We start from the raw sequence: 60,948 nt of genomic DNA, 5'->3' as shown, positions 1-60,948 counted from the left end.
TTATAGCTTTCTAACACGATTTCCTTGTCCCCTTTTTTTTTTTGTTTTGTTCCAGCAGTTGATTGGCCTGGATGATTGTTAAGAAATGAGGCTGGTGTTTCTACCACTGGGCTTTACGCATCATCTTTTTTCTTTGTATTTTAGATTCAGTGTTCACTTACAACCACTCCCTTTCGTGACTTTGGAAAACAGAAACCATGCCAGACTTGTTTTCGCTATAGGTCAAATAGCGCTAAAGAGACGTTTTCTACTCTGTTCCTACTTACTTTTCATGTTTATCAGAAGAAAGAGGCTAATCAAGTATCAGGGAAGGCAAGGAAATATGAGCAAAAGTAAACGTTCGGTTTTTAAATTCACTTACAGAGGAATCGAAATACTTTGCGGACTGTGCGCTGCTAGGAAGACAGTGGACACTAGCAAGAAATAACGAAATCCAAGAAATACCTGTTATAGAGCTAATCTTGGAAAAACTAAAAAAATTTAAAGATTATGAAGTAAGACTTACAGAAGCGAATGAAACATTATGAAACTACTTTATTAGAAATGAGAGAGTTGCTAGAGGCAAAACAAAACAAACGAACACCCGTTCAATTTTAATTTCTAAACGCAGGAGCGGAGTTCCCCCGGCGCTGGAACGCTGGGAATTGTAGTTAAGAAAAGGGGGAAGACTCCTCAGCTGGAATTAAGTTTCTTCGCTTAGTGCCTAGTGGACGGCGAGTCGTTTAGTCCAATCCAGGTTCCTGGGTTCTCATTGGATCTTTCCATTCAACACTTAGTTCATTTCCCTAGGTCACCAATGAACGCTTTAGTGCAAGAAAGCCTTCTCGGGTTGGATGGTTTATCCTCGCGTTGTAAAGATATTCGCCAATTAGAGGGCAGCACTGAGGGAGGTTTCAGGGTCATGGGGGAGAGCCTGTAGACCTTTTTCCGCTGGCGCTCTAGCTCTTTTGCTCCTAGAGATAGTCTGGTTTGCTGTTTCCAAGGCCGCGGCTGCGAACGGAGGAACCCGCTCCGCGCCTCCGGTCCCTCTACCTCATCCGTTGGTGTGGCTCTGATGGTGTGGCAGGCCCCGGACTCCTAAAGCACTGGAACGGTACGTAGCGTCCGGGGCTGCAGACAAAGCGGTGGGTACGGGAAGGCCATGCAGAGCGGACTCTGCACCGAGTCGGCGAGTCTGCCTGGGCCGGGACGCTGTGTCTGCTTTCTTATCAGGACCCCTTAGTGCGTCCCACCGGCTGATTCGAACGTCCTGCTCCCGCGTGTCCTGTGAGAATGTTAGTTTTATTCACTTTCTCTCCGTCCCCCGCGTGTCCGATTTTTACGAAGTCTATCATTATTAATGGGTGGTATCTCACATCATCTCTCCAGGTGGTTCTTTGGTAACTTTCTGTTAGTTTTGAGCGACTGTATTTCTACACTAAGCGTAATGACATGGTTGTGCTTGGTTTCATTTACATCTCTGTACTTTAAAAACGGTTCTTGGGGCATTCGTGCTGTAGCAACTCCTTCGAGGTAGTGTAGTGGTATATTAGGGTTAGTGCACGACATACCCCAGGATCTCGGGGAATAGAAGTCCCCAAAGGATCAAGTGTTGTTCTTGTTTGGTAGTTGCCGGTACTCTATTTTATCATCTTAAGTTTTAATTATCTTTGATCTGGACAACTACTCAGTTTTATTATGTGAGGAAACTGAGGCTCGGAGGAGGTAACCCAACTTCTCAAAGAGTTACTGTTAGTTGCTAGTAAGGGTAAAGCAGATGTAATCTCAATGCTTATGTTATCTTTTAAAAACTCAACTGACTAGACTGCGTATGTGTGTTGTGTATTGCTCTTAATATATGAGAGCTTAATAATTCTTTGAATTAAGTCATAACTCCTGGCTGAAAGAAAAAAATCTTTCAGACATCTGCCCAATTACAGGTGTCTCATTTCTATCACCTAACTCTTAGCTTCTCAAAGTGTGATTCCCTGACTAGCATAACCCTCCCCTGGAACTTTATTGGAAATGCAGAATTTCAGGCCTCCCCCCGCCTACTAAATTAGAACCTGCTTTTTGACAAGATCTCTTAGACGATCAGATTGCTTGTTAAAGTTTGAGGAGTATGCGCTGCCTTATTATGATTTGTCCAAATTGAACCAAACAAAAGAGAAAATAAAAGGTATATAGTATGTCTCTTTGTATTCTAACAACACTGGAATCATAAAGACAGAGGTTTTTTTGTTTTTTTTTTTACTTTTTTTATTTGCTAGTGAGAATATGATTTAAAAAAAATTTAAACATGCCTATATTGGCAATTTCAGCTTTGCATCCAAAATATACATGAATACTTAAAATAATATTCCAGAAATAACTTGTAAGAGAGCAGGTGTTGGTCTTTAAAAAGCTGAGACAAAAGAAATGTTAAGTACCACTGCTGACAAATAAAATTTCAAGAACTTTGTTTACTCACACACAATCTGCACAAATTTCCCACCATAATTTCCTCCCACAGTTCCAATTGCTTTGGAAGGAGGGGGTAGATTTCTTATTACTGGTGGTTTTTCCAAGTTACTAATTTGATTGTCTGGTAATAAAACAGAAAACTACTTCCAAATTCACTTACCCTTATGATGCCAAGTATTTAAAGAGTGTTGTAGAATTTTTAATGTTCATGGTTTTATTCAGATGTTCATAGCCATGTTAAAAAGACTTGGCATTTATAGACTAACATTAAATTGTAGTGGTTTTTATTTGTGCCAGGAATCACCTGGTGTGCTTATTAAAAAAAGTCTTTGGACCTACCTCTAAGGATTCCTTTTTAGGTCTGGGGTTGGACCTTGGAATCTGTGTTTTAGTAACAATCCCATTTTATTCTGTTGTGTGCTATCCAGGGCCACACCTTGGCATTAGTATTTTAGGTGAAAAATGCAGCTAGAAGACAAACTTACTTTCTTTTCCTTACATTATGGTTCATTTGTTGCTATAAAATTGCTCAGTTCAGTGAATTTAAAAGGCTATTTAAAAATTATTTTGGGGTCTGCCAATTTTGGGAATAAGATTGGCCCTGGTTGGGGAGCTCAGTTGGTTAGAGCATCATTCCAATACACCAAGGTTGTTGGTTCCATTTCTGGTCAAGACAAGTACAAGAAGCAACCAAGGAACGCATAAATAAGTGGAACAGCAAGTTGATGTTTCTCTCCGCGCCCCGCCCCCCGCCCTTCGCTCCCCCTCCTAGCTCCCTCCTTCCCTTCCTTTCTTTCTCTCAAAAAAAATCAGTTTTTAAAAAAGAGGGTGTAGAGTAGAATGAATGCTAAAATACATTGCTTAGATTTTTACATTGCTTAGAATTTACATTGTTTAAAATACATTGCTTAGGATACATTTTTCCTGTGAAGGCTAACGTTTTATCAAACAACTTGAGTGTGTGAAATTCATAGAATGAATTCAAAAGCATTAATACATGTATTGGGATTAAAGTTCTGACTTTTTGCTTCCTTGTTTCCAGTTTCACAGCTGTTCCATGACTATATAAAATCGGCTATGTGAACTCTGCAGTCCACAGAAATATTGATCCTATAACAGGATTTAGGCAATTCTTAGAGTAATGATATCAGGAATATTAAAGTAAGAAACATGAACTCCAACCTTGAGAAGTTCCTTCCTGGAGTTTTATATAAGAATGCATCTAATTTAAGGAAGCAAATCACAGCTTCTGCCTACCTTTTTTCCCTTCAGTTCTTTTTTTTTTTTTTAAAGATTTTTTATTTGATTACTTTTAGAGAGAGGGGAAGGGAAAGAGAGGGAGAGAAATACCAGCTGCCTCGTGTAGGCAAGCCCACAACAGAGGCACATGCCCTTGAGCGGAACAGAACCAGTGACCTTTTTGCCTTGCAGTAGATGCCCAGTCAACTGAGCCTCACCAGTCAGGGCTCTTGCCTTCATTTAAGTGCCATAAGAAATGCAGTGCTTGACCACAGCTTCTGCTTTGCTTCTTATGTTTGGGTATGTGATGCCTTGCTGTGTTACCTACCCTTTCCTTTGCAGATCCTTATTTGAGCCCCCTCCTTATCACTGGGCTTTGAGGATTGGAAGTTTTAAGTATTTTTGACTTTTGTTCACCTTAAAGGGACAGGAAGGCTATAAGTTTCCAAAGTCTACCCACTGGATAGTTTGTTTTCTAAAGACTCTTGAGATGAGAATGGAGCTTTCCAGTTCCAAGGCCAAAGTTGTATGTAAAAAGCCATCACCTAGAGTATTTGGTTCTCAACTGTGACTTGGCTCTTGGGCCTGAGCCAGTAAGTAATTGGTTTTGTAGGTTCCATTTTGGATAGGGTTTGTGTTGGTGATACCACATAAAGTTAATGGGTAGCTGGTTTGTAAACAGGGGTATTCAGCCTCTTGATAAGAGAAGCACCTAAGAGACAACATGCTCCCAACCAAACCTGTCTTATCCCTGTGTATTCAGTCTACTGCTTTTCTTTCTTCATTGATTTTTTTTTTTTGAGAGAGAGAGAAATATTGACGTTTTGTTCCATTTATTTATACCTTCATTGGTTGCTTCTTGTATGTGCCCTGACCAGACATTGAACCCGCAGCCTTGGTGTGTATTGGGACAATTCTCTAACCAACTGAGCTACGCAGCTGGGGGTACTGTTTTTCTTTAAATCTTTCTCTCTCTTTTTTTTTAAAGATTTTATTTATTTATCTTTAGAGAGGGGAGGAGGAAGGGGGAAAGAGAAGGAGAGAAACATCGGTGTGTGATGGTTGCCCCCTCATGCCCCCAACTGGGGATCTGGCTCGTAACCAGGCATGTGCCCTACACTGGGAGTCGAACTGGTGACCTTTCATTTCTCAGGCCATCACTCAGTTCACTGAGCCACACCAGCAAGGGCTAAATCTTTTTTTTTTTAAATTGCCATAGTAACTTTAATATTTTCATTTTCAGAAAATTACCTGCCAAATACTACTGTGATAAAGCCCTGTTTTCTGTGAGCCCTTCATTTTGCATTTGCTTGCAGACTTAAAAACTTTATAAATTTAATGTACTTATCTGGAATGATTTTTATTTTTTAACTGTGGTATGAGTTAAAGATCCTTAGCAGTGATTTTAAAAGTCCTTTAAAGTTATTTCAATTTATTGAACAATCTCTTTGTTTTTCATTGATTTTTTGACTCCATGTAACTTTTAACTATCATTTATTGAGCATTTACTGTGTGCCAGGCACCAATCTAAACCTTTTACATGTATTTTTATTTAATTTGGGCATGACACCCTTTGGTAGCTGTTAAAATTAACTCCATTTTACAGATAAAGAGTTTAAGTAATTTGCCTAAAATCATAGTTACCAAGTAGTGGATTCTGCTTTCTTCACCAAGAGCCTGCTTTCTTATACTAAATGTATAAATGGCTTTCCTGGACGTAGTATCTTTATCTCTTTCTACCCCCCACCCTAGTCCTGCAGCTTTCCTTGTAGTAACTTTGTAAATTTTAATACATGTTAAAGTAGATTCTACTATGTTACTTTTTCCCCTCAAAATAACTTGAATAGCCTTTGTAGAGTTACAGTTTTGTCTCCAATACCCTCTCCCAGTTGAAAATGTTATTGGAATTAGCATTAAACTGACTAATTTGTGTGGAAAGTATTTTTACCTTTATATTCTTCCTAATAAGGAGTATGTTGTGTGACTTGGTTAATTGCAGTAAATATTTTTAACTTTCTGCTATGTGAAGGTTATTTTGAGATATTTTGTTTCTTAGGCTTTTGTATGCTTAGCATGTTACATTTTCTAAAATATCCTGATCACTTTTTTGGGGAAAGGGTATGCTGAATTTAAAATTATTGTATGGAAAGTGGAAAGTCTGCTGACCAATTTAGGAAATAGTAAATAAGATTTTAACCCATTTCTGTATTGTACGAACTTTTGTCTTCCAGGGCAAATTATTTAGCTTCTCTCTGACTGTTAAACTTATCTGTCAAATGAATCAACCAAATTCTGTTTCATTCTGAATGTGGTACACTCAGAGATAGACAGGTGTGCTTAGATTTAGTTCAGATTCGCTGTGACCTCCCAAACTCCACTGGTCTAAGGCCCAGGGTGAGATACCCTTCTTGGTTTCTTTGTTCACAGCTTTCTTTGACTCTGCTTTTTCCTAGTGGATTTTATCTTTTGTAGACTCAGTTTGCTGGGTTTTGTTCATAGATGAATAAGGGAAGAAAGCTGTCAGGCTAGCCACTTTTCCCTGAGGTGGGGCTTAGGCTCCAGAAGTGTTCTAGAGAAAAAAAGCACTTGGCAGTGTTACAGTTTGAGAAGTATAGCGAAGGTTACAAGATTACACTGTGAAGATCTTGTTTATTGTGGTATGTTAGTGTTAATGTATGTCACTAAAAGGAATTTATTGGAATGTTGAAGATGACAGTGTTCTTTAAACATTGTGTATGCATAAATAACTTGTTTTTTTTAGTCAGCTTTCTATGTTCATTTTATTAAACTGTGAAATTGCCAATTATTTTTGTGATTTAGATTCACCTGTTTCTGTTTAAAGGCGTTGTAATCCTGATTACTTAATAAATGCCATAATATACTTCGGCCTAGAACTAATTTTGCAAACTATTTCTACAGAATTTAAGAAGATTTTGTTCATGTGTATGGCATAGAAGATGAATTCTTCCTCCTCCACCATGAATGAAGAACCCGATGCTCTATCGGTAGTGAACCAGCTGCGGGATCTAGCTGCAGATCCATTAAATAGAAGAGCTATTGTCCAGGATCAGGGATGTCTGCCTGGCCTTATTTTATTTATGGACCATCCCAACCCCCCTGTTGTCCACTCGGCTTTACTTGTAAGTTACCTTTAGTAGGTTTAATCTCAGTGTTGTGATTTTGCAGTGAAGGAGAATTTGAAGAAGTGTTAGATGACATGCTAAAAAATTAAGTGACTGTAGAGCAAATAATAGTAATAGTAGGTCTGTATTTCTGTATGCCCAGACGTGTGTGTGTGACTAGTCCTTTGACAGAAATGGTAGCATACAACATGGAGGCATTATACGAAGGCATGTAATTAATTGTTTTCATTTTGTTACAGCTTTATTAAGATCTAAATCACACGATACAGTTCACCTAAAGTGTACAATTCATTGGGTTTTAGTATAGTCACAGAGTTGTGCAACTATTACCACAATCAATTTTAGAACATTTTCATCACCTCAGAAAGAAATTCTACTCTTTACATATTCCTCAGTTCTCCACCCTGCTTCCCTAAACGGCCACTACTTTCTGTCTTTCTGTGTTTGCATGTTTCAGCAAAAATGTCTATATATTTTTAATATACATATACATAAAATCTGGAAATATGTGATCTTTGCGACTGGTTTTTTTCACTGAGCATAATGTTTACCACACTGTAACACATATCAGTACCTTATTCCTGTTTGTGGCTGAATAATACTTCATTGTAGGGATATGCCATAATATGCTATTGTAGGGATATGTAAGGATATTCTGTTGGCATAAATGATGACTGGATAAATTCATTAGCTAGATGAACTGTATTGTTTTAATATAAGATGGGAAGGAGAAATAAGGAAAGGAAAAGAAAAATATAGGATCATAGCTAATAATACAGAAGGAACAACCATGTTATGAGAAATTTGGGGGCTAGAGAAACATGTTAAAGAACACATAGCCCTGGCTGGTGTGGATCATTGGATTGAGTGCCAGCCTGTGAACCAAAAGGTCGCTGGTTCAATTTCCAGTCAGGGCACATGCCTGGCTTGTGGGCCAGGCCCCCATCCAGGGATGTGTGAGAGGCAACCGACTGATGTATCTCTCACACAGGGATGTTTCTCTCCCTCTCTTCCTGCCTCCGTTTCCCTCTCTCTAAAAATGAATAAATAAAATCTTAAAAAAAAGACCACCACCAGGCAATCAGGCAAATTTTGTTGAACCAGCAACATTGCTGTTTCTCTTCTTCTCTTTCTCCCTCCCTTCCCCTCTAAAAGTAAGTGAATAAAATCTTAAAAAAAAAATTCTACTTTTTTTTTTTTTTGTTGCTTTAAACAGTTATCTTTTAAGGGGATTAAAATTTTAAATCAAGTCTATTTTATATTTATCCTCATAGTTACCATTTCTGGTGTTCTTCAGTCCTTTCATATTGATTCACATTTCTACTGGGGTCCTTTTTATTTTGCTGGAGAAATTTCAACATGTTTTGTATTGCAGGCTTGCTTTTTCTAAAGATGTTTCTTGTCTGGCCTATATGATTTCTAATAAGAAGACTCACGTAATTCTTCTGTTTGTCTCACTCTATATAATGCCTTTTTCTGGCTTTTGTGAATTTATCACTGGTTTTCAGCAAATGATTATGATGTGCTTGAAATGGATGTCTTTCTGTTTTGATTTACCTGGGATTTGTTGAGCTTTTTGGGCCTGTGGGTGAATAGTTTTCATAAATTTGGGTAAATTGCCATTTATTATTTTTTCAGGTGTTTTCTGTCTCCTCCATCTCACTCTTCAGGAACTTCAGTTGCATGTATGTTAGATATTTCCTTTTATCCCACAGGTCACTGTTGCAATTCCTTTTAAAGTCTTTTTCCCTCTTTCAGCGCTTCATCTTGGGTAGTTTCCATTGCTGCCTTTTAAAGTTTACTGATCTTTTTTTCTGTGGTGTCTAATCTGCTATATTAATCTTATCCAGTGTGCTTTTTATTTCAGATAGTATGTTTTTGTTCTTTAGAAGTCACATTTGGGTCTTTTAAATATGTACCAGTTTTTTCCACACTGTGCTCATACTTTCTTACTCATCTTTGAGCATATGGAGCATAAATAATTAATTCAAGGTTTGTTGTGTTCTCATTCGAGAGAGAGGGGAATGGGGGAGGGGAGGGAAACACCAATGTGAGAAACACCTATTGGCTGCTTCCTGCAGGTGCCCCAACTGGGGATTGAGCCCGCAACCTGGGCATGTTCCCTGACTGGGAGTTGAACCCATGGCCTTCTGGTTATGGGACGATGCTCCAACCAGCTGATCCACGTTGGCCAGGGCTGGAGCATATTTATAATAGCTCTTTTATTTTCTAATTTTCTCTTATTTTCTAATTCTATCTCTGTCATATGTAGGTCTATTTTTAATTGATTTTTTTTTCTCCTGGTTATGGCTAATATTTTCCTGCTTTTTATACCTTGTAATTTTTAATCAGATGTCAGACATTACAAATTTTATGGTTTTGGGTTTTGGATTTTCTTTTATTTTTATAAATATTCTTGTACCTTGTTCTGGGTTGCAGTTAAGTTACTTGGAATGAGTTTGATTCTTTCCAGACTTGCTTTGAAGCTTTGTTGAGTGAGTCCAAAGCAGCCTGTATTCTATAACATCACCACTGCTAAGGGGAGGCTCTTCTGAGAGAATTCCCTCTGATACTTCAATACATGTGAGGTCTTTTCACCTCTGGCTGGTGGTATCGCAAACTCTCTCCAGCCAGTGTGAGCTTCAGGCATTGTTTTCCCTACTTTCTGGGCCCTTTTACCCCCTCCTCCCCAAGCATGTGCAAGCTGGTGTTCAACGGAAGATTCTTGGAGACCCCTTCAGGAGATCTCTGGAGGGAGTGCTCTTGCTGTGGAGATCCCTCCTCTTTGATATGCTGCTTTGCAAATTCTAGCCACCAGGGGTGTTTTCTGACACTAACCAATTCTTTGATCCTTTGTGGACACCAGCTGGGTGTTCAGCAGTCCATCTCAATTTTGACATTACCAGGAGCTACTGAACTCCCCGGGTTTAAAGTTCAGACCTACAAGACTGCCTTTCCTCCAGAGGCATGTTGCAAGTATGCAGTTCCGTCACCCATATTTCTAAATGAGCAGCTATACATTGAGTGTTTAATTGACCCCTTCCTCAAGTTTGATAACTTACTAGAATAGCTCAGAGAACTCAGGAAGTCACTTTATTTATGTTTACTAGTTTATTTTTAAGGCTACACATGAACAGGTACATTGGGCAAGGTTGGGAAGGGTCCTGGGTAGAGGATCCTCTGTCGCTGTGGAGCTGGAGTGCAGCGCCCTGCTGGCAGGTGGACGTATTTACCATCCAGAGACTCAAAACTCCTTGTTCAACAAGACACTCTTGCCACCCAGAAAATTCCAAGGGTTTTAGAAGTTTTGTGCCAGAAACCAGACAGAAACCAAATACTTATTTCCTAGTATAGTGCACCACTCCAACTCCCTAACTCTGATCACTGCCCCCCTAACTGAGTAAGACCAGTGGGCTCCATTTGGGCTCCCCCTCCCTGTGCTGCAATCTGGAAACTGCCTCCACAGCAGGAGATGGGGCAGTTGTGGGGCCCACTTCGTGATTTCCCTTCTCTCAGGGATTACAGTTCTATGCTGCCTTTTGTCCTGGTTATTAGTTTTTTGTGGAGAGATGGAATTCCCATGGCAGTTAATCCTCTAAGGACTGAATTGAAAATCAAGGCAGGAGAAGTTGCAGAAGGAATAGGAGATTGTAGTCAGGGAGAAGTTGTTGCATTTATGGTTCTGTAGATGGTCTCATTTTTGGTAAAGATGAGACACTTTGGAAATGGAGTGTAGAGGACCAGCAGAAAATGTGAAGGTCAGTGGACTGAGAAGGCCAAGTTTTGGATGGTGTAGTTCACAGAGGTATTTCCTGGAAATCATGTACCAAAGTCTTTGGTGAAAGATGAGAGATTAGGAGGTCTGTAAAACAGCTAATGAAATCCCTAAAGAATCAGCATGCGAAGGAAATACTTGCAAATGTACTTTAAGAAGAAAGCACCCTAGAAAAGCTGAACTTAGAAAGCAGAAATTTGTGAGGCGAGTTTATCTTTTGTCTTTCAGTTAAAAAAAATTAAAGGTGAACTGTAAAACTAGAAGTGTTTAATTTCATAAAGGTGGTTGTATGTTTTGCCCCCCTTAGCAATTTATTTTAATTTGAATGTGAACAGCACCTGGGGAAATGATGGCTATGAGGACTACTTCCTGAAATTAATAAATGAAATCATTTGTTCCTGTATCCTTCACAAGATGAAGTGGTGAAAATAAAACCAGAGCAACCTAAATTTGACCTTGCAGATAATTTGGAACCTTCATTTCAAAGAGCAGAATCAGCTACTTCAGCTCAAAGGATCATTTTTCCCTCAGGGGACTGCTCTGATTATCACATTTAAAGAAGAGTTTCTAAATACTTCAAAACCAATTGATTCTAAAAACAAAAAGCTGTTTTCTCTGTTTTTTTTTTTTTTTTCCTTTTTCCTTGCAGTAAGTTAGTGGTGGTTTAATTTTGAATAGTCTGGGCATGTGAATTAACGTGTCACTGTTTCTGCTGTAGGCTCTTCGATACTTGGCAGAATGCCGTGCTAACAGAGAAAAGATGAAGGGAGAACTTGGTATGATGTTAAGCTTGCAAAACGTTATACAGAAGTAAGTATAGTAATGTCTCCCAATGCAGTAGAAACATGGATCTTCTTGTGAAATGTGTACTGATTGTTAACATATAATTTTATTGAAATTTTTATTCTAATGTGGATTATATGTCCAAACATGTTGTGATAGTCAGTATTCTTACTATTCTTAAATATGTTTTAATAATAGTCCTATGAAAATGTTCAGATTTTATTTAAAATGTTGATAAGCACTGTACTTAACAAATATTTTTAAAAAGAGAAAAATCATACCTTGCTTGAAGTTTTGTAAATTGATTTGCTCTCAGAACAACACAGGTGACTAATCACATTTGAAAGTATGCAGTACAAAATTTTGTTACTTCATCCCAGTCTTACTGAAAAAACCTGTGTCAGTATCATGGAAGAAAGGGCTTCTGGTGAGATTTTCCTGAGTATCATTGAGAGGCTTCTTAGAGACTGAGAGCTGTTTAGTGTGAATTTTAGCTAATGGATGGTTTATAATTGTACCTTTCATCTTACTAAGATTTTCATATCATATTTATTGTCTCATTTTGTTATTTACAACTTTTTGAGGTAGGTTTGACAGATAACAGTTTTCTGGGTGAGGCTGTTACTTATCTGTGGTCCTTCAGCTGTGCTGCCTCTGGGGATATCTGGTTTTCTCCTTTCTTAGGCCTTGCTGATTTCTTTGTAGAGGCTAGAAATTGAAGATTTAGTGTTTTGATATTTCCACTGTGACTGGAAGGAAAAAGGTAAGCTTTCTGAGGCTTTATTTTAGTTTACTCTGTATCATGATTGTATATGAGATGACTGCGTTTAAAACTATACGTAATTGTGTAATTTAGTTCGATTTTTTAAAATTTGCCTTGCAGTTTCTTTGGCTTGAGTGGTCACAGTAGTTCTGTAATTGCCAAATGCAACAAACTAAATTATACCAGTGAGGAATCATCTAAACTGACCTCCAAGGCAGTGTTTTGTTTTGTTTTGTTTTGTTTCTTTTTATTGTTCTTGGCTTCTGGATAAATTTTATTTTGTTAATCTCATTTTTTAGAGATTACTTAAATTCATTTGTTTTCATGGGATCAACTCTCTGATAGGCTAGTTCTTTGGTACTTTGATCTTCGATAATGACAAGATAGAGACTGAAGTTTTTCTTGTGTTTATTCAGGTGATCAGTTAGGAATAAATAACAAAATGTTGACCACTCTCAACTGTTTTAAGCATTCCTGTGTTTTGAAGTCAATTCCATTAGTAAAAATTTGGATTCTACTTCTGACTTGAGACAAATATATTTTTGCACATCAGTTCTCCCATCTATAAGCCATAAGTAACACCTGCAAAGTAATTGAGAGTCCAGCAGGATAATGTATATAGAAATGCCTGTAAATTCTAAGGTGTTGTATAAAATAGAAGGTTGCATTATTTTTGTTCGTAGTATGTTTTAATGCCATATAAAGTATTTTGAACTGACAGATTTAGTACTATTGGATACAGTGAAAGGTTTAAGCATAATATAGATGCTTCTTTAGGTCTATTTTATTCATATAATGAACTTCAAAGGTTATGTATTTCCATGATACGTATGGTTATTTAATTGAAAATATGTGGTAAAAATTTAAAATGTTAAGGAATTCGATGGAAAATTAATGTTGATATATTAAAATATACTTCATATTTGAACTTGAAAGATTTAGAGCAAGTTTTAGGATACTACAGAATTAACCTACAAAATAATTTTAGTTTGATTGGCTAAGGTTTTGGTATGTGTGTATCTATGTGAGTGAGTGGTACACCTATAAAATAGGAGAGAGTCGAGGACTTCTGGTCAAGATGGCAACATAGGTAAACATGGCTCGTCACCTCACATATCCCGTCAAAATTATGACTAAAGTATAGAACAACCATGACTCAGACCATCAGAAATCGAGTTGAATGGACGTCTGACAACTACGGAATTAAAGAAACCACATCCATCCAGACTGGTAGGAGGGGCGGAGATGTGGAATGAGCTGGTCCCATGTGCACATAAGGTGGATAAAAATTTGGGAGGGATATCTCAGACTTGAGTCCCTGCCCCACACCAGGCCACCAGCCCAGGGTTCCAGTGCAAGGAAGATAAGTCCCTATAACTTCTGGCTGCAAAAACCAATGGGATTGAGTTGGTAGAAGAAAGTGCTGGAGTCCCAAGATTCCCCTTAAGGAACCCACACATAGACTAACTCAGACTCACTTCCTCTGAGCTCTGGGTAGCTGCTCGAAAGGCACCAGGGGCATACAGGGAGGAACTGAAGTGTCTGGTGTCAAGGTGGGAGCTGGGGGACAGCTTTCCCCGAGACAGAAAAGCAGGCAAAGGCCATTATTCCTTTCTGAGCCGTCCCCACACAGAGCCACAGAGCCACAGAGTCAGTGGGGGCCATATCTGAGACTCCAACCTAACACTGTTTGTCCCACCCTAGAGATCCCCACAGACTCCATCCCACCCAATTTATGGACCCACCCAAACTGTTAACTATGAATTTCCATACTAATGGCTGATCTGGTTTTGCACCTCACAGCTTCCTGAATCCTATCAAACAAGCAACAGCTGGCCTCAGTGAACCCCTCCTCTCCACCTATACTGCTTGCTAAGTGGCCTCAGGCCTGGTACTAGCAGCAGCCAGCCCAGATTCACAGCTTGGCTTTGCCTGAGAATCTCTAATCCCAGTACAAGTAGTAGCCATCTCAGATTGCTTTGTAGTTCAGGCGGGGTGGCTCCAGGCAGAACACAGAGGGCGCTGACCTTGATCTGCACCACCCAGGAAACCCCAGGGCGATTGCACTCGGTGGACAGCACCAGACCACACCCGTGCACCCCCACCCTGCCCCTTTACAGCTCATCTGCCACAGAGGGCAGCAGTTGGTGGTCAGCAGTCACAGCCAGTCTTTGCAGCTGACTGGCCTGGGTGAATCCTTCCCAGGGCAATCAAGACTCAACTACAAGAGGAGGATGTACTCAGCCCAAGCAAAGGGCGCACCTCGAATATCCAGCATGGGTGAGAGGGAGGGCTGTGCCACTGGATCCTACAGGACACCTACTACATTTGGCCATGCTGGCAAGACAGGGAGTCATAGCAGCTCTACCTGATACATAGAAACAAACACAGGGAAACTGCCAAAATGAGGGTCAAAAGAAACATGGCCCAAATGAAAGAGCAGACCAAAACTCCAGAAAAAAACTAAACAAAATGGAGATGAGCAATCTATCAGATGCACAGTTCAAAACACTGGTTATAAGGATGCTCAGGGAATTTAGTGAGGACCTTAGGAGCATAAAAAACATGCAGTCAGACACAAGGGATACACTAATTGTAATAAAGAACAATGTACAGGGAAACAGTAGCAGAGTGGATGAAGCCACAAATAAAAAAAAAATCAATGAATTGGAACATGTGTAAGTGGTATAAGTAGTATTGTAAGTAGTGTAAGCAGCATCTGGGACAACTTCACACATTTCAACATTTGTATCACAAGGGTTGCCAGGAGGAGAAGAGCAAGAACAATGCACTGTAAATCTATTTGAAAAAATAATGAAAAAAATAATTTGGTGAAGTAAACAGACGTGCAAGTCCAGGAAGAAGAAAGAGTCCCACAAGTCCCACACAAGACGGATGCAAAGAGGCCCACTCTAAGACACATAATTAAAATGCCAAAGGTTAAAGATAAAGAGAGAATGGTAAAAGCAGCAAGAGAAAGGAAGTTAGTTACCTACAGGGGAGTTCCCACAAGACTGTCAGCTGATTTCTCAAAAGAAACTTTGTAGGCTAGCACAGATGGGCAAGAAATATTCAAAGTCATGAGGGCAGGGACCTACAGCCAAGATTGCTCTACCCAGCAGAGCTATCATTTAGAAGTAAAGGGCAGATAAAGAGCTTCTCAGACAAGAAAATACTAAAGAGTTCATCATCAGCAAACCATTATATGAAATCTTAAAGGGACTTCTTTAAGAAAAAGAAGATCAAAACTATGAACAATAAAATGAAAATACATATCTGTCAGCAACTGAATCTAAAGAACAAACTAAGCAAACAAGAACAGAAACAGAATTATGGATATGGGGAGCATTTTGAAGGTTTCTGGATGGGAAGGGGCTGTGGGGGAATGAGTGAAGTGGTGAGGGAATTAAGTACAAATAGGTAGTTACAGACTAGCCCTGGGGATGTACAGTGTAGGAAGTAGAGAAGCCAAAGAACTTACACGCATGACCCATGGACGTGAGCAGTGGTGTGAGGATTGCCTGAGGGAATGGGGAGTGCTGGGTGGAGGGGTGCAAAGGGAAAAATTGGGAGAACTGAACTAGCCTAATCAATAAAATATAATTAAAAAAGATAGGAGAAAGTCTGCTTGTATCTTTGTAAGAGTAGTGGTTTGTCAGTGCAGGTCATTGTCGACAGGAGATCCTGAAATGCAGGAAGAAGTGGAAGAGGCTTATTGTGGAGTGAGGTCTGTTGTCGCACTGCGTGGCGGCTATAGGGGCCCTGCCGCAGAGAGCGCCGCGCTCCCTGAAACCTGACGGAAGCCGGCTGGGGCCAGCCGAGGTGGGAGCAGGGCTGTGAAACCTGCAGAGCCCATCCCGGGGTTGTCACGGATGAGGGGGAATAAACACAAAACGTCGCAAACACTTCTCTGTTTGCCGGGAGAGCGGGGCGGGGGGCACTTCCCTCTTACCAGAGAAGGCCGTGGCACATCCCTTTAGTGGGAAAGTTCCGTTGTCCTTTGTTCCAAGGCTTTTATTGAAAATCTTATCAGTTGGGTATGTAACAGGAATGCATACATTATCTTATTACACCAGTAGGGTAAGTTTCACAGTGAATATATGATGCTTTTAACAAGACAAGTGACAGGAGTACACTGATTTACATGGGTCCGAGACTTAGAATCAACAGTAGAGACTATAGATAAGGGGAGAGTAGATTTAAAGGCCTCTTAAAGATATAGGGTAAAAGGTGTAAATAAATGTCTTAATGATACCAGGTAAGGGGTATAAATAAAGCTAATGTCTTAACAAGGTACAGGGTGTAAATAAAGGTCCTTTGCAGCATGAGCTGACCAGAGATCTGAAGGAGGAACAGAGCACACTCTAAAGATTTTACTTTCAAGGCCTGATTACCCCAGGACCCACCAGATCTGATTTAGGGCTGTTTTTCCTGCACTGTTTGAAGCCTGAGCCAGGTGGGGAGAGGGAGCCACCAAGGGTTAAGGAGACTGCTTCTTGGCTGCAATGAGGACTCCGGCCGTGTCCAAGCCAAGCCAAACCAAGAGGTGCAGGGGCCTTTTTGCCCCTTCTGTGTCCCCCAATCTCTTATCTGCTGCCAATATCGGCCAATACCTGTCTTAGGTTGCCACTCCCCCGAGGGGTTTTACCTGTCATTGGCCATTTGACCATTCATGGCAAAGCAGAGAGGCAGGGGCGTAGCCAAGTCTTCTCAGGAGCCTGTTTCTCCAAGGCCTCCTGATTATTTCCAGTCTTGGGGTCCTCCAGCCTGTTGGCTGGGTTACAGCTTCTGAAACCAGGCCGGGTGTTCCCAACAGTCTATAAAATAAGGGAGGATGAAGTAAGGTTGGACTACAGTGTGCAGACTATAATGCAGATTGACATCTGTAAAAGAAGGTGGGGAGGAAACTGAATGGGGCAAGGAGAGTCTCAGATTGCAGTGCAAGTCCACCACTGACACAGTGAGGAGCTCCAAAGCAAGGATTACCCTGTAGATGAGTTTTCATTAGGCAGAAATGGCCACGCCCAGGTGCCTCCCCTGTTCAGTCATGGGCTTGGGCCTGCCCTGGAAGAGCCAGGCCTTGGAATGCAGGATTGAAAGGTGGGTAAGATGAATCTCAAAGCAGCCATGTTTGGTTGCTCTACTACTACTAGACTTCCTGCAGCTGAAAGGCATATATTTTTGTTAAAGGGAGATCCAAGCATTGTATCTTCCTGGTTGGCTTATCTTTTTAATTCAGATAAAGTATTTTTTAGGACAGTGTGGCAGTTGTTGCTGGCTCCTTCAGTAGTAAAGCAGATGTACATCTGTTGTATATTCCATTATTATAATTTGGTCCCATAGCCCTCTCAAAAGTGGAGATATGATGTAATAATTTTACATACATTTTACATATCATTTGGCTATTGGAGATCTCAGATTTGAAGGTTGCCTTCCAAGCTTTTGAAGTCACCTCTGTTTACCATAATAACCATCTTAGAAGTTTGTACGTTTGAATGTTAAAAGTATGTATTTTGGCTTATAAACTTTAAGACTGGATTTGGCATCCCATTTTTATATAGGTCACCTTGATAAGCTGTAGCACAAATGTCCTGTACTCTCATTGGTTTCTTTTATGTGGCTAATCCATGACAGCCAGCCAGTCATGATGGGGTTTGCACAGGATCTCTCTGTTTAAGAGAACTGATTTAGGGGGAGATTTAACTATGATTGTTTGGAATTATGCAACTAAGGAAGTATAAGAAAGATCCTCCCATATCCCAGAAAGAGCCACAGAACAAGGAAAATCTGTTGTGAAGAGATGCTACTTTGACTTGAAGAGAAAGTTTCCATTTGACAGTCACCAAAGGGGAGACTGAAAAAGCAAAAGCAGGTAGGGACAGTGGAGGTTATTCTTCATGTGGGAAGCAGAGAAGAATTTTATAAAGGAGGGGAAATTCTGCATACTAAAATTTTCACCCTTTAATTGCCATATGTTTTGCTGTAGAATGTTGCTGAGATTTTTACCATGTTATTCTACAGTAGGTTTTACTTATGTTGAGGTCAGATTGGTGCTTTACAGATCAACATTTGGATAGACTTCAAAGTCACTGTTACTTTTGGTTCTTTAATTGTGAAGAGAATTTGAAGTTCTCTGTCACTCAGAACAAATCTGGCATTATGTCCTAATTTTAATCTCCTCCATAAATAAAATCTTGTCATTAGAGGTTAGAACCTTTTTACATTTTATTTTTAGTCCTGTGGATCCTTTTGTGAACAGAATTTTCAAAATGTCAAATTAGGAGAACATCTGAACCCAGTATAAGACATTTGTTAATTGGTATTTAATACTTCTGATAAAGGATGCATTTTATGAAAGTACTTGTAAATATCTAACATCAAATATACTATAAATAAAAACCACTTTAATAAAATATGGCATCACAACTTTAAAATATCTTATTTCATCTGGAGAACCTCCTAAAATTCTAGATTTTTGATGCCCGCTTATCATATAAAAGATAGAGACAATAGTAATACAGTAAGTACCCTTTAAACGCCCACCTGTAACAACCAATTTTATCTTAGGTTAATTGGTATCAACAAGAGTTAAATTCCTACAGCATCTCATCGATGTACAGGCAATCATAAATGCACATGTATCACCTTTGCCAGTTGTTTTTATTAATAAATGGCAGTTTCTCCCCTCTATTGCTACTAATGAGGAAACTACTAGAACAGGTTTATGAGAGAAGCAAGCCCTAAAGCCCAAGGAATCCATTAAGTACGGCTTTTCTTCTCTCCTGTGACTCTGGAATGGTTCTATCTCTATACCATCCTGGGAAAATTGAGAAAATAGTCACTCAGGTAGTTTTCTTGTAGTTTTTTCCCTTTTAAATTCATGTGTGCCCTTCGCCGGTGTCCTCGTAGTCTTTACAACTTACGGTTGGCTAGTATTTAAACTATCTCAGAACTGCAGTAACCTTTTCAATAAACGGTAAAACAGCTATCTGAAAAGTGCTGAGACATGTCCTAAAAAAATAATCTTTTGCATGGCTTCCTGCAATACAGAGCCAAAATCATTCAAAGTAATTGATCTCTGTGGTCAACAGTGGCTCAAAAGAGCACCTGGATGATTAACTGAGGGCCTGGAAAATTGCCATGTTAGCACCCCTAGAACTGAAGGTCTTTATAGTTAGAGTGTGTACAGCCTGAATATCAGAAATTGAAGTATTCCTGTTCATTCAGTAAACAAATGGATTGCAAAAGAATTTATTTAGGTACAGAGAAAATTCACCCCTCTTCTTGAAGAGAAAAATAGAAAATTAAAATCAGTAGTCAAGTTCAAGCATGGTACTTTGAATGCAGAGGGGTGAATGGGGTGAGGAGGCTTCATAAAGATGAGGGCTGAGCTGAGTTCGAAAGACGACAGAAAGGCATTTATCAAAGGTCACAATGAGTCGGTGGTGGAAGAACTTAATTGGGAGAGGACAGATTTTAAAGGCCTTGAATGTATGTGAAAGGATTTGAACTTAATTGAGCTCATACATAGATGAAATGAAGAGTATTTTTTATAGTTATATGTACTTACTGTTTATTCAGTTCAACTAAGAATTATTAGATCTGTGCTGTCCAGTATGGTAGCCACTTGCTTCATATGGCTATTTAAATTTAATTAAAAGTAAATAAAATTCAAGTCTGTAGTTGCACTTGACAGACACGTTTCAAGTAGTGAATAGCCACATGTGAGTGGGCAGTGCAGTCTAGAATATTTCTTCAGTGTAGAAAGTTCTGTTGGCTATCATGGAACTGTATGTTTATGTGAGGAGCTATAACAGGATTGAAAAGCTTAAGAATGATAACTGTTGTCTGAATTATGATTTTATGATACACATATGCTGTGTGAAAGATATGCAAAAATGCAAATTAAGAAACAATCAATTTGAATTTACTAAGAAATCTTTATTGAAGTAACTAATATGAATGGTTACCTAATTTGTTTTTCCCCTTTTGGATTTTTATGTTGTTTTTTCTTGAAGGTCAGGCACTTTCAAATCGCAAGTTAAATTTTAGCATTAATTCAGGGATTTGTTATATCCTGATCTTTTTAGTTGATTACCTACTTAATTAATGATTTCAGTTAAATGTACTTTTATATCACTGTGGTGATGAGTTTTGAATTTCAATGAAGCATGGGTTTAAAATGAAATTACAAGGCAAAATGTAATAAGACGAGATGCTTTTTCTACATTACTGATTAGTCCAACATTCACTGGTGTTTTAAATTGAAGAAATCAGAATGAAGAAAACAAGGCTTTGCAAACTTGAGGAATAAAATTACAGAATCAATAGAAGTGACAATACTAATTTATTATTTTATATGTTTCTTTTCAAGGACTACAACTCCAGGGGAAACAAAACTGCTGGCCTCTGAAATCTATGATATTCTTCAATCTTCCAGTATGGCAGATAGTGATAGTTTCAATGAAGTCAATTCACGCCGAAGGAAAGCTCAGTTTTTTCTGGGGACTACAAACAAACGTGCCAAAACAGTGGTTTTGCATATAGATGGTCTTGATGATACGGTAAGACTTTTATAAACACATGGTTCATAAGATGGGAAAGAGGAATGTTAACTAGTTTTCTCAGTGTCACCTGCCAACGGTCTTTAAGATTAAGTTCCAGTTTAGTATTTTATACTAATAAAGTGGAGCATTTTATGGTAAAGGGGTTAGTTAATCAAAGGACATTACAACTTTAAATATTTATACCCTGATAATAGGATTTCAAAATACATGAAGCAAAAACTGACAGAAATGCAAAGATAAATAGACAGATCTACAGTACAGAAAATCAGTAAGGGTATAGAAGACTCAACACTAATAACCAACTTCACCTAATTGATATTTATAGAATACCCTACCCAACAGCAAGATAATATTCATTCTTTTCAAGTGCACATGGAACATTTACCAAGATTGTCCTACTTTTTTCTTTCTCTCTTTGCCACCCTCTCTCCCTCCCTCCCTTTCTTCTTTGTTGGTTGATTTAGGATTCATTTTATGTATCTTTAACTTATCACAGTCTACCTTCAATTAATATTATACTAGTTCTTCCTTATCCATAGAGGATAAGTTCCAAGACCCCAGTGAATGCCCTCAAACCATGGAGAGTACTGAACCCTATATATGCTGTGTTTTTTTGCTATACATATATATATTTTCACTTAAAGAAAGCACCTTATGGCCTCTCTTTGGCACTTCCAAATTGCTGGCCTCACTACTCTTGTGTTTTGGGGCCATTATTGAGGAAAATAAATGTTACTTGGACACAAGCACTGTGATGCTGTGACAGTTGATCTGAGAACTAAGAGGACTGCTGAGTGACTGAACAGGCAGGTAGCATGGACAGCATGGGAACACTGAACAAAGGGATGAATTCTGTGTGTGTTTGGGGGGCAGGATGGCGCAGAATTCCATCACGCTACTCAGAATGGTATACGATTTAAAACTATGGATTTGTTTATTCTGCAGTTTGCCATTCAGTATTTTTGGACCACAGTTGACTGCAGGTAGCTGACATTGCAGAAAGCAAAATCGCGATAAGGGGAGGCCTACTCTATCACTTGCATAGTAGGAGGCCTAATGCTATACTTTTATTTCCCTTATTTCTGCCTTTAGGCTATTGGTATCATATGTTTAATTTCTGCATATGTTACAAGCCCCAAAATTCATTGTTATTACATATTGAATATTTTTTTAAATTGTTTTGAGTTTTTTATTGTAAAATATACATGGCATAAAATTTACTATTTTGACTGTATTTTTAAAAAGATTTTATTTATTTTTATTTTTAGAGAAAGGAGAAGAGAGGGAGAGAAACATCAATTGATCAGTTGTCTCTTGTATGCCCCTAACTGGGGACCTAGCCTGCAACCCAGGCATGTGCCCTGACTGGGAATTGAACTGGGGACATTTTGGTTCATAGGCCTGCACTCAAACCCACTGAGCCACACCAGTCAGGGCTATTTTAACTATTTTTAAGTGTACAGTTCATTGGTGTTAAATGCATTCTTCATATTGTGCAACCATCATCGCCATATGTCTATGTGTGTACACCTTTTTTTTAGTTTATTTGAGCCAGACTGACAATACTGCCTGCCGGGAAGCAAGATCTCAAATCAGGTCTTTTTATTATTTTCAAGATTTTATTTATTTATTTTTAGAGAGAGGGGAAAGGAAGGAGAAAAGGAAAGAAACGTGATGTGCAAGAGAAACAGCAGTTGGTTCCCTCTCATGCAGGGACCTGGCCTGCAACCCAGGCACGTGCCCTGACTAGGAAACAAACTCGCAGGCTTTCGGTCTGCAGGCGGGCAGTCCCCTGAGCCACACAGCCAGGGCAATTTCTTGTAGTGTAAAACTGAAACTCTGTATCCATTAAACAGTAACTCTCTCCCCTGTCTTCCTTCCCTGCAACCCACTTTTCTTTCTGTCTGTATGATTTTGAAAAAGTCAGTCTCTGTTAAAGACATTTAAAAAATAAGAAAAAGTATTTTCTTTCTACACAACCCCCCCCACAACCCTCCCCCTCCATTTCAAGGCCTCTTTATTCCTCATGTAAATCTAGATTTTCATCTGATACTGTTTTCCTTCTGCCTGAAGGACTTCCATTAATGTTATTTTTGTAGTAGCACAGGTCTTCTGGAAATGAATTCTTTCAGGATTTTTTTAAATTGAAATAGAATTCAGATACTATAAAATCATGATTTTAAAGTATACAACTCATTGGTTTTAGTATATTTACAGGATTATGCAACCATCACCATTGTCTTAATTCCAGAACATTTCATCACCTGAAAAGGAAACCCTGTACCCATTTGCAGTCCTTCCTCGTAGCCCCTGGCAACCGTTAATCTACTTTCTGTCTGTGGATTTGCCTGTTCTGGACATTTCATATCAATAGAACTATACAGTATGTGACCTTTTATGTCTAGCTTTCACTTAGCATAATGTTTTCAAGTTTTATCTCTGTTGTGTCATATGTAAGTACATCATTCCTTTATATAATATTTTATTGTAGGGATAGGCCATATTTTGTTTATCTCTTCATCAGTTGATAAACGTTCAAGTTGTTTGAACTTTTTGTCTATTCTGAATAATTCTGCTTTGAACATTCATGTACAAGTTTTTCTATAGATACATGTTCTCAGTTCTCTTACGTATATTCCTAGGGGTAGAGTTACTGGTTGATAGAGTAACTTTATGTTTAGCTTTTTAACAACTGCCAGACTATTCTTCACAGTGGCCGTATATTTTACATTCCCATCAGCAATGTATGAGGGGTCTTGTTTCTCTATAGCCTTGTCAACGTTTATTATTTTTAATTAAAAGCATTTTTTATCCTCACCTGAGTATATTTTTTTTTCTTCACTGCTTTTAGAGAGTGAGGAAGGGAAAGAGGAAGGGAGAAAAAGGGAGAGAGAGAAACATCGAAGCGAGAGAGAAGCATTAATTGGTTGCCTCCTGTACACACCCGGACCGGGGATCGAACTTGCGTCCTAGGCATGTGCCCTGACCGGGAATTGAATCCGCAACCCTTTGGTTAAGGGACAGAGCTCCAACCAACTGAGCTACACTGGCCAGGGCTAAAAAAAGTTTGAATTTCTATCCTTGTAACTGAGAAGTAGTATGATACTGTGGTTTTGATTGACATTTTCCTAATGACTAATGATGTTTAGTATCTTTTCATGTTGTTATTGGCCATAGAGTTTATTGCATAAACCTTTATCACAGATTTTATCCTTTGGAAAAATTTGTATTCATTCTTTTTTTTTAATCCTCACCCAAAGATATGTTTACTGATTATGGGGGGAGGGGGAGGGCAGAGAGCGGGGGTGGGGGGCGAGGGGGAGAGGGAGGGAGGGAGAGAGATCAATTGGTTGCATCCTGTACGCACCTGACAAGGGTTGAACCTGCAACCTAGGTATGTGCCCAGACTGGGAATTGAACTTGCAACCTTCTGGTGTATGGCCTGACATTCCAGCCAACCAAGCCATCAGGCAGGGGCATCTATTCATTCTTTCTTCAATTTTAAATTGCTTGTTGTTTGTGTTTTTATTGTTGAGTTCTGTTAGTACTGTGTGAACCAACCTTGCATTCCTTGGATAAATTTCAGTTGGTCATGACACATAATCTTTTTAATGTGACCCTGGATTCATTTCGCTGGTGTAATATTGAGGCATTTTGCATCTGTATTCATACAGGATATTACAGTTTGTTTTCCTGTGCTGTCTGATTTTCTGGTTTTGGTATCAGGGTAATACTAGCTTCATAAAGTGAGTTGGGAAGTATCTGGATGAGTTTGGAAAGGATTGGTGTTAATTCTTCTCTTAAGCATTTGGTAAAATTCATCAGTGAAGCCATTTGGTCCTGGGCTTTTCTTTGTGGGAAGTTTTCTGACTATTTATTCAGTTTCTTTACTTGTTACAGGCCTATATTTTCTTTTTTTCTTGAGTCAGTTTTGATAGTTTTGTCTTTCTAGGAATTTGTCCATTTCATTGAGGTTATCTAATGGTTGGCATATAATTATTCATAGTGTTAGCTTATAATCCTTTTGTTTTGGTAAGGTTGGTCATAATATACCTTCTTTTATTCCCGATTTTAGTAACTCGAGTCATGTTTCTCTTTCTTGGTCAGTCTAGCTAAAGGTTTATCAATTTTGTTGATCTTTTCAAAGAACCAGCTTTTGGTTTCATTGATTTTTTTTTTTACATCTTTCCACCCCCCATTTTCTATTTCTTTTTCCCTCTGTTTTTATCTTTATTATCTCCTTCCTTCTGTTTGCTTTGGGCTTAGTTCACTCTTCTTTTTCTTGTTTTCTAGAATAGGTTAGGTTGTTGATTTGAGATTTTCTTATATTTTAACGTAGTTATTTTATATACAAAGTTCTCTATAAGCACTGTTTTCTTTGCATCCCATAAGATTTAGTATGTAGTGTTTTCATTTCATTCTTTAACCTTTCTTGTGATCTCCTTGGTTAGTTAGGAGTTTGTTGTTTTAATTTCCATGTATTTCTGAATTTTCCAAATGTCCCTCTGTTAGTGATTTCTAATTTCATTTCATATATTGTATGATTTCAGCCCTCTTAAATGTATTGGTCTTGCCTCATGGCCTAACATGGTCTATTCTGGAGTATGTTCCATGTGCACTTGAAAATGTACAAACTATTGATTGGAGTGTTCTGTAATGTCTGTTAGGTTTAGTTGGTTTATTGTGTTGTTTCAGGGTTTTTCCTTGCTGATCTTCAGTCTAGATGTTCTATCCATTTTTGGAATTCAGCTGTTGAAGTCCTAAGTCTTTCAGTTTTATATGTCTGAAAATGGTCTTCTATATTTTTTGAAAGATATTTTCAGTGGGTACAGAATTCTAGGTGAGAGGTTTTCTTTATTTGTTTACCATACTTTAAGACATTGTTCCACTGTCTCCTCCCTTGTGTAATTTCTATTTAGAAGTCTACCGTATTCTTATTTTTGTTCTGTGTATGTAATGTCTTACTGTTTTTCCTCTACCTGCTTTTAATGGTTGGCCTTTAATCATTGTATTTATCAACTTGTTTATGATGTGCCTTGGTATAATTTCTTCATGTTTGTTTATCTTCTTGGATTTCTGGCTTTATAGTTTTCAGCAAATGTGAACCATTTTTTTTTTCCCCATTATATCTTCAAGTACTTTTTCTTTCTCCTTTTCCCCTCAGTCTTTCAGGGATTCCTATTATAAAAATTCAACCTCGTAAAGTTGTCCCACAGGTCACTGATATTCTGTTAATTTTTTTAATCTCTCCCCCCACCCCTGTTTTATTTTGGATAGTTTCTGTTACTGTGTTCATGAAATTTTTTTTCTGCAGGTGCGTAATTGCGGTTAATCTCGTTTGGTGTAGTTTTCACCACAGACATTGTTTTATTTTGCCTGTAGAAGTTTGATTTAGGTCTTTTTTTATATCTTCTTAACATGTTTACACTCGTATCTGTTTTAACATACAGATTACGGTAAGAATAACTAATGTCCTTGTCTTCTAATTTAATCGTCTGTGATTGCATTTCTGTAGATTGATTTTTCTAATTATAGATTGTATTTTCTTGCTGCTTTGCATGTCTGGTATTTTTTGATTGCATGCTAGATGCTACAAATTTTACATTGTTGGATACCATATGTATTTGTATGCAAAGCATTTAAACATTCCTGAGTTAATTCTGGATCACAGTTACTGGCAAACAATCAGAACTTTACGAGGCTTGCGTTTTAGCTTGTTAGGCAAGATGGTAGCACCCTTTAATATAGGGATAATTTTGCCGTACTTCTAGGACAATATCTCCTGGATTCTTTATCCATACCCCATTCCTGTCAAAGTTTTTACACTTTTATATATACAAAGTTGCATGCTTACATATTTAGGGCTGGCAACTGGTGGATTGCCACTTACCTCTTAGCTGTGCCAAGTAGGTTACATTGGGTTGTTCGCAGCTTTTTCTTGTTGTGGTGCTGGGGCACTTACGCTTCAGGATTTAGGATTCAGTCAGTTAAAATGAAGGGAAGCTATTCCTCTGCATGTTATCCATGACATGGCCAAATAAGTTAAGAACTGTCTTATTAAAACTGAGGCCCCAAGATCCTGAATGTTTCTAGAATGCAAATTTTGGTAAATGTAAATTGATTGAAAGGAAGATACTAAGATCTATATCATCAATACCACCCGTTTAATTTTAATGAATAAGAATAACATAGTTCCTTTTTAAAGCTATCCCAAGCAAAAATAAAAAAGCCCAACAAAGCACACACAAAAATAATGGGAAGGTGAGAGGGACTACGAAGGGATGGGATGGTATAGATTTGCAGTTTTAAATAGGGTGGTTCAGATAAACCTCCTGGAGAAACTGAGATTTCAGCAAACAATTAGAGGCCTGGAGCCAGTGGGTATTTGTGTAAGACTGTAAGTTTCCAGGAGGGGGAGCCGGAAGGACCAAGGCTGGACACATCAGAGACCAAGAGTACACCTAACAGGAATACAAGGAAGTGTCCTACTACATGTTGTAACGTAGTATTTAAGTCTCCATAATTAAAACAATGTGTTCTTGACAAAATAGTTGAAAGAAAGTCATGAAGCCGACCCTAGTATATATTAGAACTCACTCTAATAAAAGAAGCATGAGACACCAGTGGGGGATGGGATAGATTATTCAATAAATGGTGCCAGAAAACTGACAGATTTGCAGGGATGGGAAGGGAAGGGGAGAGGGAATCCTAAAAGATATTAAAATTTTAAATGTAGCAAATGAACTGAAGAGGGGTGTTGCTGGAGGGAATGGGGGTACTGGGTTGAGGGGGGCAATGGGGGAAAAATTGGGACAACTATAATAGCATAATCAATAAAATTTATTTAAATAAAATTTTTAAGGACTAAATAATTAAATGTAAAAAAAGAACTAAAGTTACAGAAATAAAGTGACTATTTGAACTCTTTAAGGACTTTTTAGAAAATTATATTTTATTGATTATGTTATTATAGTTGTCCTGATTTCTCCCCCTTTACCCCCCCCCACCACTAAGCATCCCCCCCTCAGGCAGTCCGCACACCACTCTTCATGTCCATGGGTCATGTGTGTAAGTTTTCTGGCTACTCCATTTCCTATACTGTACTTTCCATCCCTGTGGCTATTCCATAATGACCTGTTTGTACTTCTTAATCCCCTCCCCTCTTCACCCGTTCCTCCGTACCCACCTCCCACCTGCAACCATCAAAACGCTCTCCAGGTCCATGGTTCTGTCTCTGTTCTTGTTTGCTTAGGTTGTTTTTTAGATTGAATTGTTGGTAGATGTGTATTTTTGCCATTTTATTCATAGGTTTAATCTTTTTCTTAAATAAGTCCCTTTAATATTTCATATAATAATGGTTTTGTTATGATGAACTCCTTTAGTTTAGATTTTTTTTGGTGTAGGAAGCTCTGTACCTGCCCTTTGATTCTAAATGACAGCTTTGCTGGGTAGAGCAATCTTTGCTGTATGTCCCCTGCCTTTTGTGACTTGGAATATTTCTTATCACTCCCTTCTAACCTAAAAGTTTCTTTTGAGAAATCAGGGGACAGTCTTGTGGGAATTCCCCCGTAGCTAATTAACTCTTTTTCTCTTGCTGCTTTTAAGATTCTCTCAGTTACCTTTTAACTTTTAGCACACTATTCATTAATTAACATCAGGTTAGTGATTTTAAAAATCAGTAAAAGAAAATCTAATAGGACAAAAAATTCCTTGAAACATAATTTCCAATAAATAAGTCAGCAACATTTATTACAATACAGGGACCCTTGTGATGTGTTAAATTGTTTATTTCTCATAACACTGTCAGGTAGGTCTATTTATAGCTCCAGTTCACAGATGAGACTGAAGCACACCAAATTTGAACAGCTTCATCGTAACAGCAGTCACTGAGTGGAGGACATGCGATTTGAGATGGCGTGCCTAGCCACAGGGTCCCACTCTTCCCCGCTACTTTGCACCTCTATGCACAGGGAAACGCGTTTGCTATTATCATAAGAGAAAGCAATGTATATTATTTTTGTGTATATATCAGGGCTTTTAGAAAGTTATTCCTAATTTTGGATCTTCACAGGCATTTTTCACTTTGCTTTACTTCTTCAACTGTAAGTCATGCTATTATGACATCTTTAGAAATTGGAGACCACTGTATATGTTTTGAAAAGTTGTTCTCTTGATATACACACAGGCGCACACACACCCCACTAACACAGTCCTCTGTTCATTGCCAGAATTAACCTTGACTCATCTACCTCCTTGCCCATATTCTAATTCCATCTATTTAAGATTCTCTCAACCTATCTTGACCCTGTTTTTAATCTAGAGGTTATTCATCCTCCCTGGCTAATTCTTGATCCTGTTCTGTTGAAGAACTCATGTTTACCTGAAAGTAGTCTGTCCTTGAGATCAAATGTTGGAATTGAATTTTTGACCCCACTCCAACCCCCAGGCTTTGCCTGTTGCAATTGTGTTAATTTGTGTCAAAGTAAAGATGAATTGGCCTCATGAATCTGGTTTCTCACTCTCACAGATAGTTGGAATTTAGTGTCAGACTGTTGTCATAAGCTAGGCAAGTTGCTTAATTTTTCTGTGTTTTGCTTTTTTCACATTTAGAAAAAGTAATCAGATTAGACTTGTAGTATTGTAACTTTCATGTTGTATATACTGTGCAGACTTTTCTTCACTTTTACATTTACCTGGTGTTGAATATGTGGAAGAGAGAAACATGATTCTTTGGGAGCCAGTCCCCCAAAGGGGCCTTACAGAACCCCGGACTCAGCAGGGCAGAGTCAGGAACAGGGCGCGAGATGGGCCTCTGTGGGTCTGTGCATTGCGTGCGCCACTACACCCAGACCCTTGCCTGCGTAGTGCTGAAATGCAGCAACGAGTAGTGAAAAAGTGGTTTAAATAGGGAGATAGCAAGTATATGGGTTGATTTGAAGGATGAGGGAATAAGTGTGAAGTCTGATTTTATTTAATAGAAGAATGAATCAGGTAATTTGAAGGCAGTGCTTCTTAGGGTGTGATTCAGAGACTAGGGCTCAGCTGCAGATTCCTGCCCCCTCAGAAGTACTGAATCAGAACCTGGTCTTAGTACAGGAACAGGAAAGTTCAGAGGGCGGCTTGATGTCTGGGCTGGAGGTGAATGGAGGAATGAGGAGAAACTAGTTATTTTTTATTCCATTTTCTCTTTGGATTTTGTCTTTGAAGTGACCACTTGAAATCTAAGTGGATATATCTGTGGACAAAGGAAAATGAAATCATATTGGAATATGTCTGTGCTTCTACACGGAAGTGATGAGAACAGTATACTAAGGGCGAAGTAGAAAGAAAATCTCTTGCTTTTAGACACTGGATCTGAGAGATAAGATGAGAAAGAGATGGAATAATCAGTGGTGTACGTAGAAGACCAGGGTAGGGTATTATTAGGAGTCAAAGAAGCATTGAAAGGTGTTTGTTACATTGCACTGTTAGGAAAATGAGAACCAAAAAGAGGATATTGATAACTCTTGAGAATGCAGTGGGTACCCATGGAGAATGCCATTAATGAAGGATGCAGTGATACGTATAGATACTAAGTGCTTTAGAAAATAGTGAGTCAAACACTGAATGCCCACTAATTCTAACTTTAATTTGTTAGAATTTATCCCTAGAGATTTTTAAGTTATAGCAAGGATCAGGAAACCTATTCTCTAAACCAGATAGTAAATATTTTAGGTTTTGTAGGGCATATGGTTTCTTACAACTAACTCTGCTGTAGGATGAAACTAGCCTCAGACGTTATGTTCCGGTAAAACTTTATTTACATAAATAGCTGGTAGACTACAGTTTGCCCACTCTTGAGCAGGAGGAACCTCTGCTTTTCAGCACTTTTTCTTTTTGCTTTAAAATTTAAATTAACATTGGCTAACCTCCTATTGAAATAATTAAAACTAAATATTAGTAATGAAGCTTGGGTTACTATTCTGTTGATCTTATAAAATTTAATAAACTTGACTAAGCACCACTTTTCTGTGTCCTCACATATGAGATGAGTTGAGAACTGAAATAGAGACATTTGCTCTCCCTGGTGTCCCACCTCTGCCCAAAAGTGATGACTAATTCAGTGTGGTTTCATTTGGTTTATTCCCATTTATTATTTTGCCAATTTTAAAAACAATTTGCTTTTACTTTTCCAGTCTCGGAGAAATCTGTGTGAAGAGGCTTTGCTAAAAATTAAAGGCGTTATTAGCTTTACTTTTCAAATGGCTGTTCAAAGATGTGTGGTGCGAATCCGTTCAGATTTGAAAGCAGAGGTTAGTATTTTAAATGCCTGAATGTGCTGTTGGAGGTTTCAGGTAACAAATCAGTCTTCAAATTTGTCTCTTTTTATTCTGGCCTAGGCTTTGGCATCAGCGATAGCATCAACCAAGGTTATGAAGGCTCAGCAAGTTGTGAAAAGTGAAAGTGGAGAAGAGGTAAAAGCCTTATATAGTTGTCTTTTTTTAAAAAAATTATTTCTTTTTTTTATCCTTACCCAAGGTCATGCTTACTGAATTTAGAGAGAGGGGACGGGGGGTGTGGGGGATAAACATCAGTGTGAGAAACATCAATCAGTTTCCTCTCCACACCCCAACTAGGACCAAACCTGCAACCCAGGTATGTGTCCTAACCAGGGATCGAAACTGCGACCCTTCATTTTACGGGATGACGCTCCAACCTCCAACCAAGTGAGCCACACCAGCCAGGGCTGTATGGTTTCCTTTATCCCTGACTCTGACTCCCAGTTGTTCTTTATGGCTTGCAGGTTGCTGTTATTTCTAGAATAATAATTGCCAAGTATATAGGCATGTGGTTGTGTCAGATTATCTCAATGTTTTCTTGGTTAATAGTTAACTCTTTTAGGAATATAGAAAGAACTTTTGTTGATTTCAGCTTAATTTTGTGAATTTCAGACTCTTCCTTTTTTCAGTGGTGATATCTTGCTGGTATATGGAAATAAAGGTGATCAGCTTCCTTGCATTGGTCTTTAAATGCTGTCTAACCTTAGTTTTGCCAGTCCAGAAAATAAAAGTCCAGTCCTACTCTTGGGCAAATATATATAGTGGAAATCTTTGCCTCTCGCTTCTCTTTCCACCAGCTTTGTGATAGGGGCATGAACCTATATGGTGTCAGCCCATGGGAATTGCGTGGAAGGGAGCTTCACTGGCCTTCCAGAAGCCCACCCAGTGGCCAGATAATGCTTTTTGTCTTGTTTATTTATTTTTTGATTTTTTAAAATTTATTTTAAACTATAGGTGACATTCAATATTATATTACTGTCAGATGCGCAACACAGTGATTCAATATTTATACACTTCACAAAGTGGTCCCCGCAATAAGTCTGATAACCATTTGTCATCCTGCATAGCTTTTAAGATATTATTGACTCTATTCCCTATACATTACCTCCCCATGACTTATTTTGTACCTGGAAGTTTGTACTTAACCTCCTTCCCCTTTTCAGCCTAACTCCATCATCTTGAAATAGAATTTGTACATTTATCCTGTTGGGTTCTACCTTTAGGTTTACACAGTGCTCAGCAACTGGGCCTACCATGTAAGAGGAATATTTTCAAAGGGATATGGCCCTGAAAATAAATACCATGGTGATTAGAATGAGAAGAAAGTTGACCTTTCACATCTGACATATATCTATCAATTATGTTGATTTTGCAATAACTCTGAACACGTTCTCTTTGTCAGATGCTGGTCCCATTCCAGGATATGGCTGTGGAAGTAGAACAGAACACAGAGCTGCCCGACTACCTGCCTGAGGATGAGAGCCCCACGAAGGAGCAGGACAAAGCAGTGTCCCGGGTTGGCTCCCACCCAGAGGGTGGGGCTAGCTGGCTGAGCACAGCAGCAAACTTTTTATCCAGATCATTTTACTGGTGACTTCACTTTGGGGTACAAGGACTGTGTGAATGAATAAGGGGCCAGTTTTCCATTGTTGTGGTGAACTGTCAAGTGCAATTTGCAATAAGTTATCATGAAAAGTTTTTAGATTACATGATTGCGTATGCTGCATTTTACATTTTATTGGACATTTTGCCCCACTGAGTGGTAAAAAGGACGGAGGCTACAGGTGGAGTTGCTTTGTTTATGAAGGTATTTTGGTTTTGTTTTCCTTTGTTTAATCGCCTCACTTTTAAAAAACATGGGTCCACAATTAAACCAAACATATATGTGCAGCTTCACATTTTATTTTACATGAAGCACTTGATTAGGAAAACTCATTTTCTCCTGAAGCCTCAGGATCTGTCTGAAGAGAAGGGTTTTTTTTTTGTTGTTGTTGTTTTTGTTTTTTAGCTCAAGTGGTGCATGAATTACTGAACTTCTCTCTCGGCTTTTCTTCATGGAAGAACTTGCTTTGGTACTTTACTGAGAGTTGAAAATATTTCTGATTATCCCCTTTTTGTGCCTTTTTTTATTTTGCCAACCATGTATATGGAAAGGTCATTACTAATGACATTTTGTGAATGAAAATATATTCATTTGAATGGAGCAGTCCCCTAAAAATACAGTTCTACAAAATCTTTGCAATCTTATTTGTTGTCATTCTAATAAGATTAACACAAAGTCATTTGAGAAGAGGGAAACATATATATTGGCAAAGTGCTAGTGAGACTGAATGTGACCAAATGTGGTTTGACTGCTGTTCTGTTTGGCTTATACCAGCTCTTGAGAGTTACATCCACCATATAATGGGAGCAACTGTTAGTAGGCCTTATTTTGTGACTACACACTGTCTTCTGCTAAAAAAGAAAATGGTAAAGAACTGACAAACTTGAAAAAGAAAACAAAAATTGGATGCCTATTCTGCCATTTGGTAGAGTGGAACCGTAACACATGGATTGCTTGGCAGATGCTTCTTCAGTAGGTGTTTCCTTGTGTTGCCTTTGTGAATTTATTATGAGCTTACAGTCGTATTGAATCGAAAAAGACTCAAATTAATCCTTATAAAGAAATAAAGCCAGCATTGGTCTGTTTAATCTTGTTTCTCATGTTCAGCCAGAAAAAAAGAACTTCAGTGAAGGTAAGATAAATAAATATAAATATAAATACATATATTTTTTTGTAGATAAACGCTAATTACATATATGTAATGCTTTATTGTATAGCTGAAATATTTGGCAACTAAAATTTTCCTTTTGGAAATCCAACTAAATCCAGATAAATTTTAATGCCCATACAATTAAAAACTAATAGGGAGAAATTGAAATTCTTTTTCATCTACATGTAGAGCTGCTATTTTACTACTTGGAGAATGTGAAGTGAAAATTGGACCCTGGAGGGTTTTCTTGCATTTTCATTGCTTCTCTTTTAGAGAAAATTAAAAGCATCCAGTGTTACTGGAGAAAAAACATTGTAAAATGCTTCACCAACAAGGATCTTGACTTCACGAACATTGTGACCTTCTAGAAGGAAGCGTATTGAGGGTGTTGAAAATGGTTTTTTCATGTGTCTGGGCTCTGATTCAGGTGACACGCACAAAGAAAATATAGGCTTTCAGGGCATGTATTGCTTTAAATGCATAATATAACTTGTGCCAGAGCCACACATGTTGAAAAAAGAAAACAAAACCACCTCTTTTCTATAGCCATTAAAACAAAGTTTACTGTTCTGTTTTAACAAGCTTGTTTTATTTTGCATTGCCACACATCTGCTTATTTAAAAAACTACATCCCTTTGGTAGCAATGGTTCGATACAAGTAGGTATAATAGCTTGGTGTTTGTGTGTTCTAATTATATGTGTTCTTTTGTTTCCAGGTCTTATAGAGCCGTTAAGCCAACTGTTACGCATTTTTTGAAATATATTGTAAAATAATAAAAGGTAACAATTAAATTTGAATGGATATTGCATTTTTGTGATAACAACATTATTGATTACTCTTGAGCCTGTTTGTATCCACAGTGCCTGGCACCTTCTCCTAGCTCCCTGCAGGTGCGTTACCCAAGTAATTCCCATGCATCTGCCATTCATCTTCTTCCCAGCACGACACCTGCCTCCACCCTGCCTTTGTATCAGCTGCCCCCTTACATATACTCATGGTCGCATTTATCACATTAGATTGAAATTATGTGTACCAGTGTCTCTCACCTCCTTTTAGCTCTTTGACAGCTGAGATGGTCTGTAGCTGTACTTGACTAGTAGCAAGCATGCACATATTTTTTTTTTAGGAGAATGAAGAATTTGTTTTTAACCACTAAAAATAAATAGAAGGTACTAATTAATGTGGGCACTTAGGAAAAATGTCAGATTGTTTATTTTTTCTGATTAATTTATTGTCTTTCCATTTATTTTGTCATTTAGTTTTAAAAAGTGGCAGAGGTCATAATACTTGCTGTGTTGAATGAAGTTAAGATTAACTTTTTTAAAAAAAGTTTTACTTATTTTTAGAGAGGGGGGAGAGAGGGAGAGAGACATGAATGTGTGAGAGAAACATTGATCATTTGCCTCTCACAGGCTCCTTAAGTGGGGACTGGCCTGCAAGCCAGGCATGTGCCCGGACTGGGAATCAAACCAGCACTCAATCCACTGAGCTGCACCAGCCAGGGAAAGATTAATTTATAATATCCTGATTCTTATAGAATTGTTATAGGAGAATATTTTATATATATAGTGGTGGTTTCCATTTCCTATTTTATAATTTCTTAGCTATTTAATCTCAGGTAATAATTTAATCTTTAAGGTTTTCCTTCATTAGTAAAATGAAGATAATTCCTCTACTTCATGGGTCATTAGAATCCAGTGGGGTCATCATGAATGATTTGAAAACTAAAAATTTGCAAATGTAAAATGGGATTACTGTTACTGAAAGTTTGACATGCTTCTTTTCTTGTCCTTGATTCTCAAGTGAGACACTGTACCTTTCTAATCACACTTTATCTGATTCCTCATGTTTCTATATCCAATCAGGGGGACTTTCTGAGGCTTAGTTCTCAAGTGTTTGATTTTTATCTGAACATTGTCCATTGAAGAATTCATCTATTGTCAGGATTTCACTTCTGTATCTTCTAAATCTCCATTGTACTGCCGTCATCTTTGATCTTTTGCTGTATCAAATGTAAAGTCTGAATTTTTATTTCTCTTGGAACCAAGTTCATGGTAAGCATGTTTCTATTAAAAAACAAACCACTAATTCTGTGCCAGGCACTATGCTAATATGTATTCATTTATTCCTTGACAACTATGATATCCCATTATATGGAAGGGGAAAAATGAGACAGAGAAATTAAGTAACTCATTAGTCCCAGGTCACAGAGCTAATCAGTGGTGAAACCAAGACCCAGATCTGGCAGCCTGGCTTCTGAGACTCCCTCACAAGGCATCCTGTGTCTTAGGTCCCTTGGCTGTGCGTCCTGCCACACCATTCCTTTTGTCTGACTTATGTCTAGTGTCTTAACTAAGTAGAGTCTGTTCGCAATCAGAAACTGTCTGGGAACCAGAAAAGTTGGGTAAATGAAAGAATTAAGTCTGGTTAGACCATAACATAGGAAAACACATGGAGAACACCTGGCTTGTGTAAAGAGGGAAACCACCTTTTCCTCACATGGATTGTGCAATTTTCACAATGCAGAGCTGCTGGACTTGGTGGCTATTCCAGACCCTTGAAACACTACCTGGGCCACATAAACATGTCTTATCAGCCTCAGATTGGCTCCTGTTACTTCTAGAGTAGCCACATTCTAATCTGCCAGATTAATCTCAACAGTATTCTTATCATTTCTTGACAAGCACTAATGTCAACAGGGGCATTTGGATTAGTTAGGACTGCTTTACAGCACCAAAAAATGTGAGTCTAGCCCCCAATCTAGTCTTTCATACATTCTGTAGCATCATTAGACTTTATGTGCGAGGCATATTTGTGTATCATAGTTACCAAAATGGTCTGCTTATTTAGCTTGTCTTTATTATAACCTAAATATTCTGTATTTGTCCCACCTTCCAGATCTTTGCTCATATTCTTATCTGGAATTTCCTCCTTTAAAATATTACTAAAATAAGCTCAGTATATTACAGAAATACGTAGAGAAGACATGTTACCTCTCACCTTATAATATAGACAATATCTGTAACTGAACATTTTTATTTAGTTGAATTTAAAATTTTTTTTCTTCTGGGAAGAAGTATACATGAAAGTTTTAACATGTTTAAAATAGGTGTCCAATGAACAGTGACTTTCCCTTTTTAAAAATAGATTTTATTTATTTATTTTAGAGGGGAAGGAACAAAGAGAGGGAGAGAAACATTGATATGAGAGAGAAACATTGATCAGTTGCCTCTAGTATGTGCCCCAAACGGGGACCAAACGCGCAACGCAGGCATGTGCCCTTGACAGGGATTGAACCAGTGACCTTTCATCTTGTGGGATGCCCAACCAACAGCCACACTGGTCAGGGCAGGAGATGCTCCCTTTGGACCTTAGCCATTGTTACTAATTTTGTATACCTATCATGAATGTATGAATTTACCAACTTTTTCATATTTTTCATACAAGTACTATAATGCCCTGCACCTTTTTTCACTTCAAGTGTATGTTAGAAGTTATTCTATTTCCTTTTATAAAGCAGCTTCCTTTCACAGCTTCATAGTATTGTATGAATTAATATTCCACCACTTATTTAGCCAGGATTTTGATGATGATCCATTGCTTACAAATGTGCTGTGTAAGCCTGTCTGTAGAATGAATTCCTAGATGTAGAACTATTATAACAAAGGCCATGAGTGCTTTTTATTTTTATAGTTCCTGCATTCTCAGAGATTATTCCAGTTACCCCTTTGATCAGCAAGGTGTGAGAGTCCCTGCTTCCTTCAGCCTCTCCTGCTATGTTAACCCATATTTAGCCCTTTGTGGTCTAAACAAAGTTTCTCTCATGAATGAGAGTGACCTTCTTACGTATTCAAGAGCTGTTTGAGTATTTTTTTAATGAAGTGTGTCCTTTTTTCCCTTTTAGTGGGAGAAGGATTTAGTTTCTCTTACCTGATGTACAGAGGTTCTTTAACATGCTAATGGGATACACCCATTTCTTTAATAAAAATACTTGCTACTTGCACATTGTGCAGCAATATTAACCACTGCTCCTTACATACTACATATGTACATATCCATTTTACATATCTCGGATCATTCTTCACCCCATGATTTATTTATTGTATATTTTTGGTTTATTTATTTTTTTAATATATATTTTATTGATTATGCTATTATAGTTGTCCCATTTTTCTTCTTCCCTTTACTCCCTTCTGCCCCCACACCGTCCCTCCCACAGCATTCTCCCCTCCCCCTTAGTTCCTGTCCATGGGTTGTACATATAAGTTCTTTGGCTTCTCCATTTCCTATACTATTTTTAACCTCCCTCCGTCTATTTTGTGCCTACTATTTATGCTGCTTATTCCCTGAACCTTTCCTCCCATTCTCTCCCCTCCATGTCCCCTCTGATTTCCATTTCTGTGATTCTGTTCCTGTTCTAGATTGTTTGCTTTGTTTTTTTTTGTTTTTGTTTTTTTTTTAAGGTTGTTGATAGTTCTGAGTTTGTTGTCATTTTACTGTTCATAGTTTTTGATCTTTTTCTTAGATAAGCCCCTTTAACATTTCATATAATAAGGGCTTGGTGACGATGAATCCCTTTAACTTGACCTTATCTGGGAAGCACTTTATTTGCCCTTCCATTCTAAATGGTAGCTTTGCTGGCTACTACACCGGTCCTTGTCTTTCATGACTTTGAGTACTTCTCTCCAGCCCCTTCTTGCCTGCAAAGTTTCTTTTGAGAACTCAGCTGAGAGTCCTACTGGCACTCCTTTGTGAGTAACTGTCTCCTTTTCTCTTGCTGCTTTTTAGATTCCTTATCTTTAATCTTGGGTAATGTAATTATGATGTGCCTTGGTGTGTGCTTCCTTGGGTCCAACTTCTTTGGGACTCTGAGCTTCCTGGATCTCCTGGAAGTCTGTCTCCTTCACTAGATTGGGGAAGTTCTCCATTTTTTTTTTCACAAAAGTTTCAATTTCTTGCTCTTCCTCCTCTTCTTCTGGCAACCCTATGATTCGGATGTTGGGACATTTAAAGTTGTCTCAGAGGTTCCTAGGCCTGTCTTCATTGTTTTGAGTTCTTGTTTCTTCATTCTGTTCTGGTTGAATGTTTATCTCTTCCTTCTGCTCCCAATTGTTGATTTGAGTCCCAGTTTCCTTCCCTTTACTCTTGGTTCCCTGTATATTTTTCTTTATTTCACTTTGCATAGCCTTCACTTTTCCTCCATTGTGCAACCATACTCAACTGATTCAGTGAGCATCCAGATTACCAGTGTTTTGAACTGTGCATCTGATAGGTCGGCTATCTGTTCATCACTTAGTTCTATTTTTGGAGCTTTGATCAGGTCTTTCATTTGGGCCATATTTCTTTGTCATCACACCTGTTATGTTGGGAGGAGTAGAGCCTTAGATATTTGCCAGGGTGGGGCAACACAGATTGCTGAGTTGTGTAGGGGAGGGTTCCGAGAGAGAACAGTGCTGTTTGCTTGGCTCTCAGCAGGCTTTCAGTCACTTCCCCCGCTACCCACAAGCAAATTGGGCCCTTCTGGTGCTGATTCATGGGTGGGTGGTTTTGTGTACATTCTAGGATCCTGTGAGTCTCTCCAGTGGACTCTCATGTGAGGCTGGGAGTTTCTCTTGCCCCCTCAACCCCCACAGGTTTTTACCTCCAGAGGTTCTGAAGCTTTTCCCCGCACAAGAACCCTGGATTGGGCGGTCGGTCTTGCTCCCCAGCTGTTCCTCACGGTTTGTCCACACGCAAATGCAGGACCACCCGGCCTGCCAGCTGCCACCTTGCTGCACGTCTTCTCCACCCCGGCTGCCCTTCTCCACCCCTTGTGTGGGTCTGGATGAATGTTTCTTCAGCTCCTTGGTTGTCGGACTTCCACATAGTTCAATTTTCTGGCAGTTCTGGTTATTTTTTTAAATTTGTTGTCCTCCTCTTGGTTGTGCAAGGAGGCAACGTGTATCTACCTACACCTCCATCTTGGCCAGAAGTCCCGTGATTTCTTTCTTAACTGATATGGTACTTAACTTTCACTTGGAACCTGACCTGTATGGTCCATTGCTTTCCATAAGAATGTTTCTTCTTACTGAGATCAAGGTCCCTAAGGGGAGAATGTTTCTTATATTTCCTTAGTGTTTGCTAGGCTTTGGAGCATAATCTTGATGTGCTGAGTAGGGAGTGTTTACAGATGAGTTATGGTGGTGTAACAATTAAGCAGTATTTGTATATTCAGGGGAAGGGTGTTTGGTAATTTAGTTCTACTCTGTCAAGTCTTAATTATTGCATATCTGGAGTACTGCTACCAACTTCTTAATAACAGTTAACATTACTTGAATACCTACTTGTTCCAGGCTCTGTACTGGGTGGGTCCTTTGCGTTATCTCCTTTCGCCATCACAGTGACAATGGTCCAGTGAGGCAGGGGTTTTCATACTCATTCTACAGAGGAAACTGAAGCTGGGAAGTAAAGTAAGGAGTCAAATACAACTGATAAATGTCTGGGTTGGGATTTAAATCTCAGAGGTCCTTCTTAGTGACCAAATAGTTGTCAAAATAATTATTACATATGTTTTATTATCTTCTGGTTATAAACCTTCAGGGACTTTTATCCTGTCAAATCTAAATTATTTTTTATGTTTTCAGGATTCTCTGTAACCTGCCCTAATTGACCTGATACTCTTATTTTTAGGTCAGTTGGCATCTTTAATCTTCAGTAAATGAGTTATATGGCTGTTCTCATCTGCAATGCACTCTCTTCTCAAATGACCAAATTCTATCTATTTTTCAAGAACTGGCCATTTGATGGGCTGTTCCCATCCATTTTGGTGTTTGCCAATCTATTTCCCAATTCTTCAAACTCTTTGAACACTTAAGTGGTCCACTGTACCTTTGAGCACTTAGTGTGTCATTTGTCTCTTCATTCCTATCATTTTTTTTAAAAGATTTTATTTATTTTTAGAGGAGGGAAGGGAGGGAGGGAGAGAAATATCAGTATGTGGTTGACTCTCGGACGCCCCCTACTGGGGACCTGGCCTGCAACCCAGGCATCTGTCTTGACTGGGAATCAAACTGATGACCCTTTGGTTTGCAGGCCAGCAGACAATCCACTGAGGCACACCAGACAGGTCTAAATGTGTTCATTTACCAGGTTATGACAGCTGAGATCACCTTTGAAGCTCGTTCTTCCTTTTTTGCATCTTTGTTTCTCTTATCCGGCTCAAACTGAAACCTGACTCAAGGCCTCCTCAATACTGGTGGCTTAAAGACCAGCCTATTTCCTGAGGTTTTTTTCCCAGCCTCTTAGGACTCTGAAGTCCTATTCTCTTCTGATGAGTTTAATGTGAAAATGTAAGCTGTGTAAATACCCATTTTCTCATGTTTAAATATTTTAGGTGGGAGGATAGTTTTATTAGGACACAAAAATAATGCTCAGTAGGTAGTCTGCAAACAGAAATATTCCAGTTACTCAGTGGAAGCAAAACTGGGCAATGGAAAATACACTTTCAGAGGAAAGAGAAATTTTAGTATGAGATAAATGAATTAGAAGACTGATATTAAGAAAACATCATAGAATGAACTCAGAATGTTGTGGGGAATGAAGATGGGAAAAGAGAGGTCATACATGGAAGGAAAATCAGCCGTATCAGCTTACCAATGAATGAAAAAATAGAGTTAAAAGCAAATGTAAGTGAAAGCTCCAAAGCAGATTGAAAGCGTTGAGCCAGAAATCAGGACTCAGTTTTAGGAGATAAACTTACAGGGAAAGAAAGTCATTACTTCTCAATGCAGAAATTCAGAGCAAAGGTGTGCAGCTTTAAGAAAATTTATGTGCTAAAATAAAGCTTTGTAAAAATTTATTTACATGGGCATTTATACCTCTAGTTTTGAATTTATTTATTTATTTATTTATTTATTTATTTATTTATTTTAGTGGATCAAGTTCTTCCAGGCAGTAGAAGGTCAGTTTTTAAAAAATTAGATGAACATGACATTTATGGAAATAAAGCAAGGTGAACCTAATGGGAACAAAAGCAAGTGTTCTGGTCCTACTGAGATGGGGAGATTAGTTTAAATAATTAAATTCTGTAAAATAACTAGCTTAAGGATGATTAATAATGTATAAAGACACTTCTGGGTGAAGATATTTACAGTGCTTGATAGGGATTTTACTCAATTTTTTCTCAGTGTTGTGGCAAAACTCTTGGAGATGACAATGTATGGGAATCTTTTCTCACCCTGTGATTGGGTAGGAAGTAGCAAGAGTAAACTGGTATAAGGTAATGAGTTGAAGGAAAATGTACATATTCTATATTAAGATCCTGGTTACTATTATAACCCAGAATGGGAAAGCAGAGCAGTCTTTCCTTTAGTGTATGATTTCCTAGTGATGTAACAGCAAAATGGGCTAAGCAGATGTTTTGTCACTTCCACAAAAGGTATGCTAGGAACACAACTTTTATATTAGAAGAGTTATATGAGAAATGAAAAGTGAAGATACTGTCCTTTTTGTTACAGCATTTCTGATGAAACTCAAGGGAGACAAGGCTAGAGAAATGCCAACATTACCAACTCATGCGGAGTCACAGGTTTCTATCAGAGTGTAGCTCTTAAGGATATTTTTCAGTTACATCATTAAAGTCAGTTACTAAATGTTGGAAAACCTAAATTGTCACAGTCACGGTGCTAATTGGTGGGATTATAGACACAATCCTCTGTGGTCTAGTGGGAAGGAAGATCTTAGAGCGGAGAATTCCAAATGTGGTGTACCAGGAAGCAAGCAGTAGAGGAGGTTTGGGAGACCTGATGTTGGTTGGGAACAGGGTTCAGGGAGTCAGGGTAGCCTTCTTAGAGACACTAAAGATTAACTAGGATGATGAGCAGGAGTTAGTTGGGCAAGTAGAGTAAGAATAGTCAGGCACAGGAATAGCTTTGTGAAGACTCATTCATGAGAGTGAGGCTGGTGTGTTGAGTCTTAAGAGGAAACTGGAATGGCGGTGGCCAGATAAGACTGTATGCCCTTTGATTAGTCCCTGAATAGTATTACCTCTCCTAATATAAGTAGTTCAATTGCCATTCAGTATTTGTACTTTAATAAACTGGTAATAGCTACCATTTATTGTGTCCCAGCTAATTACTTCTGTCTAGTATTCATTTTCACAACAACCTTTTAAAAAAAGGCAGACTTCACATATTAAAAAAAAATAAAAGTGAAGCACAGGTTTGGTAATTTGTCTTAAGTGCTATTGCGTAGTCTGCAATGTGCGGAAGAGACCAGAGAGGAGAAAAGAGGAGCAGCGGCAATACCAGATTGTGTATTAGGCGCTTAGCATACTTGTCATACAAGGACAATAGTGGCTTGGACTCCGGTAAGTAGCAGTGGGCATGGGGAGAGGTGACATGTTTGAGAGTTTTTTAGGCAGTATCACAGAAGAATGGTGATTTGTTCTGAGGGGAGACTTCCAGGATTATTAGCAGCTGCACTGGTGAGCTTGTTGGACACTGAGCTAGGGAACATTGGAAGAACAGGATTGTGGACAAGGATGTTGATAACGGTATCCAGGGTTGGGCATTTTAAGATGGAAGAGACTGAAATGTCTAAATGTTAGTGGGGTGGATCCAAGAAAAAGATATGATACAGAAAAAGGATCATTTCATGTAGAATGAGGTTCAGAAGCAAGTGGAATCCAGAGTAGGGTTAGAAGCACTGGCCTTTCATTGATGAACTCTCCTGAGCCCTTCCTTAAGGCTAAACGAAGACTTGCTGGATTGGCCCATTAGGATATTTCCAACTGAATAGCATTGAGCATGGTGCCATTTATTTGATGTCAGATATTCTTTATAGATTTGGAGTTTTTTAACCTTGAAATTCTTTTCTTTAGCCCCCACATACTATATCTATTCTAAAATACTTTGACAGTACCCCAAAATGTTTGGATTATTCTCCAGTTACCAAGAATATAGACCATGTTTAAAGTAAAAAGATACCAAAAGGCAAGGGTATACTAGTTCAAAAATTTCTGAAGGCACTGGTGGGCAGAAAGCTTAAGTGTGAGGAATATTTAAAATGAATATGAACATTTTAAAGCTAGCACCTATTAAAAGCATAAATGTTTTAGGAAAAAGGAGCCTTCAATCGTAATAAGCGTATACTGTTACGGATATCTTACAAATTACAGCTTCTGCTACTACATAAACATGGAATTATGTTGGTCTGTGGGTCTTGTTTAATGGATGTCACACATTTCCTGTATACTTATAAATTTTCCAAATTAAAAATGTTAACCCAAAACTCTAGAAGCAAAAATGTCATCAGTAAGAAGGCAGCTATTTTACATGGCTTTTTAGCAAGTTATGGCTGTAATAAGTGTGTGTATGTATAATATACCTATTAGTGTTTATTCTAGAGGAATGGTATTGACTTTAATTTCAGTTGTCTACATTTTCAAAACAATGAAGACATATCACTGACCATAAAATAGAAATAGCAGCCATTCGGAATAGTTGAGCATTTACTGTACATTTACTCTACAGAGGCAATCTCATTATTAAAATAAATACAGCCAGTTCATGTGCATATGTAGATGCAGGGATCTATCATGTACACTACAATTTGTAACTATCAAACATAAATGTTAAGGATATTTTGGTTTATTTTCAATATACACTTGTATAAAACAGATCCTGCACCGGTGTGCTCTCTAAGGAGCGGTTTTGATTTCAACTAAAGATTTGAAAGTTGTTTTTTTAATGAAATTACCTCCCCCCCTTTTCTGGCAGATGAGCCATTGAAGAAAAAGCATCAAAGAAGAGTGAATCTGTACCCAATTTTGAGATTTCAGATCCACATTCATTTGAATAGTTTCCACCATGCAGTCTTATTCAAAGTTTCCTTGTTTGTAGTTCTTATATAAAATCATGCAAAGGCTCTGCAGTGTAATATCTTTGTGCTATGTATCAGCATAACAGTTTTCTAGAAGGAAGTATAAAACTAACGCGTGTGGTCTATGAAATAAGTATCAATAAATGTGAATTGGTTTAAAGAAAAACCTTGCATGGTAATACGAAATTTGTAGAGATACCCTTATTTTCCATTATATTTGATTCTTTAAGATTAAAAAGAGGTCCATCCTGTATGGTGATTGGGGGTGGGGTGGGGGGCATGGTAGGGAGAAAGAAAGGTACGACTGCTAAGTTTGTAGTTCTGACTCAGAATTTTTCAAATTAAATGAACAAAACTCTTTAAAAATACACAATGTTCAAAATTAGTATCTTATGAATGTATTACTCTAAAATTAAACCCAGCTAGCCCTACCTGTGTGGCTTAGTTGGGTGTCGGCCCACAAACAAAAAAGCTGTCAGTTTGATTGCAGTCAGAGCACATGCCTGGGTTGCAGGTTCGGTCCCCTGTCAGGGCACATACAGGAGGAAGCCAGTCAATGTTCTCTCTCACATTGATGTTTCTGTCCATTCTCTCTCCCTTCCCCTCTCTCTAAAATAAAAATAAAAAACCCAGCTCAATAATAAATCAGCAAGTCAAGTTATGAATGATAGAAAATTTTCCCAGCTACATCTTACACTGAATATATGTGTTCTAAAAACCCACTCCAGAGAATGGCTATCTTTGCCAACTTTGCCATGATCTTCCATGATCTACACTTTGCGATCGTCATGGTAATGGAACAAACACTTCGCACTTAACGTGCTGGAGCCAGGGCTGCCAAATGTCTTCTAGTGCTGAGGACAGTCCCAAATGTAGAGGGTCATCCTGTCCACAGTACACATAGAAAAATACTTGTAATGAGCACATAGAAGTAATAATGCTGTAAATTTACTGATTAATAAAAATTATGTAATTTTATATTTAATACATAGATTTTATCTATGTGTAAATCAATAGCAGGCTCAGATTTTAACACAAATTTGGACAAGATATTTTGTGTAATCATTAAATTTCAAAGGAAACGTGTGGTAATCATTAGGAAATCAAGAAGTCCTAAATCACTAAGGGAGAGATGCCTCTTTAATCATTGACAGATGCTCTAATGCAAGGTGGTTTGCTCACTCTAAAAAATCTCGACTCATAAGCATTAAATGTAAGAAACAATTACATTTTATTAAACTGACTCTAACAGCCCTGGCTGTGTAGCTCAGCTGGATAGAGCGTTGTTTCCAATACACCAAGGTTGTGGATTAGACCCCGGGTCAGGCAACAAGAATCAACCAATGAATGCAAAAATAAACAGAACAACAAATAGATGTTTCTCTCCCCCTCTCTTCCTCTCTAATAAATAAAAATTTTAAAAAACTGAGTCAACCAAATAATGATTTTTGAGTAAATATAATGCATTTCTTAATTTTGAAAATTTTAAACTACCCATTTTTTTCATCAGTCTTAAGTTTCCTTACACCTAGATATCTGATTTTTTTCTTTTTATCCTCACCTGAGGACATGCTTACTGATTTTAGAGAGAGGAGAGAGGAGAGGGAAGAGAAACATCGATCAGTTGCCTCTCTCACATATCCCAACAGGGTCCAAACCCACAACCCAGGTATGTGCCCCAACCAGGAATCAACCCGCAACCCTTTGGTTTACCAGACAACACTCTATCCAATTGAGCCACACTGGCCAGGGCTATTTCTGATTATTTTAAAAATTGTATTTTATTGATTATGCTATTACAGTTGTCCAGATTTTTCCCCTTTGCCTCTCACCCACCCAGCACGTCCCACTCTTAAGCAACCCCCACTCCTTTGTTTATGTCCATGGGTTGGCTATTCCATTTCATAAACTGTAATTTACATCCCCATGGCTATTCTGTAACTACTTCTTTGTACTTTTTAATCCCCTCACTGCTTCACCCATTCCCCCACAGCCCCCTCCCATCTGCAAACCATTAAAACGCTCTCTGAATCCATGATTCTGTCTCTGTTCTTGTCTGATTTTTAGATTCAATTGATGATAGTTATGTTTTTTGTCATTTTGTTGTTCATACTTTTTTTCCTTAAGTCCCTTTAACATTTCATATAATAATGGTTTGCTGATGATGAACTCTTTAATATTTTTTGGTCTGGGAAGCTCTTTATCTGCCCTTTACTTCTAAATGATACCTTTGCTGGGTAGAGCAATCTTGGCTGTAGGTCCCCACTTTTCATGACTTTGAATAATTTCTTGCCAATGCCTTCTAGCCTGAAAAATTTCTTTTGAGAAATCAGCTGACAGTCTTATGGGAACTCCCCTGTAGGTAAATAATTTCTTTTCTCTTGCTGCTTTAAGATTCTAACCTTATCTTTAACCTTTGGCATTTTAATTAATGATGTGTCTTGGAGTGGGTCTCTTTGCATCTATCTTGTTTGAGACACACTGTGTGTCCTGGACTTGGATGTCTATTTCCTTCACCAAATGAGGGAAGTTTTCTTTCATTATTTTTTAATGAAAATATATATTTTCATTAAATGAATGAATTTATTTCATTATTTTCATTAATGAAAAATATATTTTCATCAACTGAATATGAAAATGAATTTTCATATTTAATGAAAAATATTTTTTAAATATATTTTATTGATTAAGCTATTACAGTTCCAAATTTTCCCCCTTTTACTCCTCCACCCAGTGTTACCATTCTCTCTAGCCGTCCCCTCGCCCTTTAGTTCATGTCCATGGGTTGTACATATAAGTTATTTGGCTTCCCCATTTCCTATAGTATTCCAAACACCCTCTGTCTATTTTGTACCTATCAATTATGCTTCATAATCCCTGTACCTTTTTCCCCTTTCTCTCCCTCCCCCTCCTAGCTAATAACCCACCAAATGATCTCCATATCTATGATTCTATTCCTGTTCTGGTTGTTTGCTTAGTTTGTTTTTTTTAGATTCAGTTGTTGATAGTTGTGAATTTGTTGCCTTTTTAATGTTCATAGTTTTGATCATCTTTTTCTTAAAAAAGTCCCTTTAACATTTCATGCAATAATGGCTTGGTAATGATGAACTCCCTTAGCTTTATCTTGTCTGGGAAGCACTTTATCTACCCTTCCATTCTAAATGACAGCTTTGTTGAATAGAGTAATCTAGGTGATAGGTCCTTGCTTTTCATCACTTTGACTACTTCTTGCCAATCCCTTCTTGCCTGAAAAATTTCTTTTGAGAAATCAGCTGACAGCCTTATGGGGACTCTTTTATAGGTAACTCTCTGCTTTTCTCTTGCTCCTTTTAAGATTCTCTATCTTTAAATTTTGGCATTTTAATTTTGATGCATCTTGGTGTTGTCCTCTGTGGGTCCAAGTTTTTTGGGATTCTCTGTACTTCCTGGACTTGTATGTCTATTTCCTTCACCAAATTGGGGAAATTCTCTTTCACAATTTTTTTCAAATAAATTTTCAATTTCTTGCTCTTCCTTTTCTCCTTCTGGCACTCCTATGATTCGGATATTGTTACATTTGGCGATGTCCCAGAGGCTCCTTCTACTATCCTGGTTCTTTTTGACTTCTTTTTTCTTCTTTCTGTTCTGGTTGAATGCTTTTTTCTTCCTTATGTTTCAAATCGTTGACTTGAACCCCAGCTTCATCCCTTCCACTGTTGGTTCCCTGTAGATTTTTCTTTCACTTAGTGTAACCCTCATTTCTTCCTGGGTCTTTTTTATGTTGTTGCCATACTCAGTTCATTGAGAATCCTGATCACCAGTGTTTTGAACCCTGCATCTGATAGGCTGGTTATCTCCATTTCATTTAGTTCTTTTTCTGGGGTTTTGTCATGATCTTTCATTTAGGCATGTTTCTTTGTCTCCTCAATTTGGCACCCTCCCTGTGTTTGTTTCTGTGTATTAGGTAGAGCTGCTTTGACTCCCTGTCTTAGTGTGGCCTATTGTAGAAATGGCACTCCCGTATGTGACTGGTTGTCTTCCAGCTGTTGCCCTGGTGCAGAATCCCAGATGGGGTGAGTTGGTGTATGTTTTAAGTCCACACAGGCCCTTTAAGTGAAGTCTCTTGAAAATTTGGCAGTTTCTTCCACTGCCCCAGCCCCCACAGGTTTGTACACACAGAAGTGATGGGGATTTGCCTTCCTGGTGCTGTAACCCTGGGCTGTGCATTCTGGCCCAGGGCTGGGATCTCTCTGTTCAATGTATCTCTCTCAATTTTTATCCATCACACATGAATGGGGGCTGCCCATTCTGCTGCCACTGCTTTTCCACACCTCACTGCACCTCTGTGCCTTTCCCCTGTCTCCGTGTCCCCTCCACTCCTATCCATCTGGATGAATGTGGCTTCTAAATCCTTGGTTGTCAGACTTGCACACAGCTTGATTTTCTGGCTGTTCTGAGTGTTACTTATTTTGAGGTCTAGTTATAATTTTTTCTGTGGTTGCACAAGGAGATGAAGCGTGTTTTTCTATGCCTCCATCTTGACCAGAAGTCTCTTTCATTATTTTTTTCAAATAGATTTCCAATTTCATGCTACTTCTCTTCTTTTGGTGCCCCTATGATAAAAATGTTGGACCTCTTAAAGTTGTGCCAGAGGCTGCCTATATTATTTTCATTTTTTTGGATTCCTTTTTCTTCTTGTTATTCTGATTTATTGTTTTTTGCTTCCTTACGTTCCAAATCATTGATCTGATTCTTGGCCTCATCCACTCTACTGCTGTTTCCCTGTAAATTGTTCTTTATTTAAAATAGTGTATCCTTTGTGCCTGACTGGATCTTTTTTGTGCTGCTGAGGTCCTCACTAAGTTTTTTGAGCCTCCTTTTAACCAGTGTTTTGAACTTTGCATCCGATAGATTGCTTATCTCCATTTCGTTTAGCTCTTTTTCAGGAGTTTTGATCTGTTCTTTCATTTGGGCCATGTTTCTTTGTCTCCTCATTTTGGTGGCCTCCTTATGTTTGTTTCTATGTATTAGGTAGAGCTACTTTGACTTCCTGTCTTGATAGCATGGCCTAATGTAGTAGGTGTCCTAAAGGTTGCAGTGGCACTGTCTCTCCCATCACCCAAGCTGGGTGCTCAAGATGCACCTTTTCATGTGGGTTGAATATACCCTCTTCTTATAGTTGAGCCTTGGTTGCTGTTAGCATATCAATGGGAGGGACTTAGCCAGGCCAGTCAGCTGCAAGGATTGGCTGTGACCACTTACCACCCAATATCCACCCTCGGAGGAGGATCAACTGTGTAGACAGGGTGGTGGTACTCTGATGTGGTCTGTAGCTGTCTGCTGTGTGTGCTGGCCCTGGGGTTTCCCTGGTGGTCCAGGACAAGGTCAGTCCCCATCTGCGTTTTGCCTGGGGCCACCCTGCCTGAGCTATAAAGCAATCTGAGATGGCTCTCGCTTGCGCTGGGCTTGGAGATTCCCAAGTAAAGCCAAGCTGTGAATCTAGGCTGGCCGCTGCTAGTGCCATGCCTGGGGCCTACTTAGGCAAGCTGTTGCTGGTTTGAGAGGATTTAGGAAGTTAAGAAGCATGAGCCAAGACCAGCCATTCATATGGAAAAGCAGGTTCAGTGGCCCTGTAAGTTGGGTGAGGCAGAGTCTTTAGGTATCTTTAAGGCAGGTCAAATAGTGTTAGCTAGGGTGATGGGTCTCAGATATGGCACCAGCTTGCCGGGTCAGTCTTGATGGATGTGGTCTCTTTAATTCTGTAGTTGTCAGATTTCCATTCAGTTTGATATCTGACAGTTCTAAGCGATGGTTGTTCTATGTTTTAATTTTACTTTTGATGTGGTTTTGTGAATAGGTGAGCCATATCTGCCTACGCCACCATCTTGACTGAAGTTCCATGATTTTTTAAAATGCAAAAGTAGGAAAATTTAAATTCAGATTGTTTACTTGACCTTCTTGCTTTAGTTAGAGACAGGCAGTTTTACTAGGAACAAAACATTTTAAGCTTTGTTCTTTTAGCAAGATAGTTTTAGATGGCATTCCTAGTTTTCACTGACCCTATAATGCAAGTTGTTAAAAGTGTAAAATTGATATTTCCTGGCTGCTACTCAGGTCACAGACTGTCTTACCTTATCCTTGTAATCATTTTGAAAGTATTTGTACTACATAAGGATGGGGCCATAAAGTGATAGCCTGTTCAGTTGTCTTTGTCAGAAAAAAGTAGCCCAAGGCAGCGTTGTGTAGAATGGGAGTGTTTGCATTTGTCATGGTGTGGATTCAGCCGTGGCCATAACTTCAGGGATCAGAGATGGATGGTGATTAAATGACCCAGTCAGCTCGCATTATCTTCATGAATGTAAGGGAGTCCCATCAGAGGCATATTCTTTTATGAATCCAGCTATTGGAGCTGGGGGAAAGAGAGAATTTAAGTCATGTGGCCACTTCTGCCTACTATTTCTCTTGAGTATTCCCCAGGGTAGGTGTTAAAAGGGAGACGTCAATCTACAGCTCCTTCAATTGGTCATAGATTCTTTGTGCCTTGTAATGTGAGCTTCTCACTGTGTGGAGTGTGATTCTAGTGTTTAAAGATAAGTACTTTTTTTTTTATGCAAGATGGCCTGAAATGCAAGCCAAGTACTTCATCTGGTGCTCACCCAAAGAATGAGCCATCTGTTTGAACACTGAAGGAAAAATTGACTGTGTTGGACATATTGAGAGTCTGCTTCCAACATGGTCTGTAAATGTTGTATACTGTATTTTAAAGGTGACTTAGATTTCCAAGCATAATTTTGACTCCATGAGGTTTTTTTTTCTTGTGTATACATCTCTGTATGAAATGCAACTCTACTAAAATAAATGCTGCATCCTTCCAATTTTCCTTGTTACTAGATAACACAGATATCTGCAACAGTTCTTTATCTTCCAAGGTATATGGAGATCCTTTTGAAAAAATCTTTTCATTAAAGGGATTAAAAATAATGACCTGAATATAAAGCAAGGTTTTGAACAAATATCTCAAAAGTTTATATGTTGTCATAGGTGACCCATACACAGTCAAGGCTATTATAAAATTTTATCAAGATGTATATTTAGTTAAAGAAACACTAATCATGGCAGAGGCTTTACAGGTTCATCCTCTGTGGTCATCTGTTGTCCAGTCTAGGAAGCTGTGTGCAGGGTTGACCCTGGGCTAGAAGCAATTTTTTTTCCTACAAAGAACCAAGTAGTAAATATTCTGCAAAGGACCAAAAAAGTTTTTACAGGCTGTAAAGCCTGTTGCAACTACTCACCTCTGCAGTTGTACCAAGAAAGCAGCCATGAACAACATGTAAATACATGAGTATGGCTGTGTTACAACAAAACTACTTACCATATTTTGCCGTGCATAATGCACACTTTTTGCCCAAGTTTTTGAGGGAAAAATAAGGATGTGCATTATACATGGGTAGTACTAATTCTGTATCTGTGTAAATGTTTTTAATTCTTAGGTGTTAAAGGTGTAACTCTAGAAAGCAATAACGATATCCATATGCAAAACGAAATAATACAAAAAACAAGTATCTAAATGTAAATAAAATATTGAATTAAAAAATTGAAAGATTTTTTTCCCTGAAACTTTGGGCCAAAAATGTGGGTGGCACATTATACATGGCAAAATACAGTATATAAAGAAATGACAGGTTGAATTGGGCCCACTGTCTGCTTTGGGCCAAAAAACTGATGCCCTAGGCAGCGGTGCTCATAGCGTGACTCCCACCCACAGTGTGGCTCAGACCAGCCGCACTGACAGTGCTGGAAACCTGTGCGCGATGCAGATTCTCTGTCCCCCCACCAACAGGAGCACTGAGTGAGAGAGGCTGAGGCCCAGCAACTCCTGGGGTAACAAAAGCCCCAGGGGATTCCGAGGCCTGCATGCTGAAGCTTGAGAACCACTCCTCTGAAGTTTGAAACTACACTAGAAGATATTTCTCGTAGTGATGCTGTTGGTGCACAAGGCAGCAGAGTAACTTGAAAATGTGAAGTAACTGTAAACACTGTACTAAGTCAGAAAGTAGTTTTATAATTCTAGTAAAAATAATTTGTTTTTCCAATTTCTGAAATTATCATTTCTGTTTAATATGTTTGAAAAAAATTTTTTCCTATCACCATATATACTAAAACCTATGAAAATAGTATAAAGTTTCCTGTTCTGGAGTTCAGTTTAGAGTGGCCTAACAATGATGCAAAATTGTTGCCTATGATTGTTTTTATTTCTTTAAATATATTTTTAATTTTTAAAGTATTTTTTTATTTTTTTAATTTTTATTTACTGATTGATGGGGGAGAGAGAGGTGAGTGAGAAGAGAGAAAGAGGGAGGAGGGGGGAGAGAGACTGATAGACAGACAGACATCAATTTTTTTGTTCCACTTATTTATGCATTCATTGGTTGATTCTTTTGTGTGCCCTGAGCAGGCATATTGGGCTGATGATCTAAGCAACTGAGCTACTGGGCCAGGGCCACCTATTACTGTTCTTAGTGTGGTTTTAGAAGACCCATGTCTCACAAATACCTGTCGCACAATCTTCAGTAGGAACTTTCCTATTATTCTGAAATTGCTGGAGAGGCCCAAAGTTGGGAACAAAGGGTATTATGTGGTATTAAGTTCTCCCATACTCTACTGCACAACATTGCTGATTTTGGATTTATTTCATCAGCCACTTTCTTTACTCACAAGTTTATGTAGAGAGGCTTGAGGAGAGGGAATGAAGCATAGACCTTAACGGGAAACAGTGTTTGTAGCAGGCAGCCACTTCTCCTCCTCATGGAAGGTGGGAAAGGGGGTGGATTCTTCTAAGTCCAGGGAGTAGAGTCCGTGGCTTTATGAGAATCAGTCTGAAGCCAGAGTGCCCATAGATCCTTCTTGTATTGTCACTTTAGTGGCTCATGGACAGAGCCTAGAGAGAACATGAAATGTGTATGTAGAATTTGGGGCAGTATGTGTACATAGAAATGAATATCTGTTTCTGTCTGGAAGTTTCTGAAGGTGAGAAACCTACAAAGGGTAGCCTGTGCCACAGAGTTTGCATGGCCCTTGGTATGGAGTGTCTTGACAGAGGCAGTTGTACTGCTACCCTGTTCTAGGTTTCATAGCCCTCAAAGGCTTTGGAAGAATTCCTAGAGGTTCTTTGGGCTCTTTGGGAAGGAACTGGGAAGTTAAAGAAAAGTCAGGAATTGTACCATAATCTAGGTCAAGTGAAAAGACAACCTACTGCAAGAGGGGCTTGAGGATGTTTACTACATGTGGGTGAAAGGGACTAGGTGCCTCCTTTCTGAAGGGCTCCTTAGCAACTGAAGGGGCTGGGGTGAAGCTGACAGTAGCCCAAGAAAAACATACAGATAGCCTATTCGAAGACAACGAGCATCAGACAGAATCAAGTCCAATCAGGTGAAATGAGGGACCTTTGTACCATGACCATCACTACCACCATCAGGCAGGTGTGCCTATGTCCCTAACCCTTCCTCCTTGCCCTCAACTTCAGCCTTTATGAAGGACAGGGGAAAAGTATCGCAAAGACAGGCAACGCTGCTGCACGTCCTGGAGCTGCCTCCAGCCTGTGAATGAGGTGGACGTAGGCGTAGGGATGGGCAATGGGTTTTGCATCATGTATGAGTGTTAAGGGCTGTGAAGGGTTTGATTTCACCTTGCAAGCTAACAAGGTAGCCTGGTAGGTTTCATGTCTGCTGGTAGAAGACATTAGTCTCCTGGGTTTTATTGCCACGCAATAAAAACACGAGCCTCAGCATATTTGTGTTGGTTCCCTTGCTCCCAGGTCCCACGGCCGTGGTTTCATGGGCTAAGATAATATAAACACATGCACTGGATTATGTTCTAGTAGAAGAAGCCGAGGCTGAAAGCTCCGTACTTTTTAAAAAATATATATACTTTTAATTCTAGTTGACATGTTAGTTTCAGGTATATAACACCTGACATTTATATATTTTATGAAGTGATCACCAGAAGTCTAGTAACCATCTATCACTACACAGTTATTTCAATATTATTGACTATATTCCCTATGTTGTACATTACATCCCCATGAAATTTTATGACTGGAAGTTTGTACCTATTAATCTCCTTCCCTTTTTTTGCCCATCCCTTCATCTCCCTCCCTTCTGGCAACCATAAATTTTTTCTCTCTCTATATTAGTTTGTTTCAGTTTAGTATTTTCTTTTTTAGATTCCATATGTAAATGAAATCATATGATATTTGTCTTTCTCTGACTTATTTCACTTAATACTTTCCTGGTCCATCCATTTTGTTGCAAATGGCAAGATTTCATCCTTTTTATGGCTGGGTAATATTCCATTATATTTATATATCACTTCTTTATACATGCACCTATTGATGGATTGGTGGACACCTAGGTTGCTTCCATATCTTGGCCATTGTAAACAATGCATCATTGAACATAGGGGTACATATATATTTTTGAATTATTGTTTTCATTTTCCTTGGATAAATACCCAGAAGTAGAATTTGTGGGGTTGTACAGTAAGTTCTATTTTTAATCTTTTGAAGACTCTACATACTGTTTTCCATAGTGGCTTGGTGCTTTTTGAGTGAGCAGCAAACATTGTAGCAAGAAGCAAATTCCCTTCCTCTTGAGAAAGAGCAGTGAGAAGGCGAGACGGCAATCATCTGGGTGGGGGGAAAGCAGGGGATGGCACCTGCGGTGCAAACTTTAGGAAAGCACTCAACCTCAGGTTTGTGCAAATGCAGGATTAGCCCGTAAATCTGACAGCCGCCTGGAATTTTGTTCCCTGGGCACCTTGCTTGCCTCACCCTAATCCTGGCTCAGTGGTCATGTTGGGCTACCTGATAGTCACCTTGACTTAGTTGTCTATGTGACTTGGTATAGAATTTGCTGTTAGAAGACACATAAACCTGGCAGTCTAGCACATTAGGCAGGAATGTGCAAGGGATCCTCAGGGACCAATGTGACTCTTTGAACAATGAAATTGAAGTTCAAAACTGAAATGCTTTATTAATTTATGGGCCAAATCCAGCTCCAGCCCCTAGTTTAGAAATTTTTTAAAAAAAGAACTGCAAATAAGAATATGCAACAGGTATCACATGTGACCCACAAAGCCTAAAACACTTAATATCTGGCTCTTTTCAGAGAGATTTTCTGAGCCCTATAAAAACTGAAAGACTTTTAATTTGCACATATTTTTAGAAGATGAGACCAGGAAGTTCAATGTAGTGTGACTTGAGGCAATGATTTTTTAAAAATTTGTTTTACATTTATTCCCCCAAAGAGCTGTGTCTCTCTAATAAACTGGTTGCACATAGAGTAGACGTTACACAATTTTAAAGTGAAAGAACCCAAACTTTTAATTAAAGCCACAAAGAATGCATTGATTCATATAGACAAAGCACAGAAAGGTCAGGCATGAAATCAGCCTGAGGGGTGGCTGGGCCTTGAGGCTGGAGTACTGCTGGACCTTGTTCCCACGCTGGCTACGTTTTTGCCTCCACAGACTACCTCGTAAGGGCTTTTCCAGAATGGTACGGAACAAGGCTCAGGCCAATCCATAAGGCTCCCCGTCCAGCGCTGCAATCCAAGAGGCAAAAAGAAATCCACTTCCCAGTTACAGGTCTGGCCATTGTCCAACCTTGGACCAGCATCATGGCCAAGGTGGGAGAGGGTACCCCGTGACTCGCCCAGCCACGTGCAATTTCTGGGGTCAGGGAGAGGCCAGGTCTGTTACCTGAGAGCAGGGAGGAGCAGCGGCAGCACCCCTGTGACCATGAGTCATCATTGGCAGCTGCCCCAGTTGTGTCCTTTTTTTTTTTTTTTTTGATAGGTTTATAACTTTATTTGGCAATCAGCAGTTCATTCTCGTCCACATGAACTGTTTGTAGATTTTCTGAAAGTGGTGACAGGTACGTAGGTAACCAATGTATAGAGCCTTTTTGTGAATCTTCATCCTCGTTATATCTGACGGACAACTGCACCCACATTCCTTCTTCATTTGGCCCACACGGCTTTGTTGAGCCTGTCATCTGGAGTTCCCATCTCTTTCATGGCAAGTTTCTGGATCTCTCTGAGTGCCCGAGGGCACGCTTCGTGTACCCCACTCCATGGATGCGCTTGTGGGTGTTGCTGGTGGTTTCTCTGGCCACTACCCCGTTGATGGCAGAACAGCCCCTCTTCTCCCCACCTTTCTTTGTGGGAGCTGTTGTGCAGGGCCCACATTGGAAATGCTTCCTCAGAGTCCCTGTGTTTGGAATCATGTGGGATTTTTAGGCCCTGTCCATGTCTGCAGAGGAAGCGTTTGGCCTATAAAATTTTCATGGGTTTAAAATTAACTGCTCTCTTTCTGATTGATGTTATCAGATTGGCCGTTCTGCCCATGTTCCTACAGTTTTATCACGTTTGGAGCTGTGCTTTACTGGGCAGCACTTCCTGTACCATGGGCTTACCATGGAAGAGTTGCTTGGGGGAACCTTGATTAATCCTCGCCGATGGCTGGGCACTCCTCTTGTGTTTCTTGGCCTAGCCAGATAGTCCTGTGGCAAGTATTACATTTTAAGTCTAGACTCTCTGTGTCCTGTAATCGCAGGAATGATTCTGTCTTGCTAATTAATTTTTAGTGTGGCTTGTAGAGGATGCTCATGAAACAACGGAAATGTGACAGGCTTACAGTCTGTGAAGAAGCCCGAGTCAAAGCGACCGTTCTCTAGCTGGTTAACTCTATTTGGGACTTAATGCCAGATCGATCCTGAGGCCTTAAAACACTTGCTAGAACTCAATTCTCTTCTGTTTTGTCTGACAGTCTGTGGTTAATTTCCACCATCTATCAAGGGTCAAATAGTGTATCAAAAACACTTCTCAAGTGTTTACTTTTCCAGCATAAACTTTGGAGGCAGCATCCAAAATTTGAAAGGAATGGTAGTAATCCAGTTCTGCTCTGACACCTGATTGCTTTAATAACCTTCAACTTAGCCCTTTCTAGGTAGCCCTTAGGGTTTTCAGACAGCTCTGATTATGAGAAAGGTTCCTTGTTGTTGCTCTGGTATCTGCTTTCCTGGTGGTGCTAGTTCAGTTCTCCAAGGGCAAGGCACAGCAAGCAGGCTGCTCTGTCTGGTACCCTGTCTACTCCTATCCAGCTGTCTCCTCTCCAGGTGAATTTTAAAGACATGTTAGACAAAGAAATGTCTATTGAGTGATACATTTTCACTGGTTTTCTGCAAAAAACTAGTATCTATTTCTGGAAGCTTCTTTTTCGGGTCCTAAAGTGGTCAATGGCCCCTAGCACCACAAAGGTAAGACTATCATCTTTCATTAAAAGTTTTTCCTTTTTTAAATTGAATTTATTGGGATGGTGTTGATTAATAAAATTATATAGGTTTCAGGTATACAATTCTACAATACATCATCTGTATATTGATTGTACTTCAAGTCAAGAAAAGTTAATGGTGTGCTTCCATCACCATTTATCCCTCCTTTCTCCTCTTCTACCTCCCTGCACTCCTCTCCCCTCTGGTAACCACAGTACTGTTGTCAGTATTCATGAGTCTTTCTTTCTTTTTTTTTTCTTTAATCCCTTCATCCTTCTCACCTAGTCCCAACCCCCCTCCCCTCTGACAGCTGTCAGTCTGTTCTCTGTGTCTATGAGTCTGTTTCTACTTTGTTAGTCTGTTTTGTTCATTAGAGTCCATATAAGTGAAATCATATGGTACTTCTTCTCTGACTGGCTTATGTCACTTAGCACAATACTCTCTATATCCATTCATGCTGTTGCAAAACGTAAGAGCTCCTTCTTTTTATGGCCAAGTAATATTCCACTGTGCAAATGTACCACAGCTTTTTTATTCTCTCATTTACTAATGCGCACTTGGGCTGCTTTCAAATCTTGGCTATTGCAAATAACACTGCTGGATTATACTCTCAGAACCCTGAAACACCAGTTCAAAAGAACCTATGCACGTTAATGTTCATAGCAGCACAATTTACAATAGCCAAGTGCTGGAAACAGCTTTAGTGCCCATCAGTAAATGAGTGGATCAAAAAACCAGTACATTTACACATACTATGTGTAAATACCATGCAGCAGAAAGAAAGAAGGAGCTCATACCCTTCACAACGGCATGGATGGGAATGAAGAGCATTATGCTAAGTGAAATAAGCCAGGCAGTCAAAGACAAACACCATATGATCCTCACCTATAAGTGGAACCTAATCAACATAACGAACAAGTGAGCAAAATAGAACCAAAGATATGGAAATAAAGAAGTCACCAGAGGGGGTGGGGGGAGGGACAACAGGGGAGAGAAGGGAAAAGGTCATCAAGGAACATGCATAAAGCACCCATAGACAAAGAATAGGAGGTGGGAGGATTGAATGTGGGCGGTAGGTTTGGGTAGGGCAGGGGAGAGTAACTGGGGGGAAATGGGGGCACCTGTCATTGAACAACAATAAAAAAACCACTGTAATGAACATAGGGGTGCACAAATTCTTTCAAATTACTATTTCAATTACATTTGATGACTTCTGTGGAACACAAAAAAGAACAACTCTAAAAGAAAGGGAGTGTGAATTCATAAAAGTTAAGGAAATTCTTAACGACTGAAATAAATCCTTGTAAGAGTTGTATTATTAGACCATAAAAAAGACCAGACAAGTTTATTTTAAACAATGGTTTGTTTTAAACCATTAAAGCTGTTAAGCACATGTGTTACTAGGTAATCTCTTAGCTATGGGCAATGCAAGTGTATTAACAGCTTTTTGGACTTCAGTGTATTGTTCCTGGGTTAATCCCAGCACATGTCATAGAAAATCATACTTATGTCCTGGAGATAAAAGTGTACTTTAAATTACTAAAGTGTGTGTGTGTGTGTGTGTGTGTGTGTGTGTGTGTGTGTGTGTGTATGGTTAAAAAAATCAACTGATATAAATTGGTTTAAAATAAGAAGTAAAAATCTCCCACTCTACCCTTAGTACCTCTCCAGACGTAGTTACTTCTTGATTGTTCTAGTTTTAATCCTAAAGGTGGCTACTACCCCCAGACCAAATAATATTCTTATATGTCTGTTTTTTATGTATCAAATTTAGACTATATTGGTCAACTATCTAGTACAAAAGATGACTCCCACCTTTCTGTCCTGCCTCTTCCACTGAGTTTGTTAATTATATTATTATTTTGTTTCTTTTGGAGGTAGTTACTTTTACAACTCTAAACAATATACTTAAACATCTATTTTTATCCCATCAACTTTAGGTAGAAAGTATCTATTCACACCAGGTGGAACCAGCCTTCTCTTTCCCTCAGTGATTCTTGTCTCCTTGTATTCAGGACCCTCTCACATTGAATAGGGATGGCCTGTGTAACTGATAGAGCATTGCAGGAATGATGATGTATAACTTCCAAGGTTAGGGCATAAAAAAGTGTTGTGGCTTCTGCCTTGCTCTCTCTTGAATCATTTACTCTGGGGAAGAAGCAGGGGAAGTCAGTTGTCCTATCATGAGGATGCTCCAGCAGCCTTGAGTGGAAGTGCATGTGGCAAAGAACTGAGACTTCCTTCTAATAGCTAGCGCAGAATTTGCCAGCCATGCGACGAGCCATTTAGAAAGCAGATGATCCAGCCCTAGTCAAGGCTTCAGATGCCTGCAGATTGAAGCCAACTTTCTTTAAAAATTACCTCTTTTTAAAATTAATTTTTTTATCCTCATTCCAGGGCATGGATTTCAAGAGAGGGGAAGGGAAGGAGAGAGACAAGGAGAGAAACATCAGTGTGAGAGAGAAACATCAAGCAGCTGCCTCTTGGACATGCCCCAACCAGGGACCAAATACACAACCTGGGCATGTGCCCTGACTGGAATCAAATCTGTGACCTTTCCATTTCCAGGACAATGCTCTAATCAAGTGAGCCACACTGGCCAAGGCTGAAGCCAACTTCTTGACAGAAACCTCATGAGAAATCTGGGTTTGAATCAATGAACTAATTGGCTCCTGAATTCCTGATCCAAAAATTCTGTGCAATAAGAAATGTTTTTTGGTCAACTTCTGGTCAAGATGGCAGCATAGGTAAACATGGATAGCCTCCTCACACAACCACATCAAAATTAAAACTAAAATATAGAGGAACCATCATTCAGAACCATCAGAATCAAGTTGAATGGAAGCCTGACAACGATAGAACTAAAGAAATCACATCCATCCAGACTGGTAGGAGGTGGGGAGACACAGAACAGACTGGTCCCACACCCACATATGGTGGATACAAATTCAGGAAGGATATCTCAGAAGTGAGGTGTCCCCACCCCACACCAGG

The 60,948-nt window shown here is 38.9% G+C and overlaps 1 protein-coding gene across 1 annotated transcript; it reads left to right on the top strand.

The window, feature by feature from the left end:
* Window positions 1-897: 897 nt before the first annotated feature.
* Window positions 898-34,526, top strand: ARMC1 (armadillo repeat containing 1). Its single transcript, XM_054590201.1, has 7 exons — window positions 898-1,093; window positions 6,601-6,821; window positions 11,318-11,409; window positions 20,520-20,709; window positions 30,888-31,004; window positions 31,092-31,166; window positions 32,434-34,526. Exons 2-7 carry the CDS (start codon window positions 6,639-6,641, stop codon window positions 32,623-32,625), a joined length of 849 nt encoding a protein of 282 aa, XP_054446176.1. The 5' UTR covers window positions 898-1,093; window positions 6,601-6,638; the 3' UTR covers window positions 32,626-34,526.
* Window positions 34,527-60,948: the final 26,422 nt, after the last annotated feature.

Source organism: Pteronotus mesoamericanus, unplaced genomic scaffold (assembly GCF_021234165.1).
Source record: "Pteronotus mesoamericanus isolate MK-2021 breed Mesoamerican mustached bat unplaced genomic scaffold, CSHL_Meso_final scaffold_174, whole genome shotgun sequence".
Taxonomy (NCBI): domain Eukaryota; kingdom Metazoa; phylum Chordata; class Mammalia; order Chiroptera; family Mormoopidae; genus Pteronotus; species Pteronotus mesoamericanus.
Note: the sequence above shows the minus strand (reverse complement) of the source record. Positions and strands in the feature narration are given on the sequence as shown.

Excerpts from the sequence above, each read along its gene's own strand:
- ARMC1 (XM_054590201.1), top strand. The coding sequence starts at position 6,639 with ATGAATTCTTCCTCCTCCACCATGAATGAAGAACCCGATGCTCTATCG. Across the intron at positions 11,410-20,519 it reads TTGCAAAACGTTATACAGAA|GACTACAACTCCAGGGGAAA; the intron begins GTAAGTATAGTA and ends TTTCTTTTCAAG. Across the intron at positions 31,167-32,433 it reads AAAGTGAAAGTGGAGAAGAG|ATGCTGGTCCCATTCCAGGA; the intron begins GTAAAAGCCTTA and ends TCTCTTTGTCAG.